Source organism: Pelodiscus sinensis, chromosome 17, assembly GCF_052426305.1.
Source record: "Pelodiscus sinensis isolate ZL-2025 chromosome 17, ASM5242630v1, whole genome shotgun sequence".
Taxonomy (NCBI): Eukaryota; Metazoa; Chordata; order Testudines; family Trionychidae; genus Pelodiscus; species Pelodiscus sinensis.
This window is the reverse complement of record NC_143068.1, coordinates 1031419-1102403: the sequence shown is the minus strand read 5'-3', so window position 1 is coordinate 1102403 and position 70985 is coordinate 1031419. Positions and strand designations below refer to the sequence as shown.

Here is a 70985-nt window from a genome sequence, read left to right as displayed (position 1 = left end):
GGAGAAGCAGTAACAGGAAACTTGGAAATGGCGGAGATGCTCAATGACTTCTTTGTTTCGGTCTTCACCGAGAAGTCTGGAGGTGTGCCTAACATAGTGAATACAAGCAGAGAGAGGGTAAGTTTAGAAGATAGGATACACAAAGAACAAGTTAAAAATCACTTAGGAGAGTTAGATGTCAGCAAGTCACCAGGTCCTGATGAAATGCATCCCAGGATACTCAAGGAGCTGATAGAGGAGGTATCTGAGCCTTTAGCTATGATCTTTGAAAAATCGTGGCAGACAGGGGAGATTCCAGAAGACTGGAAAAGGGCAAATATTGTGCCCATCTATAAAAAGGGGAATAAGAACAACCCAGGAAACTATAGACCGGTCAGTTTAACGTCTGTCCCAGGGAAGATAATGGAGCAGGTAATTAAGGAAATCATATGCAAACACTTGGAAGGTAATAAAGTGATAGGGAATAGCCAGCATGGGTTTGTGAAGAACAAGTCATGCCAAACTAATCTGATAGCTTTCTTTGATAAGATAACGAGCCTTGTGGATAAGGGAGAAGCGGTGGATGTCATATACCTAGACTTTAGTAAGGCATTTGATACGGTCTCGCATGATATTCTTATTGATAAACTAGGCAAATATAACTTAGATAGGGCCACGATAAGGTGGGTGCATAATTGGCTGGATAACCGTAGTCAGAGAGTGGTTGTTAACGGTTCTAAATCCTGCTGGAAAGGGATAACAAGTGGAGTTCCTCAAGGGTCTGTTTTGGGACCCATACTGTTCAATATCTTCATCAATGATGTAGATATTGGGATAGAGAGTACGCTTATTAAGTTTGCAGATGATACCAAACTGGGTGGGGTTGCGACTTCTTTGGAGGATAGGGACATAATTCAGAATGACCTTAGCAAGTTAGAGAAATGGTCGGAGGTAAACAGGATGAGGTTTAATAGAGAGAAATGCAAAGTGCTCCACTTAGGAAGGAACAATCAGTTCCATACATACAAGATGGGAAGCGACTGTCTAGGAAGGAGCATGGCGGAAAGGGATCTAGGGGTCATAGTGGACCACAAGTTGAATATGAGTCAACAGTGTGATGCTGTTGCAAAAAAAGCAAATATGATTCTAGGTTGTATTAACAGGTGTGTTGTAAGCAAAACTCGTGAAGTCATTCTGCCGCTCTACTCTGCACTAGTTAGGCCTCAGCTGGAGTACTGTGTCCAGTTCTGGGCGCCACATTTCAAGAAAGATGTGGAGAAATTGGAAAGGGTACAGAGAAGAGCGACAAGAATGATTAAAGGTTTAGAGAACATGACCTATGAAGCCAGGCTTCATGAACTGGGCTTGTTTAGTTTGGAAAAAAGAAGATTAAGGGGGGACATGATAGCGGCTTTCAAATATCTAAAAGGGTGTCACAAGGAGGAAGGAGAAAATTTGTTCCTCTTGGTTTCTGAGGACAGGACAAGGAGTAATGGGCTTAAAGTGCAGCAGGGGAGGTTTAGATTGGACATTAGGAAAAAATTCCTAACTGTCAGGGTGGTCAAATATTGGAATAAATTGCCAAGGGAGGTGGTGGAATCTCCCTCTCTGGAGATATTTAAGAACAGGTTAGATAGACATCTGTCAGGGATGGTGTAGACGGAGCTTGATCCTGCCTTGAGGGCAGGGGGCTGGACTCGATGACCTCTCGAGGTCCCTTCCAGTCCTATGATTCTATGATTCTATGACGTAACATTCCTGCTCAGGCCCACCAACGTTCCTGCCAAGGTTATTCAGGAAAGTTTTAAAAAGTGTGAGACCAGATCTCCTTGTGACTCAGGGGAAAAAAAAAGGTAAAAATCAACCACTTTTACAATTTTCTTTTCAGTTTACTGTTAAGCGCACTCTTGTAAGGGTGGAAACCAGCAGCAATGTAATAAGGGCACGTCTACACTGCAGGGCAAAAGTTGGATTAAAATATGTAACTTCAGCTATGTCAGTTGTGTCGCTGAAGTTGAAATGGCTTAATTGGGCTTTTGGCGCTGTCTACATAGCAGGCAGTCAAAGGAAGAGCACTCTTTGTCTGACTTCCCTTACTCCCGGTGAAATGAAGGTTACTAGGAGTCGGAGAAAGATGTCCTCCAGCGCGACATTATTTCGAAGTAACGGCTTACTGGGTAGACGCACACTATAATGCTGCTGTGTAGACGTACCCTAATAGAGCACAGCAGCTCTGGAACAGGTTGAGACTATCATGCCCAGCCAAAATTGCAGGGAGAACTTTAGGTAGTTAGATCATAATTAGTGAAGCTGGAATTTGGCCAGATCCCAGGGCGCATGGAGCTTTTCATATTCGCAAGAGTTTGTGAGCAGACTTTGGCTTGTAGTTGATCCTGAAGTTGTCACTTCCAGCAACACAATGCCTCTGACTGACAAGATTAGGGGATTGGGCCGCTGACCTGCTCCTGTAAACTCACATCAACCCCTTCTTTCCCTTTGGGGCCTCCCGTCCAGCTTAAGGTGGCCCTGATGAGGTTTGGCATAGGCGCTCAGACAGGACCACAGCCTGGAACATGGAAGCTGCAGGTGAGAAAGAGAGAGTGAATAGAGCCCAGTTAAAGCTTAAGCCACCTTCTGCACCTAAGGGTCCCATGCACAGATCCGGTTCAGTTCAGTGTGGACATGGCTGGCCAGGAAGGTGCATGGATCCAGAGCCAGACAGTGGAGATGATGAGCAAAGTGGAAAGCGGTGACAGGTGAGACGCCAGCCAGAAGAGGGCTCCCTGTGGAGAGTCAGAGCTAACTCCGGGAGTGACCAGCAGGAGGCGCCATGGTGGTGAGGCAACTCAGCCACGTGGGGGATGCCAAGGGACACAGCTCCTGCATCCCCATTGTCACACACCCTTGCAAAGAGTGACGTCCTCTTCCCACCTTCAGGTCCCTTCCTTTGGGTCCTGCTTTTCTTCCTCTCCCCTTTCGGCCCAGCCGGTTCCTTCTCCCTGCCTCCTACTTGCAGCTAGCAAGTCGCCCAAGGGCTGGAGTCAGAGCACGTGTGGGGAGATGCAATACCTGGTGTGTGTGTGTGTGTGGGGGGGTCATTACATTTTGCTCTCTCCACCCCCCACATCCCTTTGGCCTTGATATTGCCATTTTCTTATGTGCAGTGTGGCTTGAGTGTGGTGCAGGCGCCCTACCGAACCTGGAACCTTGTGACACCCATTCAGTGTTGGTTTTCCTGAGGTAAAACCTCCCCACCCTCTCCTCCACTCCCACCACTTACTGTCTGCTCAGTTCCTCCAGCGTGGCACCGTGCTGTATTTCCACGGGAACCGACTCTCCTCTGGAGTCCGTCCTCCAGAGAGACAAATGGGATTGATGCCCGCTCAGAGAACGCTTGCCTCAGAGTTTACTTTGGTTTGCAGTACAAGGTGACGTGAGAGGAGCCGCCAGCAGATGCAAATGAAACATAAGGAACGCTTTCCCCTCCAGCTAGCTCGACAAACCTCAGGACAGAAAAATGACGTGGGCAGCTCCTGATGCTGAGAAGCGGTCCAGTCCACACCTGGGAAACTTTACCACTGAGGACAATATTAGTCCCGGAGGGTATGTCTACACTACCCTCCTAGTTCGAACTAGGAGGGTAATGTAGGCATACCGCACTTGCAAATGAAGCCTGGGAAATTCAAATCCTGGGCTTCATTTGCAAGTGCGGTATGCCTACATTACCCCGCTAGTTCCAACTAGGAGGGTAGTGTAGACATACCCTAACTTAGAGTAAGCAAAGAGAGAAACTACATTTGAACTGATACAAAAGACCCAAACTGGAAGGTAGCCAACTGATATCGGAATGACATTAGCTGAGCTTTAAACAAACAAACAAACCCACACTTTATTAGGCTTGATTTATATCTGTCGTGGAACTGGGGGAAAAAACCCTGGAAATACCATTATTTCTTGTAATCATTTTTCTGTAACAGAGTCAGAGTAAAAGCTCTCGAGAGAGAGATTCGTTGTGTTTTCCTTCCCTTGTCTTCTCTTTCTGCCCCTCTCAATTGTTCCCAGCTCTGTCAAGTTTGTGACAAACTTAATTACCAGCAAACAGTGGGAAACCCAGATGCCGCATCGCTCTTTTCTCTTTTTGACTTCATAAAAGCTTTCTAGTCCTTAATCTACCAAAAGCAAGGGCAGTGGCCAGATGGTGCAGGTGTCAAATCACTGTCAGCAGCACCTGACTCACTCTCCTGGAGCTCTTCTTTAATAACAATCCGAAGATGATCGCAGCGCTTTCAGGCGTCACGAGCTAGCGTTGCCATAGAGCTCATCAGCTGGGCCAGATTTTCCCCAGAGCCCAGTTCCCATTGAGACACACTGGGCGCTGACCTCTCTTGAAAAACTTGGCCCTATTCTTTTGGCCCTGAGAATCTGGGCCAGGTAGTCCTGTGTCTCCAACTAAGGTATTACAGTGGCCTTCACATTACATCAGCACCTTAGCCTAGTTAGCCTCACACAACCCATGAGACAGAACAAAGTTATCATCCCGGCTGTACAAATAGGAAGTAAGGTACAGAAAGGGTAAGTGACTTGCCTAAGGCCACAGAAGAAGTCTGTGGCAGAGCTAGGCTTTGACACCCCCCCCCCCCCCCCCCACTCTACAAGTCCTACCCATATGACCTAATCTCTGGGACACCCTGTCCTTTCCCCACAGCAGCGTGACGGACGGAGCAGAGCTTCTGTAGATCAGCTGCTGTCTCCAGAACTTCCCTCGGGGAAGATTTCAGAGCTTGGAGGGAGAAACCGCCCAAACGAATCCTGCCACAGTCAGCATTGCATCTGGAGAGAGGCTCTAGGCAGGGTCTGGTGATGCCTCAGAGGGCAGCCACTGCTCCAGCCATTTCCTTCCAGATCCTGGCTTGCCCTGCAGACCACACACCCATGTGGCGGCTCAAGGGAAAAGTGCCATAATGAGACTGAGGCTGCACTCCTCCTCCCTTGCCTTGCCCCACCCATGTTGGATCTCATACATTGCACCAAGGGCAGGGGGAGCTGGCTAGTTACTGCCCAGAGAGTCTGTCGGCAACAGACCATTCCCTGGAACAAACTTTATGGAATTCAGACCAACCGTACGGAAGTAGGGATTTCACCTCTGGGCTCCAGGTCATTACATGCAGCTGTGCGTGTGCTGTCGCATGTAACTCCTTGCGTCAGGGAGGGATGCTAACGTCCTTCCTCGGTATCAGCCCCGTGAAGCTACGATCTGGAGACAGTCACATCTCCTCATTGGGATTGGATTCTCTAGGGGCCGGCAGACAAAGAGGGGTTTGGGGTAGAGAGGCTGGTTTTAAGCAGGCTCGGGCCTTCTTCCTGTTCCAACTATCGGACAGACTCCTGCCCCGTGGAGGCCCCAGGCCTTAGGGTGGGTTGGAAGGACCGGGCCGACGGAGGCCCCGTGGGTTGCTAGCTCTGAGCTGAGGCGGCGATGGACTTAGCATCTCGTTCACCCCTCAGGGCTAAACACGCCAGCGAGTAGGGCAATAACTGCTCTGCATACACCTGTTTAGACTGAGGCTTCCGGCCTTCCAAGGCCTTGCAGCTGTCCTGGCTTCCAAAAGGCTCCCCAGTGGTGTCAGATCCAGGGACTGGTCAACCTAAGGTGGGCGACAGGTCTGTTCCACTCCACCAAGCCTGTGAGGAACCGGGCTGCATAGCACCTCACCACTGGCTTGTGAGTGGCCACGTGCTGGTAAATGCTGATAAGAGCCAAGTGGATGTTATGCTTTGAGAAGACAGCTGAAGTGAGGCAGCAGCCGGGCGAGAATAATCCAAGCCAGTGCTAATAGAAAAGGGGCGGAGTCTGCATTTGATGACAAGCGGGAGACACTCAGAGTGGCTGAGAGGTGACAAGGCAGAGTACTGTGAGGCTCAACAGAGAGCTGGAGAGGGAGGGAATTATGCCAGAGGGTTTGCAGAAGCTAGTCTAGAATCCAGCTGCTGTGCGGGGCGCAGGGATGAGAGCACTGCCCAGATAGTGAGCTCCATGCTTTTGGGACTGTTGGATCGTCCGCTGGCCGAGGCTTCCCATCTGAGAGAAGGGACAGAGGTTCGACACCCAAAAGTGGCTAAGCAGATTGCACAGAATGTGAGTTTATGAACTAAATCCCTATGTGCAGGAGCAGAGGCAAAAGCAAGATGAGCTAGAAATGACACTCACAGCGGCCTGATTTAGCACTTCCATAAGCTGGTGGCTGGCTTGTCGGGGAGATCGAAGGACAGTGGATGCGGCACTGGCAGGTACCGAGAATTCTCCAACGGGATCGTTTTCATGCTGGAACAGGAGTCCTGGTCTGCACTAGAAAATTAGATCAGCGTAATCTCAGTGCTCAGGGGTGTGAAGTCCCCATGGAGCCAGCGCCCATCAAGGGATGGGTTCTCCCCTTGGCCTACCCACCACCCCATCATTTGGGATATTTAATGTGCAGCCGGACAAGCACTGGAAAAGCTGCTCTAAGGAGCCATCCTGCTGTGGTGCAGGGTGGCGATAATCCCGTAAGGACTTTCCCAACTCAGATTTACCAGGGGCCAGAGCCTCCGGTGTGGCTGAGCTGGGCAGGATCCAGAGTTCAGGGAAACTGGCTGTCACGTCACTTTGAGACGTCTAAGTGCTGCTCAGTATTAGAGCAAGCTAGGACCTAATTCGCGGGCCAGGCTGACGAGTGCATGGTGTTCCACTCCCTCCCACCGGCAGGCTAGGCCAGGCCATATTTACGCCAGATGGGCATTACCCAAGGAATCCCTGGCTCCTCTTTAATGGCACCTCTTGGTCCTCTTTACGCTGCTGGAGCTGTACAAAGGGGCCAGGCTCCGGCTCTGTAATTCTGCCTCTGTCTGTCAGGGCCATAAATAAGCTTCAGATCATGACAACATAATGTAAATGGCTGTGCACTTGCGTTCCCTGTTTAGTTAAATAGAACATAACCCACCCCGGAGCTATCGCCAACCTGTGGCTTTGTGCCAAATGGTGCCTTAGCCACAAGTACCTAGTGTGCCCATTTGGGGCTAATGGACTGAGTTAAGAACATAAGAACGGCCACACTGGGTCAGACCAGCGGTTCATCCAGCCGTGTCCTGTCTGCCCACAGTAGCCAATACCAGATGCCCCAGAGGGAGGAAACACAATGGCTATGTCTACACTGGTGGGTTATTGCACAAGAACGGTGGTTCTTCCGGAAAGCATCCACACGGCCCACCTGCTCTTGTGCAAGAAGATTCACAGTACAGCGTGGTAAGAGAGGGCTTTTTGCACAAGAGCTAAGCTCTTTTTTAACAGGTGTAAGCCCTCTGGCGCAGGGCAGAGCTAAAATGGCCATCGGAGCTTTCTTGTACAAGAGAGCGTCCACACTGCCATGGGCGCTCTGGCACAAAAGCACAGCTTGCACATGGCAGTGTGGACGTGTTCTTGCACAAGACTTCTTGAACAAGAATCCTTGCGCAAGATGTTCTTGCGCAAGAAGCCGCCAGTGTAGACATAGCCAACAAGTAATCCTCCCGTGATTCCTCCCGTCACTGACTTCCAGAGAAACGGAGGCTAGGGACACCATTCCTACCTATCCTGGCCAATAGATTCATGGAGGTTAGGTCCATCAATGGCTATCTAGCTCTTTTTTGAACCCTGTTAAAGTCCTAACCTTCACCACAACCCCTGGCAAGGAGTTCCACAGGTTGACTGTGCGCTGTGTGAAGAAAAACTTCTTTTTGTTTGTTTTAAACTTGCTGCCTATTAATTTCATTTGGTGACCCCTAGTTCTTATATTGTGGGAATAAATAAATAGCTTCCCTACCTAATGACTGGAAGATAGTTGATTTAAAGGATAGGTTATAAACCACAGTTAATAGTTCTGCAATTTCACATCTGAGTTCTTTCAGAACTCTTAGGTGAATGCCATCTGGTTCCAGTTGCTGTTAAAACTTAAAAAACACCAAATAGTCTTGCAGCACCTTAAAGACTAACAAAACAGAAAGCTCATGATACAACCTACGTACTTTGTTAGTCTTTAAGGTGCTACTAGACTATTTGTTGTTTTTTAAGTTTTAACAGCAACTGGAACCAGATGGCATTCACCTAATAGTCTAGTAGCACCTTAAAGACTAACAAAGTACGTAGGTTGTATCATGAGCTTTCTGTTTTGTTAGTCTTTAAGGTGCTACAAGACTATTTGGTGTTTTTTAAGTTTTTCCTGTTATAGACTAACTCGTCTCCCCCTCTGAAGCTCTTGCTACTGTTCAGTTTATCAATTTGTCCCAAAACCTCCTCTAATGACACCTCAATGTGGGACAATTCCTCAGATTTGTCACCTAAAAAGAATGGCTCAGTTCTGGGAATCTCCCCAATATCCTCAGCTGTGAAGACCGAAGCAAAGAATTCATTTAGTTTCTCCACCATGACATTATCATCTCTGAGTGCTCAGTTAGCATCTCGCTCATACAGATGTCCCTAGGAGATGTAATAGTGTGCACTCTGCTGTTAGGCCAATTTCACTAGCCAACTCCACAGGGAGGCCTCAGAGCTCAACTTCATTTACAAAAACAAAAGGGCTGTGTCTAGACTGGCATGATTTTCCGGAAATGCTTTTAACGGAAAAGTTTTCTGTTAAAAGCATTTTCGGAACAGAGCGTCTAGATTGGCACCGACACTTTTGCACAAAAGCACTTTTTACGGAAAAGCGTCCGTGACAATCTAGATGTGCTTTTCTGCAAAAAAGCCCCAATCGCCATTTTCACGATCGGGGCTTTTTTGTGGAAAACAAATCTGAGCTGTCTACACTGGCCCTTTTGCGCCAAAGTTTTGCACAAAAGGACTTTTGCCTGAACGGGAGCAGCATAGTATTTCCGCAAGAAGCACTGATTACTTACAGTAGGAAGTCAGTGCTTTTGCGGAAATTCAAGCGGCCAGTGTAGACAGCTGGCAAGTTTTTCCAGAAAAGTGGCTGATTTTCCGGAAAAACTGGCCAGTCTAGACACAGCCAAGGAAAAACTATGCAGCACTTTAAAGACTAACAAGATGGTTTAATAAGTGATGAGCTTTCATGGGCCAGACCCACTTCCCCAGATCATATTTGGAAGAGAATTGGCATAACCATATATACCAAAGGAACACACTTTTCATTAGTGATAGAGATGCAGCCGTGTTAGTCTGGTCTAGTTGAAACAAAAGACAGGACTATGCAGCACTTTAAAGACTAACAAGATGGTTTATTAGGTGATGAGCTTTCTGAGGAAGTGGGTCTGGCCCACGAAAGCTCATCACCTATTAAACCATCTTGTTAGTCTGATCTTGCTAAAACAAAAGGAAAAACTATGTAGCACTTTAAAGACTAACACGGCTACCTCGCTATTACTATTCTTTATTTACAGGTTTGATTCCTTCAACAGAGGCATGAACAAAGACATTGGGGGGATGGCCTGCTACATTCCACATCCTAATGACATAAAAAACCAAACAATGGGCACTTAAGAACACTCAGTACCTTCTCTATCAGCTTCATGTGGCATGGACACTAACTATTCTTTCCCCTTTTTTCCCCTTTCTTTTCCTTCTCTCCCCACATCTGCTATTTATTTAGAAACGGGACCTTTAATAACTCCATTCATCTGAAGAAGGGGGCTGTGCCCATGAAAGCTCATGGCCCCAGCTACATGGTTTGCTTGTCTCTAAGGTGCTGCTAGACGAGTTGTTGCTTTTTAAGTTTCTTCTGTTCCTGACAGCCAGGAACTGAACAGGGCATTCGGGGCAGCGGATCTGTGAGGCCTTTCCATGACACCGTCCGGGCTACCCAGTGAAGGGCTCTCAACAGTGGAGCCAGCTCTGGAGTTTCTGCTGCCATCTTCTGCTCTCTGTCTGGGCCTGCTCACAAAGAGTCACTGGACGCAGAAGTGGCCCTAGACGAGCTGCCGGCAACTGGCGCCCCAGGCGAAACGTGCGATCGGCGCCCCGCCTCCAAAGCCCTCAACGGCCGTTTATCTTGGCGCCCTCGGCGACCGCCTAGTTTGCCTGTATTGACGGGCCGCCCCTGACTGGACGTGTTGCTGTTCTACGCTCCTGCCTGTTCTGCCTTGTATGGGGCAGCTGCCCTGAGAGGCAGGTATCACTGGAACTAAGCGAGGATCCCGCCTTGCAGCATGTTAGCAGTACTGCCAACCGCAGGCCTTCAAAAACCAGGCCCCATGCGCCTCCAAATCATGAGATTTAAGGAACATAATAATGTGTGGGGTTCATTCATTGTTGGGGTTTTGTGCCTTGGGGATGCACAAGTATCATGTTCTCAAGCTGTCCCCTGCACTCACCAGGGCTTGAAACGTACTTTTTAAAAAGCTGAGATTCTAATTCCCAGGATTCTGGGAGCAGGGACTTTAAGAAAAACCCCCCCAAATACTGCGAGATTCATGGGCTGCCAGCTCGGTGTTCAGCTTCTAACAGGCATGCTTAGCGAGCGAGAGAGAGACACCTGACACAATTGGGTTGGAGATTTTTCCCTCCCCCCATTAAACCGTTCAGCAGAAATGTCAGCCGCCTCTCTCACTTGGGCCCTGTCCCCGCCCGCTGGGATGGCAGCAGGCCCCCCCCAGCCTGGGCCTGACTGCCAGGGACAGGGACTGAGCAAGTGCAACTCCTGCTGGGCTTGGACCTTGTCTCTGTCTCCTGAGCCCGGGCAGGAAGCAAACTGCCAGCCCCTCTGACAGGAGTGGGTCTGTCCGGCTCCCTGCCTCTGCCAGGGAAAGCCAGGAATGTGCAGGGTGGGGAAGAGGATAGGAGCAGGGAGACAAGGACTCTGTCCCTCTCCCTCCATGCCAATCTACGGGGGAATACTAGACCCTCCATGGCCCCCCCCGACACGGCCACGAACCCTCCATCACTGGGCACTTCGCCTTGGGTGACCCCTTATCTCCCCTACCTTGCGCCTCTCATATCCTGGGACCAGCACAGTTGCAACAACCCTGCATGCCCCAAAGAAGATGGTCCCTGTTCCAGAAAGCTCCCAATCTGCACGTAAGACCAGATGCAACTTATGGAGGGTTCAGACAAATGGGATGGTTAGGAGATCATCAGGTCACATGCAGCTGACATAAGAACGGCCAGACTGGGTCAGACCAAAGGCCCATCTAGCCCAGTGTCCTGTCTGCCCAGTGGCCAATTCCAGGTGCCCCAGAGAGTGAGCAGAACAGGGAACCATCCAGTGATCCCTCCCTTGTCATCCATTCCCAGCCCCTGACAAACAGGCTAGGGACACCATTCCTACCCATCCTGGCCAATAGTCATTGATGGACCTAACCTCCATGAATCTATCTAGTTCTTTTTTGACCTGTTGAAATCCTGGTCTTCACCACATCCTCTGGCAAGGAGTTCCACAGGTTGGCTGTGCGCTGTGCGCTGTGTGAAGAAAAACTTCCTTTTGTTTGTTTTAAACCTGTTGCCTATGAATTTCATTTGGTCGCCCCTCATTCTTATATTGTGGGAACAAGTAAATAACTTTTCCTTATTCACTTAGCGAAAAAGTTGAAGTCACAGCCACCTGCTTGCCTGGCTGACATCAGAGAAGGGTGATTTTTAGAGTTAGGTTTTAAGAAAGAATTGAAGAGAGGGTACACAGGCAGCCTTACAAATTGTTCCCATGTTCGGGGTCAGCATGGGAGAGCTAGGACGGGAAAGGAAAATGGACGCATAAAAGAGACAAAGGCAGAGGCAAGGATCATAGGATGATCTTTGCTTGATGCCGACTCACCTTAATTAGAGGGGAAAAGACAAGTGTCCGCTGTGGCTCTTAGCTGGATTTATGGCTAATTGGCTTGTGTTTGTAATTGCTAAGTATGTTTCCATTAATGAGGCTTTGTGTTCAATTCATGGCACTATTGTTTCATCCGCTCTCTGCCAGGAGAATGCTCCTGGAAATGAAATGACACATCTGCAGGAAGGGCTGGCTCTCTGAATAAATATTCCAGATCCAGACCACCTACAAAATTACGGTTGCTTTGAAATAATGAGCATGTTGTGCTTGCCATGCTGGAAAATTATCTGTTCTGTTGCACATTTTCAGTGGGAGGGATCACTTCAGACAAATACCCTAAGCTGAAAGGGCTATTTATTACTGTGGTCACACTCGGGGCAGGTCTACACTGCAGTTAGACACCGGCAGCTGGCCTGTGCCAGTTAGGGCCCCAGTGCGCTAGGTGCTGTACAAACATATCATAGAGATGTAGGGCTGGAAGGGATCCTAGAAATCATCTAGGTGCCGTGGCAGTAACAAGTACACTCAGACCACCCCAGACAACCATTTGTCCCGCCTGTCCGAAAGACCACCAGGGATGGAGCTTCCACGACCCCCTTAGGAATCCTGTTGCAGAGAATAAGAATGGCCATGGTGGGTCAGACCAAAGGTCCATGTAGCCCAGTATCTTGCCTGTTGACAGTGGCCAGTGCCAGATGCCCCAGAGGGAGGGAACACAACAGGTAATCCTCACGTGATCCCTCCGCTGTCACCGACTTCTAGAGAAACAGAGGCCAGAGACACCATTCCTACCCATCCTGGCTAATAGCCATTGATGGACCTAACCTCCATGAATCTATCAAGCTCTTCTTTGAATCCTGTTAAAGTCCTGGCCTTCACAACATCCTCTGGCAAGGAGTTCCACAGGTTGACTGTGCGCTGAGTGACGAAAAACTTCCTTTTGATTGTTTTAAACCTGCTGCCTATTCATTTCATTGGATGACCCCTAGTTCTTAAGTTATGGGAACAAGTCAATAGCTTTTCCTTATTCACTTTTTCCACACCAGCCATGATTTTAGAGACCTCTGTCCTATCCCCGCTTTGTCTCCCTTTGTCTAAACTGAAAAGTCCCAGTCTTTTTAATCTCTCTTCATAGGGGACCCGTTCCAAACCCCTCAGCATTTCTGTTGCCCTTTTCTGAACCTTTTCCAATGCCAAGAGATCTTTTTAGAGATGAGGTGACCACATCGGTACGCCGTATTCAAGAGTGTCACTACCATTTTCCTGCTAGCCAGCCTGGATCTTTTTTGCTGCAGATGTAGCCCATCACTTCTTGCCCTGCTGTCCAGCGCTGTCCCTACCCATATGCAAAGTTCACAGCCCCGTAGGGCACCACCAAGTTGCCCCAAATGTTATGGTGCCCTAGGCAGCTGTGTCTTACGTATGGGGCAGCGCCAGCTCTGGAAGCCAGTCACATCCCCCCGCCTGCTTCCCCCCCTCGAGCTACACCAACAGGGCTGTCCCTCGGAGCGTGCAGGGCCTGGGACACCCCCTGCCCATTCTGCCCTCTGCCCTGAGCAACAAGGCCTGGCAGCAGTAGTTGCACTCGCCAGCGGTGGCTGGATGTGGAGCGACCCGGTGCCAGCCCACTCTGGCAGTTGGCAGTTGCATCCCTAGGCTTCCTGCCGCTGCAGGAGAGTCCAAGAGCCATTTCCATCCCTTCCCCCAAGCCCCCACTCCCTAGCAGCGTGCCCGGGAGCCAGGGGAGCAGGGCCGGCTGGGGCCAGGTTGCTCTGCTTACTGCCACCGATTGTGAGTGGAGGGGCCCTGCTGTCTCCCTGCCCTGCCCCCTTCAGCTCCTGCCCCCACAGCCCTGAATGCCTCCCCCCCGCGCCATGGAGGGTCGCAGCCCTGCTACTGTCAGTGAACACGGAGAACAATTGATCCCTGTCCTCTTTATAACAGCCCTTAACATACTGTCTCACTTTCAAGTAGGAATAAGGGATCTTCGGGAAAAGGGTTTATTTTCCGCAAGATCCCGTCTAGACTGGCGCTTTTCTCCGGCAAAACCCCGAGCCGGAAAAAAGCGGCAGCCATGTTCATGCAAATGCCGTGGGGGATATTTAAATCCCCCGTGGAATTTGCAATTCCGACTGGTCTCATTAGCATCCCTTTTCCGGAAAAGGGTGCCAATGTAGACACAGCCTAGGAGTGTTGTGAGAGAGACACGAGAAGTCATTCTTCCACTCCACTCTGCGCTGATTAGGCCTTGGTTGGAGCATTTTGTCCAGTTCTGGGCACCACATTTCAAGAAATTGGAAAGGGTCCAGAGAAGAGCAACAATCATGACTAAAGGTCTAGAAAATATAAGCTATGAGGGAACATTGAAAGAACTGGGTTTCTTCAGTTTGGAAAAAAGAAGACTGAGAGGGGACATCATAGCAGCTTTTAAGTACCAAAGAGGAGGGAAAAAAATATTTTCCTTAACCTCTAATGGTAGGACAAGAAGCAACGGGCTTAAACTGCAGCAAGGGACATTGAGGTTGGACATTAGGAAAAGCTGCTTAACTGTTGGGGTGGTTAAATGCTGGAATAAGTTGCCCAGGGAGGTTGTGGAATCTCCATCTCTGGAGATATTTAAGAGCAGGTTAGACAGACACCTGTCAGGGATGATCTAGATGGTGCTTGGTCCTGCCATGAGGGCAGGGGACTGACTTGATGACCTCTCAAGGTCCCTTCCAGTTCTAGTTCTACGATTGTACCCAGAACTAGACACAGTATCCAGCTGAAAACTCACTGGCTGTGTCTAGACTGGCAAGTTTTTCCGCAAAATCATCTGCTTTTGTGGAAAAACTTGCCAGCTGTCTACACTGGCCGCTTGAATTTCCGCAAAAGCACTGACGATCTCATGTAAGATTGTCAGGGCTTTTGCGGAAATACTATGCTGCTCCCGATCGGGCAAAAGTCTTTTTCTGAAAAACTTTTGCACAAAAGGGCCAGTGTAGACAGCAGAGATTTGTTTTCCGCAAAAAAGCCCCGATCGTGAAAATGGCGATCGGGACTTTTTTGCGGAAAAGCGCGTCTAGATTGGCCATGGACGCTTTTCCGCAAAAAGTGCTTTTGTGGAAAAGTGTCCTGCCAATCTAGACGCGCTTTTCCGAAAATGCTTTTAACGGAAAACTTTTCCATTAAAAGCATTTCCGGAAAATCATGCCAGTGTAGACGTAGCCACTGGTGCCAAGGGGAGCAGGATAACTACTTCCTTCTATGTGCTACACTCCTGCAAGGACACCCCAGAATCTCACTGTTGACTCGTATTCAGTTTCTGATCTATTACAACTCGAAACTGCCAATAATGTCTAAAAAATAAAACAAACTTGCCCTTTCTCCCACCCAGAACCTCCCCCTCAGCAAAGAAAGGCAGCCCCATGCTTTGCATGCGCTCGGTAGGGAAAGTGGTGGTGGCCTTCAAAAAGATGCGCTCAGGATCCCAGCCTCTGCTCTCTGGGCCTCCCCCTACAGAGGAAGCATCACACTGAAGTGCTCTCTTGGCGCCCTAGAAAGGAGCCTTCACATGCCAGGGCAGCTCCCCACCGCTGAGGGGACTCAGCTCTTCCCCTCCCTGGCTTGCAACCCACTCGGCATCTCGACTCTCTCTAGTGCTCCTGTTCTTAGTACGAACGGCTCCTTCTCGGCCAGCGCTTGCAGCCCCCCGTGTGTGTGAGAGACACACTCCTTGCCGAAGCCAGGGAAGGTGCATGCGCCTGTTGGAAGCAGCAGCATCCCTGAGCTTTTTAAGCTGGGTCGGGTTTGGTTTGATGTACACAGCAAGCCAGCCCTAGCCTCCTCCGACCACGGGAAATGAGGGAACAACAGCTACACAGGGCAGAGGGTGCGGGGGGCTTCCAACTGCTTCTTATCACACCTCCCTGGCCTAGGGTCAGACAACGTGGGGATTGTTTCGGGACAATTTACTCTCATTGGGATTTAAAACATGGGCAAAGTTATTCATTATAACGATTAGCATTAAGGTTGCACCTACAGGCTCCAGCCAAGACCTTCCTCTGTACAGAGAGCAGGAGATGGTTTCTGCCACTCGGACCTTACAGAGTAAATAGGCCAGACAAAGGGGTACCAGACTCTCCATTTAACTCAGGGGTGAAGCACATATAGCCCGGGGGCCAAATCTGGCCCCTGTCTTGTCTGGATCTGGCCCCCGAGGCTCCTGTACCCTCTCTCCCTCCTCTCCAGATGGCACATCCCAAGCCTGCTTCCTGGCAGTCCCCTCCCACACATGGAACCCCTCATTTTTGACCCCACCTCAGAGCCCAAGGAGGTTCACGAAATCTACACGTGTGGGCCCCCCAGGCTCTGGTGTGCGAGGGGAATGTGGTGAGTGTCTTTCTGCCTCTCAGGGGCCTCACTAGTGACTTCTTTTCCCTTCTCACTTGTGTGCAGCCCCCGCCCCACAAAAGTTCCCCGCCCCAATTTACTGGTGGGTAATTGGGCACAGAAAATGGAAATAACTTGCCCAGGATCACACAGAGAATTCATGGCAGACCCTGGAGTTAAACCTACAGAGCCCAAGGCTCACTGCACACAACCCTCTGGCTACGTCTAGACTGGCAGGATTTTCTGCAAATGTTTTTAACAGAAAAGTTTTTCCGTTACAAGCATTTGCAGAAAAGAGCGTCTAGATTGGCACTGATGCTTTTGCGCAAAAGCACTTTTTGCGGAAAAGCGTCCGTGCCAATCTAGACGCAGTTTTGCGCAAGAAAGCCCCGATCGCCATTTTTGCCATCGGGGCTTTTTTGCACAAAACAGTTTTCAGCTGTCTACACTGGCCCTTTTGCGCAAAAGCATTTCTGGAAAAGGGCTTTTGCCTGAACGGGAGCAGCATAGTAATTGCGGAAGAACACTGACAAACTTACATTAGATCGTCAGTGTTCTTGCACAAAATCAAGCAGCCAGTGTCGACAGCTGGCAGGTTTTTCCGCAAAAGCGATTGCTTCTGCGGAAAAACTTGCCAGTCTAGATGCAGCCTCTATGTCTCTGTCCTCTCTTCCATCATGTGGCATTAGGCCTCCCTCACGGACTGACCCGGTGACTTGGCCCCTCTCAGTGAACCCAACAAGGATACTAAAGACACAATAACCTGCTGCCCGGTTCTTCCTCCATTCATGGAATATTCTGCATTGCACTGGTGTACCGGACGGTCGGCTCTTGGCATTTCAATACATAATAGAAATAAACAAGGTGTAACATTGGAAAAACAACTGGGCAAAGTCTCATCTACAGGCTCCATCGCTCAGGGAGTCTCTCAGAAATGTTTAAACCAAATTTCTATTGAATTTCTCTAGTCAAAAAGACGAAATGCCGGCCTGGCTGCAGGGTTTAGTGCACATTACATTGGTCATTAGTTTGGGCTGTGGAGCACCCAGGGAAATCAATCCAAGCAGACGTTCGACACGGCAGAGGCCTGCGGGGGACCCTCAGTCCTCATAAAAAAGCATGTTGTTACTTATGATAATTCAAACGAGCCATAAGGAGGGAAAAGGAACAAAACAAACATAAAAAACATCTACTAGGCAAACAAGTTGCATCTCGTTATGATATTTAAAAATCCTTTTGTGGCTACAACTCTGGGCCCCTCTCCCCCATTGCCCACCGTGGCTGTCCTCCTCACTCCTGCTTCATGGCAGAACAGTCACCAACCTCCAGCAAACCAGAAGAGACTTGCTGTCCCCACTTCCTGTCTTCCCACCTGCTCCGTGTGTGAGGGGTTTGTCTTTCGCTCCTCTGTGCGCTGGGATGGGACTCTGAACATTAAGGGAGCCTGCCTCGGACTAATTCTGAGGCTTCCCTGTAGTGTGGACATGCTATTTTGGAGTAGTTATTTCAGGAGTTATTATTTCAAAATAAGTTATTTTGAAATCATTTCCTAGAGCCGGCCTGCCCAGAGACTGCCCGTTACAATTGAGAGGGATAAGGAAGAAATGCTCAGGTGACTCTAGCTTGATTGCATCCAACCCCTTCTGCCGTGGGTAGCATGTGTAAGAGCACAGCAGGTGAGGGGTCAAGTCAGGTGACAAACAGCGGTGTAACTTACACCGCGTGGTACGTTGTCAGCCAGTGTTGGCAGGAGAAATGGGGTGAGTGTAGCCAGGCTGAAGCAGGGAGGCAGAAAGGGGAGGGCTGAGCTATAGAGTCGGCACATTTTCTGGAGGCTGACATCCTGTGCATCAGAATCAACACTCTCATTGGCAATAAGAGTAATGAATCATTAATAAATGCTCAGGTGGCCCTGGATGACAGACTTGTCTACCCACAATAGTTGTCCTTCTTTCTCTCTCCGAAGCTAGTGTGCAGAGAGACCTAAATGAACCGTTAAAATGGGACCATCCGCTGATGCAGACAGCTCAGGCAGGCATGTGAAAGTTACTGTGCTTAGATAGCGAGCACACCTACTTCCTAGAGCACTGACCAATATTGCCTCATTGTCTTCTTGTGCTCCCAGTCTCTCTGCAGCCATCTGTGGTCTTGTCTATACTTAGATTGTAAGCATCTTATGGCAGCAACTGTCGTCTCGTATGTGTGCAGCACCTAGTTTAATAAAGAGAAATGCAAAGTGCTCCACTTAGGAAGGAACAATCAGTTCCATACATACAAGATGGGAAGCGACTGTCTAGGAAGGAGCATGGCGGAAAGGGATCTAGGGGTCATAGTGGACCACAAGTTGAATATGAGTCAACAGTGTGATGCTGTTGCAAAGAAAGCAAATATGATTCTAGGTTGTATCAACAGGTGTGTTGTAAGCAAAACTCGTGAAGTCATTCTGCCGCTCTACTCTGCACTAGTTAGGCCTCAGCTGGAGTACTGTGTCCAGTTCTGGGCGCCACATTTCAAGAAAGATGTGGAGAAATTGGAAAGGGTGCAGAGAAGAGCGACAAGAATGATTAAAGGTCTAGAGAACATGACCTATGAAGCCAGGCTTCATGAACTGGGCTTGTTTAGTTTGGAAAAAAGAAGATTAAGGGGGGATCATGATAGACATGATCACACTGTTGACTCATATTCAAATATCTAAAAGGGTGTCACAAGGAGGAAGGAGAAAATTTGTTCCTCTTGGTTTCTGAGGACAGGACAAGGAGTAATGGGCTTAAAGTGCAGCAGGCGAGGTTTAGATTGGACATTAGGAAAAAATTCCTAACTGTCAGGGTGGTCAAATATTGGAATAAATTGCCAAGGGAGGTGGTGGAATCTCCCTCTCTGGAGATATTTAAGAACAGGTTAGATAGACATCTGTCAGGGATGGTGTAGACGGAGCTTGGTCCTGCCTTGAGGGCGGGGGGCTGGACTCGATGACCTCTCGAGGTCCCTTCCAGTCCTATTATTCTATGATTCTATGATTCTAGTACAATGGGCTCGCATGAACTGTTGTAACACAGACAACAGCCACAACAGTGTCACCACCATTATTCCCAGCTTGCTGTTAACACTGAAACTTAATGGTCACTGTAAACAATAACAACAAGGAGTCCTGTGGCACCTTAAAGACTAACAGATTTATTTGGGCATCAGCTTTTGTGGGGTTTTGTCCCCCAACACTGAGGCCTAAATAAATCTGTTAATCTTTAAGGTGCCACAGGACTCCTAAGGGTATGTCTACACTACAAGGTTAATTCGAACTAATTTAGTTCGAATTAGTTAATTCGAACTAAGCTAATCCGAACTAACGGACCCAGACTAAAAAACTAGTTCGAATTAGCGTTTTGCTAATTCGAACTAGCATGTCCACATTGAGTGGACCCTGAACCGGGCTTAAGGATGGCCGGAAGCAGTGCCGGCAGGGTATCAGAGGAGGACTTAGAGTGTGGAGATGCTGTCTCAGGCTAGCCGAGGACTGTGCTTAAAGGGACCCGACCCCCACCCCGGACAGACAGTTCTCAGGGGTGCCCCGCTTGCAAAGCAGTCCTGGCTTGGAGTGCCCTGAGTACCCACACTGGGCACATCACAGCACTCGGCCATCAGACCGGCTGCACTTGCCGCAGGCTGCCATCTGGGGAGAGGGGACTATTGGGGGGCTGCAGGAGAGCTTCCACCCCCAGAAGCCCACAGAGCCAGCCCAGTCCTCCCCATCGGGGGCTCGTGCCCCATTCCTCCCTCACCTCTTTCCACTGACCCTTTCCTAGTCCCTTTTCTTGATGTACAAAATAAAGGAACGTGTCTTCCAAAATGGAATCTGTCTTTATTGAACAAAACTGGGGGAGACTGGGAAAAGGAGGTGGAAGAAGGGAAGAGAGAGGCTGGGAGAGGGGAGGGCAACTAAAATGATCAGGGTTTGGGAACAGGTCCCATATGAAGAGAGGCTAAAGAGACTGGGACTTTTCAGCTTAGAAAAGAGGAGACGGAGGGGGGATAGGATAGAGGTCTATAAAAGCATGAGTGGGGTGGAGAGGGTGCATACAGAAAAGTTCTTCATTAGTTCCCATAAAGAAGGACTAGAGGACACCAAAGGAAAGGAATAGGTAGCAGGCTTCAAACTAGTAACAGAAAGTTGTTCTTCACGAAGCAAAGAGTCAACCTGTGGAACTCCTTGCTGAAGGAGGCTGTGAAGGCTAGAACTAGAACAGAGTTTAAAGGGAAGTGAGATCAAGTCATGGAGGCTGGGTCCATGGAGTGGTATTAGCCAGGGGGTAGGAGTGGTATCCCTGCCCAAGGCTTGTGGAAGGCTGGAGAGGGATGGCACGAGACAAATGGCTTGGTCACTGTCTTCGGTCCATCCCCTCCAGGGTCCCTAGGGTTGGCCGCTGTCGGCAGACAGGCTACTGGGCTAGATGGACCTTTGGTCTGACCCAGTCCGGCCATTGTAAGCTCAGGGCTCAGGGTCGGAGGTCTCACTGGACCCCCTTGATTCTCTTACACACCTGCTTCTGGGTGGCCAGACTGGCAGCTCTCCTGCTCTAGACGGCCACTTTCCTGTGCCTAGTGCAGAGGTCGTGGACGAGGTCCACGATGTCCGCACTAGACCAGGTGGGTGCCCGCCTCTTGCGGTCCTGGGCAAGCTCCCGGGAACCGCCAGCTTGGTCCCGGGAAGAGGGGAAGGGCTGGAGGGCATCGGGTGGCTGGCTCGAGCCGTGCCAGGTGCAGGGTCTGCTGGCTGGGTGCTGGCAGGCTTGCACCTGGCACAGGCACCGTAGCCAGCCTGTGCCCCTTTAAGAGGTCCGGGGCCGGGAGGGGGGCAGAAGAGTTTCCCTGGTTTTGGCCAGAGTGGCCACCAGGGAAAGCTGGGGAGGGCTAGCCTCCCACTAGTTCGAATTAAGGGGCTACACACCCCTTAATTGGAACTAGCTAGTTCGAACTAGTCTTAATCCTCGTAAAATGAGGTTTTCCTAGTTCGAACTAAGCGCTCCGTTAGTTCGAATTAAATTGCATGCGGGGTAGACCCTGATGTGGCGGTCGGGGAAGAAGGTCCCGGCCTGCAGCCGCTGGCACACGGAGGAGTTGCGGTACACCCGGACGTCGTGTGCTTTGCCGGACCAGCCCACATTAATGTCTGTGAACTGTCCCTGGTGGTCACACATGGCCTGCAGGATCACGGAGAAGTACCCCTTGCGGTTGACGTACCGGGACGCCTGGTGTTCCGGGGCACGGATGGGGATGTGCGTCTTGTCGATGGCCCCCCCGCAGTTGGGGAAGCCGAGGGCGCCGAATCCCCGGATGACGGCGTCCGGGTAGGTGAGGCGGACCACCCTGCGGAGCAGCACCTGGTTGATGGCCTTGACCACCTGCGGAGAGAGACACAGCAAAGCGCCAATCAGTGGGGCGCCCGGGTGGCTGGGAGCCTTCGTGCCCTGGCAGTGCCCCGCGCCCCACTCCCGGAAGCAACCCCCCTGGCGGCGTGTAGTACGGCCGGGACAGACCGACCCCTCCAGTGCGGGGCGCTTTCGCCTCCTCCCGCCCCCCCTTTGTCCCTGGGGCGGCCCATCCCCTCCTTGCAGCCCCCCTCCCCCCTGGCTCGGTGGCTGACGAGCGCTGTACCTGCATGAGCACCGCTCCGACGGTGGATCTCCCCATGCCGAACTGGTTCCCGACGGATCAGTAGCTGTCCGGCGTGGAGAGCTTCCAGAGGGCGATGGCCACCCGCTTCTGGAGGGGGATGGCGGGCCTCATGCGAGTGTCCCTTCTGCGCAGGGCAGGGGCGAGCCACTCGCAGAGCTCCAGGAAGGTGTCCCTCCTCATCCTGAAGTTCTGGGTCCACTGTCGGTTCTCCCAGCGCTCCAGGACGATGCGGTCCCACCAGTCGGTGCTGGTGTCCAGACGCCAGACGCGGCGGGGCACGCCGGTGCCGGGGCGCCGCCGCGGCTCCTCCACGGCCCCCAGGGCGGCCAGGCGGAGAGGCAGGGGGCTGACGTGCACCAGGAGGTGCCAGGCAGCCTCGAGCCATTGGTGGCAGGCTTGCAGCAGCAAGTCCAGAAAATGCACCAGAAGGTGAAGGGCGAGCTCTGGCTCCATGTTGCCACCTGTGGCGGCCCCCCCGAAGGGAAGCACCGACACAGACGGGCACAGAGACCAACGCTTTGCTGTCCCTCGGCGAGGTTGGCAAGGAAGCAGGAAAAGCTGAGAACCGGCTGTCCGGGGGGGTCCCTTTAAGCTCGAGCCTCAGATAGCTTCAGACAGCAGCCACACAAAGCAACTACTGACCTGATGCCCTGCCAGAACCAGTTTCAGCTGCCCTTAAATGCCCCCCTGCGTCCAATCAGTGTGGACGCGCTAGTTCGAATTAGCTTAGTTAGTTCAAATTAGCGCTGTAGTGTAGACGTACCCTGAGATAGTAAACAAAGTTGACATTTAAATGATAGCACAAATACTCAAGTCAGGGAAGGGAGCACTGTATTACGAAGAGCTGTAGAACCGCCTACTAAGTAGCTTCCTGTTTGGTGTTCATATGGGAGAAACTGGCCATGTTGACAGAGGTTGAGAGACCATTGCTACTTACCCCTAAGTTTGTTCCTGGGGGGGTCATCAGCACATAGACAGTGACAATCTGAGAGGCCCCGGAGATGGTTCGCAGACAGCACCTCCCAGCAGATCTCCCAGCAGTTTATGCATTTCTGTAATTCCCCCCCTTTCTTTCTTTTTTAAAACAGCCGATTTATAAGCTCATAAAAACAGGCTCATAAATGAAACATCAAGAAATGAATCTCGGCTGCAGCAGATCAATAGTAAATGCTACGTGGTAACGAGTTCTCTGAAACAGAGAAAATGCCTCCTGCCTTTCCTGCTCTTCGGGGAACCGTTGCTCTGTGGCTAGCTTGGCTCTGCTGCACAGACAGAGGATGCGCTTAAAGGTCAGACGACTGCTGCATTGTGCTCTTGGGCTCTCTGGGATTTCACCCTTCAGCTAAGTTCGGGTTATTCATTTCGCACAAGGGAGCAGCCCCAGGGCCCACGAGGCTCTGGCAGCGTCAGCATCGCCTCTAGCTTTCCCTTTCAAGTGCAGCCCCAAAGGTGTAAGGAAGCGTCCACATCATCGTTAGCAGAAGTGACATCCTTCTGCGGTGAGTCTGCCCCGCATGCAAGCAACCAAGGGGGCCCAGACCTCCCTCCCTCTAGGGATCTGCTCTGCATTGTACTTGCAGGGCTTAAAGTCAGCCAGAGCTTACGGTGCAGTCGATATTTTCAGCCCCACCCCAGCCTGGAAGAGGCAGATTAAGGTTTCCTGTGTCCCTGGGCCAGAGGAAGTGGGGAGCTCCCCTCCACCCATGGCCCTTCCCACAGCCCCACCGCTTTCTGCCCTTCCAGAGGGTCCCAACCCTGTTCCACCAAAGGCCCCTCCACTCCACCCCACAACCCATTTGGTACTTTCTGGTCTCCCCCACTGCTGCCCACGGCTGGAGACGCTTTGCCTCCCCCAGAGCTCCAAGGCTGCAGTGGGGAGTGAGAGTTGCCCCAGCCATGGGGCTGGGACAGATAGTGAGAGCTCCTGCATGCCCAGGCCACAGCGGGGGACCTTCTCCCTCCCCACCCATCGCTGCTACCAGGTGGTGGGGTTGGGGTGCAGGGGCTTCCCCCATAGCGCCAGCCCAGCAGCCAGGGCTCTGGGATCTCCCAGCTGGCTGGGTGAGACCCCAGGGAGTGGGCCCCATAGGCCCTGTGGCTAATCTGCCACTCCCCCTGGTATAAACCTGGCAAGACTCTGCCCCTCCCAAGCTCTGCCCACGGTGCCCATTGTCAGCTGGAGGAGGCTGCACCACTCCAAACAGCCTGCCATGGCCCCGCCCACACTCTGCCCACAGACCCCTCCTGCCGTTCCCAGTGCTCTGCCTTCACGCCTCCCCGAGGCTGGCTGGCTGGCTGGCTTACCTCCCACAGGGACTCCGGGTGGCTGGGGCGGGGGCTGCACTGCGGGGGCTGCATCCAGGCCACACGCACTCCAGGGCTGGGGGCGATGCCGCAGTGCTAGCCAGATGCCCAGTGCACCGGGGTTGGGGCCGCTGCTCCTCCGTACTCTGGGGCTGGGGAGCACTCGTCTGGCTCTCTTCCTCCCCATCCATGAGCATACAGCCCTCCCGTGGCGACAGCAGCAGTGGCATTGACGGGAAGGCACCACCAGGCAAGTCTGGCACGTGGTCTCGGTTGCATTTATTGACGAGACACACCTGCTGAGAACAAGACGGAGTGAGTTCTAGCCTGCGCGCTGGTCTTGGGGAGCGACTGGCCTACATTCTACCTGGGTAAGAACTAGGAATGTGAGTTTCTGACCGTCTGAGAAAAGAGCCACTGAATTCAACCGACAGCCACCTATTTATCGAATAACGGACGTGCTTTATTTGGAATATACTGCTCTGCTTTCCAGCAGCGTTGTGCACTGACAACTCTCTCTTTGCTTCGTATTTCAGGACAATAATTTCTTACCAGAACTCCTGGGATTTTTTCCCAATCTCCACACTGATGCCAGGAACAAATTTTGAGAAACAACGTGCACACGTGATTTATTAACCCTTTCTGTGGTTCTCACTCTTTTGGGGAATAATAATAATCATAATCTTACTTGTATCATTTTGTTAGAAAAGCTTTCAAAAAACTACTACAAAATGTACGCTACTCCTCTCACATAATACCTATCATTCTAGCTATTCTGTGAGCTCTCTTGCTATGCACGCGACACATATTTATATCCCTCTCTCCCCACCAACCCAGTCTGCCATCTCTCAGAGCTACGCAGAGATAGTTATACAAGGTCTACAAGTTTTTCTACAAGAAGAATTGCACAGGCTTAACTCAAAGGGTGAATTTAAACTGATTTAATTTAACTGGAGCAAACTCCTCTGTAATGTTGTGGGGCCATGCAGGTGCCCATAGCAGTGCTGCTGACTTGAAGGGATAAATTGTCTCAAAGATAGTTAGGAGTGCTGGTACCATAGAGTCTGAAGAGGGAGCCCACCTATCTGGACAACTCTGCTGTAAGGGGGCCAATGCTTGAGATGATGGGACATCCAGGATTTCCAGGTATATGGCATTTGGGTAGCAGACTCTTGGTCAGGACTCTAGAAGTGTGTCTGGATAGATTTGGTCCTGTGCAATTGCAGGGAAGTTCTTGAGTAGATGGTGTAGTTTATTTTGGTATTCCTCCGTGGGATCAAAGGGCAGTGGCCCGTAGAAGGTGGTGTTGAAGAGTTGCCTGGAAGCCTCTTGTTCGTACTCTGACCTATTCATGACAACTCAGGAAAGACAGAAGTGGTGGTGGAGCAAAATGCTCTGAGGACCATACCAAGGCCTGGATGGACACGGCTTTTTTAAAGATGCCCAAAACTGGTTTGCTGGATTAGGACCCAGTATTCTCCCCTCAGGATCACTCACAGGATTCAGCTGCAAGTGATCAAAGGAAGCACTTGGGTCCGGCAGGACTCTCCACTTCTCCTGCACACATGCTCCGTGCCAGTGGAAAGACCAACCTTCTTCCAGCTGCATCTGTAGATTTTCTGTCCATCGTGATCTGCTACAATGCACAGTGCCTATAAGTGAAAGAACAGGGTCTGGATCTCCCCTGCCTTGTACACTTCCATCTGTGCAAAAGTGGTGTGAGCCGCTGTGGTTACACCCCTCCATACACACTTTGCACTGGGGTAAACTTTGAAGACAATTGGATCTGCTGACTGTGAAATGCTCCAGTGGATTAAGAATTCAGCAACCTGCCTACTGACAACATGGGTGACCCAACACCCATCATCCCGGGCTACTGACTTCATTGACTCCCTGTGGAATAAATACCCAATTCAAGAGTCCAGTCTTAACCTTTAAAGCTCTCCCTGAATTGGCCCTGGGCTACCCAGGGGACAGCTTCCCTTTCCACGACCATGCCATACCATGCCTGCCTCCGGAGGAATGACACCGTCAACTTCCAGGTGGCCAGCGAGGGTCGGTGACATCTTCTCGGCAGCAGGCTGTGGAGCTCATTTCCCCAGAAGGTCAGAGTGACCGTGCACCTCACCAGCTGCACATCATAATGAAAAAGTCACTGTCCTCTCACAAGCGCAAACATGGCCAGGATTGGGGGAGGGGGGAGCCAACGTGTGGCATTTACAGAGACGGTGTGCTTCATCTTTTCACAATGACCACCATAGTCCCCGGCGAAAGAGGAAGGGTGCTAATCTTCATCCACATTTTTCATGGAACAGCAGCAACCTGTAACTCAATACAACGTCCATGCAAAAAGCAATAAACGGCCCTAGGAAGGGCAGGGTAGACCGGCCAAACTCTCAGCCTTCTCTCAGAGATGGGAAGTCTTCTGCCTTGTCACGGCATTCGGTTATTACACCTCTGACTTGGATTCTCAAGATCTCAGGTAACCCCAGGGATGCATCTTTCCTTAGCTGGGGGCCTCCTAGCTGGGAGAGGATATGCAGAACTTTCTGTCAGTTACACATGAACTAGTCAGGGTTGGTCCTGCTTTGGGCAGGGGATTGGACTCGGTGGCTCCTGAGGTCTCTTCCAATTCTAGGATTCTACGTGAGCTGTCAGAGTTGTTCATAAGCTCCAGGTGGATGGGAGGTTCCTGGGGCAGCTTAGCAAAATGACAAAGGTGGTTCTACATGAACACGGATATCACACTTCTCCACTCTCTGTTGTGGTTGTTTGCTCAACCCAGAGCACCAAACAGGCTGGCTAGCTCTGTGCAGCTTTCCTGCTGGCCTGGCTGAGCTGGAGGATCGAGTCTCTGTTTTCCTTCCTCCCTCTTTCTCTCTTGCAGGGTTCTGCTGTGATCTTTCTATTCAATTCTGTTCTAGCAGCTTGTAGTGTGGGTCTCTATTCAATCCTGTTCTAACAGCTTGTAGGGTTTACAGACACCCAGGGCACCAGGGTGGAAGTGCATAACAAACTGATTTCATTTTCTGCCTGCACAGGCTTATGGCTTCCTGCTACGTGCCCACCAGGGGCTCTCTCGCTATCACTGCTCAGAATGGGTAAGGTGTTACTGATGCAGTCTAAGAACCTGGAGTAAATTAAGGCCTTGCCCATACAGGCTACAAGAGCATCAGCCCTGCATGTGCAGACATTTTCATGAGGCTTAAAATGAAATAGTTGGATGCAATCACCATTTCTCAAAGAAAAAGAAACATTCTCTTTGCTTTCTCCAGGCCTTTCCCCCACCATTACTTCTACTGAAAGGTCATCCTTTCTTAATATTGGTGGGGGGAGAGGAGGTCTCCCAAAGAAATTGGCTCTCCTTTTCTTTGCTGTGCTGAGGAATAGTGGAAAACTTTGCTTCCTAGACGACTCTCCATGCTTAATTCCAGCACATGTCTCCTGTGCATTCCATAAGCAATTAGCCCTGCTGCTGAAAAGGCATCACAGCTCAGCAAATGCATGACTTGCTAAAGCAAACAAGATATTGGGTGGAACTAATTCAGAAAAAAAAAGGCATTTGCATCTCTTTTGCTGAGCTGTCTGTACAGACGGTTTGGGTTCCCCTTGGTTGCCCAGAAGATCATGTGATACACAGACACTGGAAAGCCTTGCAGAGAAAAAAGCTATGAGATTATTTTACAGCTCACCCTCTCATCATTGTTGTTATTTATTCTGTATCCAGACAAGACACTTACAAGCTACCCAACAAGGAGGTAAGGAGACGGATTTCAGAACCTCTTAGTGCAGCCACTTCCTTGATGCTTTGCACTTATTTCATGTGTAACCCTTCTGCCAGGAAGTGCCGGCAGCAGCCAGGGCCGGGTTCAATATCTAGGGGTTTCTTTTCATTCACCCAACACAGAACTGGCTCGAGCTCCCACCCGGTAACCTGGGAAATTCACGCACACCCCTGGGCACTTCTGGGAAGTGGGGGTAAGAGGCGTCTCGCCCACTCCATTGGCCACTTGCCGCTGCTCCTGCCAGCCGCCCCCCTGGCTGGCCGGCAGCCACTTGCTCCTGCCTGCCGGCTGCCTGTCAGCTATTCCCACTAGCTGCCCTGCCAGCCATCTGCTGCCTGCTGGCAGCTCCCTGCTGCCAGCCGCCCACCTGCTGGTGATGGGTTTGGATCTGGGCCAAACCTAGTGATTTCAGCTCTTGACCCATAGTGCAGGCCAGCAAAAAATAAAGAGATTCCTTATGGATTCTGTTTTAGTTATATTACTAGGATGGGAGAGGGGGAGGGGAAGAGAAACAGGTTGAACTAGTCTTACAGCTCATGCCTGGAGGGCATGTAGCCTGCTGGTTCAGAGCTCTGCTCTCCCCCTCAATTCAAATCACTTGAGTCTGGAAGGGAAAGGCTTGTCCATCCGAGATTCTTTACACTGACAGCGTCTCTCTTGATAGGCCACAGAAATCAAACGGTTCTCTCATTCTTTGAGATGATTGCTCCAGAACAGGAAGTAAAGCTAGAGATGCGCTGAGGAGGCAGTGTTTGGATCTGGAGTAGGTTTTCAGCTTTGTGTTCAAAGCAGAGTGAAGCTTTCAGGGTGTTGTTCTTGCTGGATTCCAGCTGTGTCCCAAGTGGAAATAGGTCAGTTCTGCAATTGAATCCATATATGTCCAGGAAGCTGATGAGCCCCAATTACGAAGGTACCATGAGCCAGAAAGTCAAATCACAAGCATGAGCAGAATCTAGGCTGGAAATCAGAAAAGTCCTTGTTAAACCACAAACATCTTTGACTATCAGCCAATGTGGCAAGGAAATTATGAAACCCTCATGCAAACCAATCCATGTACCCATGAGCTTGATTATTTCAGTTCATCAAGTATTTCTAGAAAAGAGGCCAAAAATTCTGAAAAAGCTCCAGCTGGGACAGAAGTGCATCAGCCCATATGCTGAGCAGCATAGGTCATTTTGACCACATCATGCTGGTGTTCTTATGGCTCCCTGTGGCATACAGAGCCTCTTACCTAATATTCAAAGGTCTGGGCTGGCACTAGCTACCAGACAGATGCTTCTGCAGCAGCTTCTGTTCACTGGAATCATGAAACAGACAACCAGCAGGTGAGGCTTGTGAATGGAAGAGCCAGAATCTTCACAAGAGGTTGGCCCAGTCTATAAAACTAATCCCCGCCCCCCAAGATAACAGCCTCATTGAGTTCACCCAGAGAGATTGTTATTGTTCTGCTTTAAAATAGTTGGGACGGTTTGAATATTGGAGCAACGAAGACTTGATATTATGCTGATAGGCACGTATCACAGATAGAGGGATGGCTGAACAGACGTCAGTGTACATGTGTCCCAGCCTGGTATAAGCACCCTTCTCAGAACCTTTATTTGAGCTAGATGCCCCCAGGGCTGGAAGGAAGGAGAAAGCCCATCTCTTTTCTTATTTTGAGCATCAGCCAATTCTTCTTCTTTGGTCACTGGTAGCAAAATTATTCTACTGAACCCTTCGCCACCTCTGGGGCTTGGAGAATTCATCGGCACATGCTGCCTATTTAGGCACAGCGGCTGTGTCTAGACTGCATCCCTTTTCTGTAAAAGGGATGCAAATTAGACACATCGCAATTGCAAATGAAGCGGGGATTTAAATCCCCCCTTCATTAGCATAAAAATGGCTGCTGCTTTTTTCCGGCTTGGAGCTTTGCTGGAAAGGATAAGGGATCTTTTGGAAAAGGCTTTATTTTCTGAAATATCCGCGTCTAGACTGGCAAAGCTCCGTGCCGAAAAAAAGGGACAGCCATTTTTATGCTAATGAAGCAGGGGGGGGGATTTAAATCCCCGCTTCATTAGCAATTGTGATACATCTAATTTGCATCCCTTTTACGAAAAAGGGATGCAATCTAGACATAGCCAGAAGGTGGAAGAGTTAGCATGGTCCTGGAGATGGATTCTTAGTGCTGACCTCAAAGTTGATCACAGGAGTTAAGCAAGACAAATCAAAATAGCCAACTGTACCCTTTTATGGTTTCTCAGGGAAGATTTAGGGTGGTTGTGAGGTTTATGTTGCATGTTTTTGGGATGTATCATTAACATTTACATTTTTAGCAGCTCACTGAGGTGCAAGGCAAGTGATGGGGCTGGCTGGAACCATGAATGATACTGGTAGGCATGAGTCAAGATTCAGTCCTGATGGGGAAAAGTTTTTGCTCTTTTAGTCAAGTTCCTTGCTGCATCCCTGCCAGTGAAGGACATTTTCAAATTGCTGCATCCCCCTCTTGCTACTGCAGATCTAAAGTAGCCAGCTCTACCAACTTCTGGGGTTTATCAGTGTTTCTTGTGACCATTCCCACACTTTCTATGAATGTAGATTCTCAGGTCTCAGCTCATTGATATACTTCAGCATATGCACAGTCCCAGTCGGAACATAAGAACATAAGAGTGGCCACACTGAGTCAGAACTAAAGTCCGTCTAGCCCAGTATCCTGTTTTCCAACAGTGGCCAATGCCAGATGCCCCAGAGGGAGGGATCTCAATAGGTAATCCTCACGTGATCCTTCCGCTGTCACCTATTTCCAGACTCTGACAGAGGTTAGGAACAGCATTCCTACCCACCCTGGCTAATAGCCATTGATGGACCTAACCTCCATGAATTTATCTAGTTCTTCCTTGAACCCTGTTAAAGTCCTGGTCTTCACAACATCCTCTGGCAAGGAGTTCCACAGGCTGACCGTGCTCTGTGTGAAGAAAAACTTTTGTTTGCTTTAAACCTGTTACCGATTCATTTTATTTGGTGACCCCTAGTTCTTATGTTATGGGAACAAGTAAATCACTTTTCCTTATTCACTTTCTCCATACCAATCTTGATTGTATAGACCTCTATCATATCCCCCCTTAGTCTCCTCTTATCTAAGATGAAAAGTCCCAGTCTGTTTAATCTCTCTTCATATGGGACCTGTTCCAAACCCCTAATCATTTTGTTGCCCTTTTCTGAACCTTTTCCAGTGCCAATATATCTTCTTTGAGAGGAGGCAACCACATCTGTACCCAGTATTCATGATGTGGGCATACCATGCTTTTATATAAAGGCAATAAGATATTCCCGGTCTTATTCTCGATCCCTTTTAAAATGATTCCTAACATTCTGTTCGTCAACGGGTCTACTTAAAATCTGGCATGGGCTGAAGCAGATTGCTAAATCAGAGCCGAAATGAGCGCTCTTGTCCTGGAGAGAAGCAAGGTTGGGGATGAAAGTTCTGATTGCCTCTGAGTCTATTCATCATCTGCTCACAAGTTGCAGGATTACAGATTTGCATGAGCTGTGCTAAAGCCGCTCATAACAGTATCTTTCCAGTAGCAGCAGGGTAGTTTTCTATTAATAATTCCTAGCTTGCAAAGGCTGCATTTCACCAATAGATCTCAAAGTGCTTTCTAAAGGAGGTCAGAGTCATTAGCCCTATTCTATGGGTAGGAAAAACAGGCATAAGGAGACAACAGGACTTTCCCAAGGTCACCCAGCAGGAAAGTGACAAAATTGGGAATAGTGCACTGCACTGTAAATTGTGCATCCTGGGTTCTATCGGCTAGGTCATTGTCTTTACAAGCCATGAAAAACGTTAAACGAGAAATTTTTTTAACTCCTGCTCAATCAGCTGTGAAAATTTGGTCAGTGCACAAAGAGCTAAAGTTACACCTGGCTTGAGGTAACTTTGCTGGAGTCATGCTCCTTTAAAATAGTCATGAACCTAACTCCTTGGGGTCCTAAGGGCTTTAGAGGACAGTACAGCGAGTCATGGGGAGCAGCATTTCATCACGGCCCCCCCTTGCTATTTAGACTATAACATGGGGGTCCCTGTGGGCAATATGTCTAAGTAAACGGCTGGTGGCAGCCTTTCCTAGATTACGTGGGCCTGATACAATCTATCGAGTCCAACAGAAGCTGCAGCAGGGCTTTGAGATGAGGTTTTATATCGCTAGGGGCATGTCTACACTACGGAGTTGTCGGAAAAATGGCCATTTTTATGACAAAACCTGAGTTGTGTTCACACTGCAGTCATAGAACCATAGAGCTGGAAGAGGCCTCAGAAGTCATCAAGTCCAGCCCCCTGCCCTAGGCAGGACCAATCCCAACTAAATCAACCCGGCCAGGGCTTTGTCAAGCCGAGACTTAAACACCTCTAGGGATGGAGACTCCACTACTTCCCTAGGTAACCCATTCCAGAGCTTCAACACCCTCGAGGGCTGTGTCTAGACTGCATCCCTTTTCCGTAAAAGGGATGCAAATTAGACACATCACAATTGCAAATGAAGCAGGGATTTAAATCCCCCCCGCTTCATTTGCATAAACATGTCTGCCGCTTTTTTCCGGCTCAAAGCTTTGCCAGAAAAAAGCGCCAGTCTAGACGTGGATCTTTCGGAAAATAAAGCCTTTTCTGAAAGATCACTTATCCTTTATTTTAAGAGGGCGCTTTTTTCCGGCAAAGCTCCGAGCCAGAAAATAGCGGCAGCCATTTTTATGCTAATGAAGGGGGGGATTTAAATCCCCACTTCACTTGCAATTGCGATGTGTCTAATTTGCATCCCTTTTACAGAAAAGGGATGCAGTCTAGACACAGCCCTAGTGAAATAGTTTTTTCTAATATCCAACCTGGCCCTCCCCCACTGCAACTTGAGCCCATTGCTCCTTGTTCTGCCATCTGTCACCACTGAGAACAGAAATAGAAATGTAGCCGTGTTAGTCTGGTGTAGCTGAAACAAAATACAGGACTATGTAGCACTTTAAAGACTAACAAGATGGTTTATTAGATGATGAGCTTTCGTAGAGTGTCAAATTTTAGCATGAATGCCAGTTCAGAGGATTCCCTTTCAAGTGCAGATTTAAGTGAAAGGGAATCCTCTGAACTGGCATTCATGCTAAAATTCGACACTCTACGTGGGGGGCTCAACAAAGACTCTAGCTAGCTTACCCGTTACAAAGAGAGCTTCCCCAATTATCACCTCTAATACCATTAGCTCACAAACATTTACCTCCCCCACCCCCCCCCGCATCCCCCTTCTGTTCTGAAATGTGATTTGTCCTTTTCATATGTGTTCATTTTTTTAACTGTATCCTTTGGTACATATGGTTGTGACTATTTTCTTCCACTATTTGATCTGAGGAAGTGGGTCTGGCCCACGAAAGCTCATCATCTAATAAACCATCTTGTTAGTCTTTAAAGTGCTACATAGCCCTGTACTGAGAACAGCCTCTCTCCAGCCTCTTTGGAACCTCCCTTCAGGAAGTTGAAGGCTGCTCTCAAATCCCCCCTCACTCTTCACTCCTGCAGACTAAACAGACCCAACTCCCTCACCCTCTCCTCATAGGTCATATGCTCCAGCCCCCTAATCATTTTGGTTGCCCTCTGCTGGACCCTCTCCAATGCGTCCGCATCCTTTTTGTAGTGGGGGGGCCCAGAACTGGACACAATACTCCAGATGTGGCCTCACCAGAGCCGAATAAAGGGGAATAATGACATCTCTGGATCTGCTGGCAATGCTCCTCCTAATGCACCCTAATATGCCATTAGCCTTCTTCGCTACAAGGGCCCACTGTTGACTCATATCCAGTCACAGCCTTCCAAAGTAAATCAAAAGAACAGAGGGGTTTTTCCTGGCATTAGTAATCCTCTAAGAGGAAGAAGCCTTTTTCCAAAAGAGCTCTTTCAGAAAAAGGCGTGTGTGGACAGGGAAGAGGGAGTTCTTTTGAAAGAGGAAAAAGCACAGGTGACCTGGTGGCCACTCTACCCCTAATAATCACAGCTGAAATGTGAGAGCACGTCCATTCAGCATGGACGCAATCTTTTGAAAAAGCAAATCGCTTTTTCGATGCGCTTTTGTGTGTGGTGCTCTTTCAGAAGAAGTTTTTTTGGAAGATCTCTTCTGGAAAAAGCCTGCAGTCTAGACATAGCCTGGAAAGGTAAAACTGAATTAAGGACTCAGCTGTGACCTTTATCCTTCACACTGCCCTGATTTGAGTGCTTGTCTCTGTAGCAGATGTCTGCTTCCAGAGGTGACAGACACTCCCAGCAGATTGTATAAAAGAGGAATAAAGTGAAAATGTGTCCAGAAAAATCAACAGGAGAGTTTTAATCTGGGAAAATAGAAGGGCAGTTGTTTGTCTAGAACTCTGAGAACATAGCAACTGAGTTAATGAACCTGTCCTGACATTCCGTTCCTCCTGCCTCTCTGAACGGGAGGCAGGGGGCATGCAGAACACTTTAAATCATGCCAACACAGTGTCAGCAAGGAAGCTGCAGGCCTCCTCTCCTGGAGCTTGCTGCATCTCGCCGCTTACAGACAGATCAGTTCTGACATACCTTCCTTGCCAGCAGGCGAGCCCACCGGGCCTGCAGAGCCAGCACCAAACCCATTTTGACAGCACACCTGGGGCTTGGTACAGTTGGTGTTTACCTCATGCACAAGCATCACAGTTGGAACAGTTATTCTGGGCCTCCTATGAAGCACCTCACAGAAGCCTTTCATCGAGGGAATTGGTCACAAAGGCATTACTTGGAATGTTGAATTTAGACAAGTAAAGATACACAACTCCAGCTACATTAATTGCTTATCTGAAGTTGGCACACCTTCATTCACCCTGTGGTGCCATCTCTACAGTGGGAGGTTGATGGGAACAAACACTCCTGTCAACTTCTCATCCTCCTGGTGAATCAAGGAGTACTAGTGACGATGGGGACAGTCTCAGCATTTGATTTAGTGGGTCTTTACTAGACCTGCTAAATCAAACTCTGAAAGACCAACCCCTACAATGTTGATCTTCCAGGTAGTGAAGACATGGCCTTAAAAATCGAGCTGGTTAACTTTGCCTGAAGACATTTAGACTAAAACTGCCATGGTTGGGACCAGACCCTGATTTGCCGGTGTTAGGCACCAAGTTCTAATCTAGCACTTTGAACACAGGTCAAACACAGCTGGGCCCCACATCAGAAAACTAACATCCCTGTACCATTTAGGAATCTAGGTCACCCTGGGTTGGAAGAATTCTGCTGTGCAGCTTGTCCAGGCACTGTGCAACTCGGCTCCTCAACTAGGCTGTTCAAAATCACTGATAAGGGGCCAGCCTCCCGAGGAATGGAAGTATTTATTACTACACCTGAGAGTCAGTTCAAATTCTTTGCTCAGGCAATCTGAAATCAGGTCAGCCTCAGCTGTGTTAAGAGTTCAGCTCAAGTACTGTGGTGTTCAGCCTAGTGTTGGATCCTAAACAGAATAGGCTACCTCAAAGATTTGAACAGAAGGAGCCTATGAGATTTAAGGCCCATCAGCACAAAGTGTTGCGCATCTAATACGCTCTCTAAGCTTCTGCATAGACTCACTCAAACCATAGTTTTTGAAGTATTCAACTGTTACCAACAAATAATCGAGAGACCAGTACACAGCACAGGAGGCAGGTGGGGTGGGAAAGAAGAGGGCCCTGCAAGGGGTAATGTGCTGCCTATACATTGGAGGACACCCAGGATTCTTCTGGTATTTGAAAGCTAGCTGTAGCAGCTTAAGCCTGGACTATTTTGCTGTGTTGGAGTGCCTCCCCCCCCCCAAGTGATTACACGAGCCCCAATTGCAAGAGTCACCATAGACAAAAATGAACATGAGGCATCTGGCTCACCTGTCCTATGGAACAGTGTTTCTATGACCTGAAAAGAAGTTCTGTAGGGAAAGGTTAAAGACTAAATTAAGGTCACAAAAACAGCCATCATATGTTGTGTTCTCAGCTCAGTTGAGAAGCTTCTGAAGGCCAGGAGATGTAATGGGGAAGACGACCTTTATTTCCTGCCTCTTTCAGTTTCTAAAGTACCACAAGCATTGAGCCATGGATTATACAAGTCAGCTACTGAGATGGCTCTTTGTAGAGAAGCCATTGAAGCTGGCTCTTTCCCAAGGATGGGTAGGGTGGTGGTCTGTATCCCATGTAGTGCAAGTTTTAGTGCCAGAACAGGGTTCAAGCCAAGACTAACTTTATAGGATTCAGACAGAATAGTCACATCAGTTCCTGCAGGTACCTCAAATGGCTTTTCTATGACTAAGACTAGTCTCCTAGGACCTGCTGTTAGATAGAAGCATCCTCTTCAGTTCTAGAGGAGCGCTGGAGGTTTCTCCAGGCCAGAGAGACTTTTAAATCTAGCACTTAGGACAAAGCTCACTATTGCCTGAATCATAGTTCAGTGATTGTGTAGTGTGCAGCGAGGGAGAGAAGAACACAACACTGGGGACACTGCGTGACAGAACAATACTTTATTTCTGTTAAAGACTTTCCTCTAATCTTCCTAGAGACAATATATGGTGCAACCTACTTTTAACAAGCTTGACAGTCTATTACAATGCAACTGTTCTTGATTATCAGGGATGCCTGGAAGCGAAGCCAGAGTCTAACACATTTAAGGACTTTCTTGCTTTTTCAAGGCAGCCACCTGTAAGCAATCTGGGTTTGAGTTTTAATACTGGTGCTAGCTAGATAAAGTTCATCCCCACTCCTCCCCAGGAAAGCACCTAATGGATAAAGGCCTCGCTAGGTACCAATATAACATGGTTCCTAGTCTGTCTTCTTCTGAGTCACCTCTTCCTTTGGCGTTACATAGGCTCTGCCAGATGGGGTGAAGGGTCCTACCAGCCAGGAGAAAGGTGTGTTGTGCTCTACATACTCAAGCAGCTCGTCTATGATTTCTTGAGTTTTGCTTATCTTCTCCTGGCTCTGGGAGGCACTGGGTAGGTCCTGGAAGGACTTGGCAGTAAAGAAGGAACTGTGGAGCTCTTCTAAGTTCTGGAGAACTTGCTGCACCTTGTCCTCAATGCTGGAGGGGACACCCTGGATGCTGGCCTTCAGGCTCTGACAGATGTCCTGCAGCTGCTGAGTGATGCTCTGAGACATGGCCAGAGTCTGCGATTCCACCTGCTGTAAGGAAGGTTTAGAGGACACATGAGCTATGCCTGTGTGCTCTCTGCAGCTACATCCCACTCCAGAACTGCTCTCCAGTCAGCCCAGTACCTCTGGCTCTGGAGAAGGTGCATCATCACTGCCTTCCAACGGCCTGCTGCTCCACTCAAGCCACATGCGGTGCAGCTTCTGCTGGCTGTCCTGAAGCTTCTGATCAACATTCTGCCGGATGGAGTCAACCTGGAAGGGGACATTGTACAGATCACAGGATGAATCTCTGCTGGGAGAACACCTTGAATGTTTAGTTTAGGACCATCTGAGCCTTTATATAAATTGATGGCAACACCAGCATCAAGAGGCTCCAGCACACAGAAGCACTAGTAGTATTCCCCTCTACCCTGTCCAGATTGTGCCTCGTGAGGCCAGAGAGCACTTTGCACAAAGTAGCGGTTGGATACAATGCTTAACAAGAAGAGGGGGGAAACTGGGTTCCTACCAGGCTTAGGACTTCATGGAACTGCAGGAAGTTCTCCTGCATGTACTGCTTGGCCTGCCTCACTTTGCCCAAGGAATGGTGGTAGGCACGTTGGCGGAGCTGAGCTGACAAGGAGCCCAGCTGCACAAAGTAGCCCTGATGCTGGACAGCAGGCCCTTCAGCGCCCTCCACCGATACAGGAAGCGTAGCTGAAAGGAAGGAGAGGATTAGTCACCCTGTTGGATGAAGGGCATGAAATTGCTGAGTTGAAGATCCATAAGCTAACCCAGGGTTTAGATAGAGTCTGGGGGTGGGGATGGGGGGGTGGGGAGAATTAAAACACTGTGGTGGGCAACCTGCGGACTTCCCCCTCCCCCGCCATCTGGCTTGCTCACACGTCTTGCACAATGGGGCACCAGAGCCCCAGTTACCTCAGCTGGGGAAGAAGCAGGTAAGGGGGGGAGGAGGGGGAGAGGAGGGAAGGGATGGTAATTGTTTAACTTGTTGAAAGTCTGTCCCTCCCAGAAGTACAAGTTGACCTAGACAGTTATTCTAGTGATGCCCGGTTTGCTATTTGCACACGTAGCTAGAGGAAGGAAAATGGCAGTGACATCTTGAATGTGCCGTAGCTTTCAGGTTCATGTAGTGGGAGCAAAACCTTGCTTTACCAGGCAAGGTTGTCCCATGACCATTAGTAACCATGGTGCAGAACCAGCCCCTTACTTTTAAGCACTAACAGGAAACCTTTTAGGGTCAAGCAAGCCATGCTGTCCTCAACATTCCTTCTTGCTTCAGTCCAGAAGACTCTCCATTCTTCAGCATGGCTTCCTGCTACAGATTGAGACAATGCCCCCTCTCAGAGCTATTTCATCTGCTTTCTGGAGTGCCCTGGGATGCTCAGAGCCCCTCAGAAATGGCAGTTTAGCCTAGTTCACCTGCTGCTTCCAAAAGCCATGCCCTTTTCTTCAATGGCAGAGCCAGAACGGAGTCACTAGTGCCGACCCTTGGCTTTGCAGGCCTAGCTCAGGGAGGGGAATTAAAAGTTGTGCCCACCTCAGAGTTTGGCCTCATCTCTCCAGCAGTACCTGGAAACAGGGGCCCTATACGGTGCACTCTTCCCTGCCTCAGGGTTAGGGACTCAATAGGATGGAAGGTATCTGGATAGAAACAATTTTGCCTGAGCCCAGGTTACATCCCTCATTAACCTCACACGAGGCAGCTGTTGCCAGAAGCCCAACTTGATCCAGTCTGACTGCTGATGCAGGTAACAGAATGGCTGGGCCTTCAGCAAGGCTACTACAGTGATGCTGGAGCATCACATCTTCCTTGCTCCCTATTTCTACTCCTTGTAGGAAAGCCATTTAGTGAAGGGAAGAGACAAAATGAAATGGACTGTTTGTCACGCACGTGTTCTGACCTAGTTCCTCATCTGTGATGGGGAGACAGCGATCCATCAGACCCTCTGATTTTTCCAGCACAGCTTCCACTCCTCTTCTAGCCATTTGACACACTGTGGAATCCATGGCTGTGCTGGTCATAGCTGATTTCATAGTCTCCACGCTGCCCTGGAGAGTCTCCTTGGTTACATCTATCACATCAGTCATTCTGTTGTTCACGGCATCCTTGGCATCCACCTCCTCAGTGTCTAAGAGATCCTAGGGAGAAGAAAGGAGTTTAAGACCAACTTGATGTTTCCACCTATGCTGGTGGTGTACTACAGAGGCATAACTTGGAGGAGACTCTACCATCTGTGGAGATGCTGGATTTATAGCCAGCTAGGAGATAGTTTGGGCCCCAGAATGAGTGGGCTATGTTTCTAGAGATTGCGAATGGGGTTTGACAAGTCACTTTAAGGCTACGTCTAGACTGGCCACATAAGACGGAATAGGCATGCAAAGCAGGCAAGTCAGAATAGGGAAATCCGTGGGGGATTTAAATAAACATGTCTGCTGTTTTCCGGCTTGGGGAAAAGCCAGAAAAGAGCGTCTAGACTGGCACGATCCTCCGGAATAAAGCCCTTTTCCGGAGGATCTCTTATTCCTACCTGAAGGAATAAGAGATCCTCCAGAAAAGAGCTTTATTCCGGAGGATCGCGCTAGTCTAGACGCTCTTTTCCGGCTTTTCCCCAAGCCGGAAAAGCAGCGGCGGACATGTTTATTTAAATCCCCCGCGGATTTCCCTATTCTGACTTGCCTGCTTTGCAAGCCTATTCCGTCTTGTGGCCAGTCTAGATGTAGCCTTAAAGTGACTAACTCAGTGGGACTTTTACTTCTGCCTGCTCAAACAGGGAGCATCTTTTATGAGTTTTAGTGGATTTAAGTCTTTGACCCCGCCCCCTCCAGTCATATTCTTGGAGAATTTTAGCAGCAGGAAACAGCAGCTAGTGAATATTGGTTCAGAGCAAATTTCACATTAAGCTTCAGTATCTTCAGAGAGCTTGGAACTAGTCAGACACTCAATTGCTCAGGGATGATAAATACACCATCTGACCTATACACATAGCTAGGACAGCTTACATATTGAATCCATCATATAGGCTACATGTAAGAAGTGTTCAGAGGCTAATATGGGCTTGTGCCCTTTGACAGCTTTTGCCCAAGAGGATTGAGGAGTTTCAGATTTTTTTTTTTTTTAAATTGAGACCTGATGAGAAATTCAGTCTCATCTGGCTTGATAAGCGAGTCAATCTCTGCAAGGGGCAAGAACAGAAGTTGTGCAGTGGAGAGTTGTTTGTTTCTTTAAAAAGTCTGTTTAGTGTTTTGCATGAACAGCAAAACCCTTCAGGATTTATTTCCCCTTCCCCCTCAAATTTTACATCTCCCAGCTAAGAACAGAAATGTTGAGATACAAAAAGGTAAAAAAAAAAAATTTGAGAAGCTTCAAGCCTTCATCCATCATAAACCTGCAGGAGTCCTATCGCTTTGGCTTTAGATGGTCTTTGCTGGCCAACTTTAACTGCATATGTAACAATCTTTATGCAATTTCAAATAAATGGTCAAAGAACATTATTTATAGCAAATGCCAACAGTAAGAGCTCGTTTGCGCTAAGCTAATTGTGAATTCTATGTCTAGCTCTAACTAGCTCCTGAAAGGGCAGGGGTGAGAAGAGCCTGTTCTGCCTAGAAAAGAGTAATTCTCTGCAAATGATCAGCTTCTAACTAGCCTGAAGAAGATGGGGGGGGGGGGGGGGGGGAAAAGAGGGCAGCTCTGAGCTAACTCTAGAATATTGACAAAATGTTCCCACTCAAGAGAGGTCGTTACCTTGTCAGCTGGCTCTTGGATTGGCAGCGTCTCCAGGCTCTGGCAACTATCCTCATTTGCCACTGGTGCTACAAGATATTAAGCACAGACTCTCCAGGGTTACAGACCAGCATGCGCTAGAGAATTAGTCGTTTCAGACACTGAAAAAGCAGGGTTTTACCCAGCTGACAAGTCAGAGTATTTTGCAGGACATGTTTTGTCAAGTTAAGAAACAGGGAGAGGCACTGGGTGTATTTTAGATTTTAAAGTTTGCTGTTCTACTCAAACCACCACCACACTTCGGTTAGTCTCTAATAATTTCAATGTTTCTGAGAATTGTTTTGTGGGAAATGGACTTTTCCTGCAATGATGCATCTTTATTGGAAGGAAAAGGAAGCAGTTTCCCCACAGAACACAAGTTCTGAAGCCATCGGCTCAAACGGCGAGTCCAAGACAATGGACACAGACAGTTAGGTCAAGATCCTCTGCAAGCTGCAAAGCCAGGAGGGGTGTGAGGAGCAGTCTTCAGAGCAAGAGAGGGGGGCGTTCTCCTTCAGCAGCTCAGGTGTCAAGCACTCTTGGCAGCATGCCTGCATTTGCAAGGAGGGATGGCTCCGCTGGCAGGCTGAGGAATTGGCACTTGAACAGGGGGTGATGCTGGAAGCCAGAGGTGTCGATACCAGCGCAGCAAGGACCAGAGTGAGCCTTGCTGGAGACATGCAGCCAGGATAGGATGTTTAGAAGTGCTCAGTGCTCAGCAGCTCTGACTGTTCTCAGTGGGAGGGGCTGAGCAATTTTGAAAGGCCCAGATGTGGGTGTTCAGCAGTTTTAAAGTCTGGCCTTTAACCTCCCCTCCATCCCTTCCCCAATAGGCAGCCCACTCCATACTGCCTGCTCTTCTCCAAAACACCCCCCCCCAGGTATGCAGGACCCACACCCCAGGTATGCAGGACCCACACCCCAGGTATGCAGGACCTTAGTGCACCCCACACCACTCAGCTTTTGCAGCAGTGGACTGGGGAGAGAGAATTGGGAAGAGTTGAAGGTGGCTGCTAACAGGGGCTTCCTGGCCACACCAGATTTGGTGTCCTGGTCATGGCATTCAGTGCTCTAGACAACCTCTGTGCTGGACGCAGAGAAAAGAGCAATATTCTGCGTTGCTAGTTTGAGTTGTGCAAATGATCTCCTGGTGGGAGGGCAGTATTACTCTATAGGCTTGGTATGCTCTCAGCCTGGGCAGTAGCACTCCCTTGTTCTTATCTCTCGCTGTAAGTGGTCTAAGTGCCACTGCATGGGACAGTGAACCACACTAGGGTGTGTGCGCTACAGTGACAGAGTCTAGAGTATTATTTGTCCAGCAACCCTTCCAGAAGCAGCTGGTGTATGCACTTATTACTGAGTTATGGCTTATTTCTAGAGTAACACCCCCAAAGCAGCACTGAAGTCCAGAACTCTAGCTGAGAGGTGCTTCCTCCCCCCCCCCCCAAAAAAAAAACTACCTACCACCACATCCTTGGTCTCCCTCTGCCTTACAAGAGGCAAGGGCAATGCCAGCCCATGGCTTACTCACACAGAGGCTCCATCACAGTCACAGCCAGAGACGCTCCAGTGACAGCAGCGCCAGCAATGGCAGTCACTCCTTTCTCTGCCGCCTCACACACATATTTGATTGACGGGTGAGTTTCTTTGGCAGAGGCCAGGGCAGAGGAGACCATGTCATAAGTCGATTTGAACAAGGGCAGACCGGCCACTTGACTTGCTGTGTTCTAACAAGGCAGAGGAGCAGCCATGTAAATGAAGGGACAGTCCAAACCAGAGTCAGTCCTTTTTCAGGCCTCTCACTATAGGGAACACATTTCATCACCATAGATCCTCTCCCTTGAAAGACTTTTCCCAGTAACGGTTAGGCAGCCTTCCAGGTACCTAGCAGCCTTCCAGGTACCTAGCAGCCTTCCAGGTACCTAGCCGTCACCAAGCTTTAGGCACAAAAATGAGCTTGACAAACACCTTCCCCAGATATTGTAAGCCATACTGCTAGGAACTCCCCCAAAGCAGCACTGAAGTCCTGAACTGGAACGGTGGGGTGCTTCCCTCTCCCACAAACAGGATACCCCTCACCACACTCAGTCAGCTGCCCTTCAGCAGGTCAGTCCTGCATCTCCTCTTCTAGGGTAGCACAAACAACTAGTAACGGTGCTTCACACACCCCCAGCCATAAGCTTGCATGGCATGCTACTGCCAGACCAGGGGCAGGTTATAGTACAAGTTGCCTAGATGTTCACCTAGAGCATGCTGTGGGGTAACCTTGCATCAGGCAGCTCTAGGAGCCTTTCCCCAAGCAGAGAACGGCCACAAGACTCATGCCCAAGCAGTGGTGGCAAGACAAGTGGTAAGAACTAGCTCCGATAGCTTGGTGCTGGTTCAGGCCTAAGAAAGCATTCCCTGCATTGCTACACTAGGGTAAGGGCTGCATGCTGTGGCACTGGTGAAGGACTAAGCAGCCTCCCTCGATCGGTAGGAGCGCAGCTCAGGATCTCCCATGTGCTGTGGGGGCAGTTACCTGCTGCTCCTGGCTCTCTGGGGCAGCTGCGGGGGTTTGGCCCTCAGACATCGTCCGGCGAGATGGGACTGAAAGGCAAGGGCAATCCAGCAGTTAAGTTACAGCCTCCAAAACAGACTAAGCCCAGCCCAAGAACTGCAACGCGCCCGCTCCCCGTTCTGCAGGGCGGCTGTCGCCAAGAAGCCCGGCTGCAGGCAGCCCCCCGGGAGAGCGGTGGACGAGCGGTGCACTCAGAGGGACAGCAGCCAAGTAGTGCCGGAGCCGGCAGCCTGCTCTGGAGCATGGGGCCAAGGAGCTTTCCCCAGACTGTTTCCTGGCCTGGCCTTGCTCTCACGCGCTGGACGCCACGGCTGCCGCTTGCCCGCACAGCGGAGCTGCACGTCCGAGTCCCCCCGGAGAGTCCCAGAGGGGCCACGATCCAGCTTTGTCCCGTGCCTGCTGCCTGGGCAGCCTGAAGCCTTGTGGATTTCCCAGCCCGGCTCAGGGGACAGCCGCCCGCGGCCAGGCCTGCTCACGCCTTGCGGGCAGGATCCGCAGAGTCACTCGCTGCAGCAGCTCAAGGCCACACGGCGAGCACCAGGCTCCACCGGGACCATGCACCACGGTGTCCCCGCCCCAGGGTCTGCGGCCCTTGGGGGTCGGTCTCCTCCCCACGGCCATTTTAAACCTTCCCCTTCCTCTCCTGGCCCCGTCCGCCCTGGCACCAGCTACCTGGGCCGGGCGGCTGGGCTACTCAAGGCCCCTGGGCTGGAGTTGAGGCCTAGTGCGATGCAGCCAGCCCAGCACGCCACCCCCGACAGACACCCCCTGCTGAACCGGGCCACCCCGCCCAGCCAGTTACAGCGTGTTCCCCGAGGGTCACTGACCAGGGAACCCACTGAGCCCTCAGGCAAGTCAGGGGAGGTTCTGCTCCTCCATTTGTACCATGGCTAACCCATAGCCAGCCTGTGGCAAGCTTACTCCCACCGCCCATTTCTGCACGGGGCCCACAGATTGGGCTGCTTAAGAAACCTAAACGAAGTTTAATACAAGTCAGTCCCCTTGTGTCCTCCCTGAGCACAAGCTGACAAGGGCAGGTTCCTCCTACCGCCTCAAGTTTGATTTTAAATGAAGCATTGTATTCAAAGTCAAACACAACCCCTCCTTGCTCACATAGAATGGGGCAGAACTGACAAAGCCTGATGCTTTGGTAACTAGAGAAGGAGGAACAAGGGGCTGGGGATATGGAAAAAAAAAAGTCATTTCAGGGATATTCATAGTGGGCGTCTAGTTATCCGTGAATTTCAAAGATCTGTTTCCCAGTTGTAGAATAGTGATAGAGATGCAGCCGTGCTAGTCTGGTGTAGCTGAAACAAAAGACAGGACGATGCAGCACTTTAAAGACATCACCTAATAAACCATCTTGTTAGTCTTTAAAGTGCTGCATCGCCCTGTCTTTTGTTTCCCAGTTGGTGGGTGTAATAGGACGTGCTCTAAGGGTCATTGTTTCTGGCTGTCAAGAGGTCATCACTAGCTTGTATGGAGGTTTTCTTCACAGGTATGAGAACCAGATGTGGGGAAAATCCAATAACTCCAATTGTGTCTAAAGGGAGGGACTGTGCAGGAAATCAAAACTCTCTAAAAGAAAACTGCTGTAAGGGTTAAAAAGTTTTCCAGGCCTCTCTCCCTGTAACAGAGAGAAATCAAATTAACTCTAATCAAGACCCTTACAATGCCTCCTATCTCAAGTTCATGGCTACTCCTAGTCTGTCACAATTTGTCATGTAAACCCTTATCTTTGTCACAATTTGCCTTGTAGACTCCTCCACTCAAGTTCTCATGTGGCTTTGTGTACTGTAAAAACTTACTTCTAGCACTCCTGGGGTGAACAGAAGTCTCAGAGTACTTCTGCTGAGACTTTGATATGTTAAAGAAGAACAATCAACAACTGAACTGTCTAAGCATTCTGTATAAAGGATACCTGAATCTGTCTGTCAGGGCTGCTGCTTCACTCTTGGTGTGACAGCCTGCATGCATGCATCATAAAGTTTTCTCTTCTAGGTTTCTCTCCTGCCTCACTGATTTGACCTCCGGCCTCGGACCCTTCTGGGGGCTCTGTACCCCAGGGGAGTGAGATTTCCCCCCTCACAGACATGTCAATTTTAATAATAAAGTCTTGATTCTGGACCACAGAATGGGTGCATGGTAGCTCCCATGGTAACATCAGGCCCTGACTACACCACACCAGCCACAGCCATTTGGGGGTGAGCGTTGGTGGAGTTGTTGTTTTGGCAAACACCCACGCATATGTTCAGTCAGGTCCCTGGAATTAAGCTCACCTCTCTACTCATGAGTTTCATTTCTCTGTTGGAAAGTGTTAGAGACTTCACATCAGATTGAAAGGTCAAGCACTTTAAACTCTACTCAGTTTGAGATCGCCCATGAACAGCATACAGAGAACTTTCATCTTCCCCAATATAGCAAGAGGGGTGTACTGCATCACATCTAGGCAAGTTTTGAGCACAGCTTATCAGGGTGTTGTAATTTGTTTCCTCGATCCTCCCTATGCTTTATAATTTAAAAGAAAGTTTTATTAATGTATAATCATTTTTCCTCCACTGTGCAAGAAATAGCAGTCAAAACATTGACTGTGCCAGCCAAAACAAGTAGTAAGGGAAACAAGATTCCCTTTACTTAATTTGTAAGAATATCTTGAAACATGATACAGAGGCTTTGAGGATAGGATCTCTCAGACACAGATTATAGGTGTACCTATCAGGGACCTATGGGTTTTTCTAGAGTGCTTTGGCCTGCTTTCTACACCAGATCAGAGTAGTCTCAGGTACTTTAAGTTACTCCCTTCACGCAAATACATGTATCATACTCTTAGCACTTAACCCCTGTATTCCAGTGTTTCTTCCCACCCACCCTGAACTCCAGCAACATATGCAATTGGTTGAATCCAAGCATGTGTTAAGAACATCTCTAGCTGTGAAGGGAAAGCTGGAATGCCTGAACCCTGAGGACTCCAAAACCCCAGATATAAAATATTAAAGGTGCACCTGGAGTGGACCTTATTAGCATCTCAAATTAGGATACCTAGACATTTGCTTAATGAAAGAGATTCTTCATGTAGGTGAGAGTTGAATACAATGAAAACTATTAGCATTTTTGGCAGCTCCTTCTTAAAGAAAGGCTGTGATCCTAGTACAAACCCACCTCCTTTCTTACTCAGAGGCGGAGAGCAGAGAGTCAAAGACGAGCCCTCCCTACTTTTACTGCTCCCACCTCTAAGCCAGTCAGCCAGTCCTGCTGTTAGACAAACACCCCCCAGCATTCCACCTCCGACAGAGAGGAAAAGCACTTTTAACCCTAACCTGAAAGGTTTTCTAACAGCAAGAAACTTAGAGATAAGCCATGGGGAGGAAATCACCTCACTACTTAAAAATAATTACGCCACTTCCCACCCTCAGTACAGCAAGGAGAAACAATTTCACTGCATTGCATTAAATAACAACATGAGCAGCAGGGTTTAAACAGCTCTAACACTTAGAAACCACCCCCCTCACCTGTGTTCCTTTCTCAATCTCCACTCACTGAATCGAGCACCATACAATACGCCCCTCACTCTGCCCTTAATATCCAGCTACTGACACCAATCTAGGGCTAATGAGGGGCGCAGGCATAAGAGCTCACACAAGCCAGGTGCATTGCTTGTCCTGATCACTGGGAGATGGAACATAATTGCAGATCTAGGCAGGAGGAGCAGATCCGAGGAGAGTGTCTTGTTTACCACACGACACCAGTGAAGATCCCAGCTCTTTAATTGACAGGTAGAGGCAGCTGGTCTGTCTTGGAAGGCACACCCTACATCACACCAGTTGCTAGTTGGGAACAGCTTTTTCCATTAATGCATGACTTGGCAATACAAGTCCCAGCACCAAATATTGTAAGAAAGTTTAAGTGATGAAGTTGGACGTAGCTGAAGATATTTAATGAGAAAGAAAAACATGCCCTCTGTGATTGAAAATGGCAATGCCCCCTCAGGTTGGAATCAGGGAGCTCTCCAGGAAGAGGCATGGTGCTCATTCCAGGACTAGGGCCTGGCTGTGGGAAATTCCATCCTCCAAGGAATACCGTTGTGCAGAAAAGCTCCAAAGGAGAGACAAGAAAGTTTCAGAGTGAGGCTGCTCTGATTCTCCCACAATGGAGGTTGTGTGCCCTTCACTCTGATGCTTTCCCATAAGGCCATGCTCATTGCAACAGGCTCATTTTACCACCGCACTGACAAGTTTCACAACAGATAAGAACCCCGAGATAGTCAGCTAAGAAACCCCATTACTCTTTACTAGCCAATTAACCCGTCATAAGACATGGCCGCTTGCTCCCCCACGGCGGCCCGGACGAGTGGCGCAGAACTCAGCCGAGTGCCACGGCGGGAGGGGAAGGATGGTGGGGCGGTGACATGCACGGCCCCGCCCCCCAGTCGTGTACGTCACCGCCCCGCCCCCTTCCCCTCCCACTGTGGCACTCGGCTGCCAGGATGCTGCGAGGGAGCCCAAACGGCCGCTTGCGCCACTTGCTCCCCTGCAGTGGCCTGGCAGAGTGGCGCAGAACTCAGCCGAGTGCCACGGTGGGAGGGGAAGGAAGGGGTGGAGCTGTGATATACACGGCCCCGCCCACTGGCCATGTACGTCACTGGGGTAGGGTGTAAAAAAAACCTGACACCCTTGATCGGGGGCGGGAGGGGGTAGGGACTGGCTGGGAGAGCAGCAGGGCTGGCTGGGCAGGGAAGCAGAACTGGGAGGGGTTAGAGGCAGCATTGCTGGCCAGGGGAGAACGGGTGAGGGGTGGCCGGCGGGAAGCAAAGCTGGTCGGGGGTGGGGGTCGGAGGCCATGGGGCTGGCCGGCGGGAAGCAAAGCTGGTCGGGGGTGAGAGTCGGGGGCAGCGAGGCTGGCTGTGGGAAATCAGGAGGAGGAACTGGCTGGTGGTGGGGGGCGGGGAGAGGGAATCAGTCAGCGGGGAGCCAGACTCACCCGGGCGCGTGCAGATCCCAGGGTGCTGCCAGCCCCGCTCATGCATCCCCGACGGAGACAGAGGAGAGTGGAGAGAGAGAGAGAGGCAGAAGCAGGAGGAGAAGAGAAAGGGAGAGTGAGAGGCAGGAAAGCGAGAAGAGAAAGAAAGAATCATAGAATCATAGAACTGGAAGAGACCTCACAAGGCCATCAAGTCCAGCCCCCTGCTCTAGGCAGGACCAATCCCAACTAAATCAACCCGGCCAGGGCTTTGTCAAGCCGAGACTTAAACACCTCTAGGGATGGAGACTCCACTACTTCCCTAGGTAACCCATTCCAATGCTTCACCACCCTCCTAGTGAAATAGTTTTTCCTAATATCCAACCTGGACCTCTCCCACCACAACTTGAGACCATTGCTCCTTGTTCTGCCATCCATCACTACTGAGAACAGCCTCTCTCCAGCCTCTTTGGAACCTCCCTTCAGGAAGTTGAAGGCTGCTCTCAAATCCCCCCTCACTCTTCGCTTCTGCAGATTAAACAGACCCAAGTCCCTCAGCCTCTCCTCATAAGTCATATGCTCCAGCCCCCTAATCATTTTGGTTGCCCTCCGCTGGACCCTCTCCAATGCGTCCACATCCTTTTTGTAGTGGGGGGCCCAGAACTGGACACAATACTCCAGATGCGGCCTCACCAAAGCCGAATAAAGGGGAATGATGACATCTCTGGATCTGCTGGCAATGCTCCTCTTAATGCAACCTAATATGCCATTAGCCTTCTTGGCTACAAGGGCACATTGTTGACTCATATCTAGCTTCTCATCCATTGTAATCCCCAGGTCCTTTTCTGCAGAACTACTACTTAACAGGTTGGTCCCCAGCTTGTAACTATGCTTGGGATTCTTCCGTCCCAAGTGCAGGACTCTACACTTGTCCTTGTTGAACCTCATCAGATTTCTTGTGGCCCAATCCTCCAATTTGTCTAAGTCATTCTGTACCCTATCTCTGCCCTTAAGCGTATCTACCTCTCCCCCTATCTTAGTGTCATCCGCAAACTTGCTGAGGGTGCAATCCATCCCCTCATCCAGATAATTAATAAAGATATTGAACAAAACCGGTCCTAGAACCGAACCTTGGGGCACTCCACTAGAAACCGACCGCCATCCTGACATTGAGCTATTGATCACTACCCGCTGGGCCCGGCCTTCTAGCCATCTTTCTATCCATCTTACCGTCCATTTATCCAATCCACAATCCCTTAACTTGCTGGCAAGAATATTGTGGGAGACCGTATCAAAAGCCTTGCTAAAGTCAAGGTATATCACATCCACTGACTTCCCCATGTCCACCGAGCCAGTTACCTCATCATAGAAGCTAATCAGATTGGTCAGGCACGACTTGCCCTTTGTGAATCCATGCTGACTATTCCTAATCACTTTCCTCTCATCCAAGTGCCTCAATATGGATTCCTTAAGGATCCCTTCCATGATTTTTCCAGGAACCGAGGTAAGACTCACCGGACTATAGTTCCCTGGATCATCCTTCTTCCCTTTTTTGAAGATGGGCACTACATTTGCCTTTTTCCAGTCATCTGGGATTTCTCCCGATCTCCATGACTTTTCAAAGATAATAGCCAAAGGCTCCTCAATGACATTTGCCAACTCCCTCAGTACCCTCGGATGCACTAAGTCCTGACCCATGGATTTATGTACCTTTAGCTTTTCTAAATAGTTCCTAACCTGTTCTTTACCCACCACGGGCTGTCCATCTTCATCCCGTCTTGCGTCACTTGGCGCAGAAGTCCAGGAGCCGACCTTGTCCGTGAATACAGAGGCAAAGAAAGCATTGAGTACTTCAGCTTTCCCCACATCATCTGTCACTAGGTTACCTCCTTCATCCAGTAGGGGCCGCACACCCTCTCTGATCACCTTCTTCTTGTTAACATGCCTGTAGAAACCTTTCTTGTTATCCTTCACATCCTTAGCCAGTCGCAATTCCATTTGCGCTTTCGCCTTCCTGATAACCCCCCGGCATTCTCAAGCTAGACCTTTAAACTCCTCCCTGGTCATTTGTCCAAGTTTCCACTCTTTGTAAGCTTCCTTTTTGTGCTTAAGTTCACCAAGGATTTCCCCTGTAAGCCAGTCCAGTCTCCTACCATGTTTGCCTCTCTTGCTACGCATCGGGATGGTTTCTTTCTGTGCCTTCAATAAGGCTTCTTTAAAATACTGCCAGCTGTCCTGGACTCCTTTCCCCTTCATGTTAACATCCCAGGGGATTCTGCCCATCATGTCTCTGAGGGAGTCAAAATCTGCTTTTTTGAAGTCCAAGGTGTGTATTTTACTACTCTCTTTTCTTTCTTTGATCAGGATCCTGAAATCTACCATCTCATGATCACTGCTTCCCAGGTTGTCACCCACCTCCACTTCCCCTATTAGTTCCTCCCTGTTTGTGAGCAGAAGGTCAAGCTGCGCATGGCGCCTGGTCGGATCCTTCAGCACCTGTGTCAAGAAGTTATCCCCAACATTCTTCAAAAACTTCCTGGATTGCCTGTGTATTGCCGTATTGGTTTCCCAACAGATGTCGGGGTGATTAAAGTCCCCCACGAGAACCAGGGCCTGCAATCTGGAAGCTTCGCTCAGTTGTCCGAAGAAAGCCTCATCTACCTCATCCACCTGATTCGGTGGCCTGTACCAAACACCAACCACAACATCAATGCTGTTGTTTGCTCCTTTAAACTTAACCCATAGACTCTCAACAGGTTTTTCTCCCTCTTTATACTGGAGTTCAGAGCAATCTTACATATAGTGCAACTTCTCCTCCTTTTCTCCCCTGCCTGTTGTTCCTGAACAGTCTATACCCTTCCATGACAGCGCTCCAGTCATGCGAGTCATCCCACCAAGTCTCTGTTATCCCAATTAAATCATATTTCTTGGTCTGGGCCAGGGCCTCCAGCTCTTCCTGTTTGTTGCCCAGGCTTCTCGCATTAGTGTACAAACACTTCAGGTAACCAGTTGATCGTCCTATCTTCTCCATTCGAAACATGGGTCCTCCTTTCTTGCTCCTTCCTCTCTGCATTTCTTCCCGGTATCCGACTTTCCCACTCCCCTCAGGGTTTTGGTCACTGTCCCCTGACGAACCTAGTTTAAAGCCCTCCTCACTAGGTTTGCAAGCCTGCCCGTGAAGATGCTCCTTCCTCTCTTCGTTAGGTGGATCCCATCTCTTCCTAACAATTCTTGCGCCTGGAACAGAGTCCCATGGTCAAAGAAACCAAAGCCCTCTCTGCGACACCATCTGCGCAACCACGCATTTACGTCCTCAATTCGATGATCCCTGCCCAGTCCTTTCCCTTCAACAGGGAGGATGGAGGAGAATACCACTTGTGCTCCGAATTCTTGGATCCTTCTTCCCAGCGTTACATAATCCGCAGTAACATGCTCAAGATCATTCTTGGTATCATTAGTTCCCACATGGAGAAGCAGGAAGGGGTAGCGATCCAAAGGTTTGGTCAGCTTGGTAAGCCTCTCAGGGTATGTCTACACTACCCCGCTAGTTCGAACTAGCGGGGTAATGTAGGCATACCGCACTTGCAAATGAAGCCCGGGATTTGAATTTCCTGGGCTTCATTTGCATAAGCGGGGAGCCGCCATTTTTAAATCCCCGCTGGTTCGAACCCCGTGTAGCGCGGCTATACGGGGCTCGAACTAGGTAGTTCGGACTAGGGTTCCTATTCCGAACTACCGGTACACCTCGTGGGTCGAGCGTAGGGTCGACACTTGGGCCTCCAGTCCTCGAATTTTTTCTTCCAAAATGTCGACCAGCTTGCACGTGGTGCAGATGAAATCCGTTCTTTCTTCCGGGAGGAAGACAAACATGGCACACGCTGTGCAGGTAACAACAGCAGACCCATCACCAACCATCGCTGCTGTCCTGGAGAAGGGATTTAAAAAGAAAGGCAAGAGAACCTCCCGCCCTTCCCTCTCCCCTTCCAGACTCCCTCTCAAAACTCCCTGTTAGCAATCACCTGTTCGCTAGCTCCTTGGTCGCTTGCCCACTGCCTTATAAAGCCCCTCCCCCTACCAAGGCTCAGCCAATCAGCAGAGGCTTCTAGAATTCAAACTTTAATTAGAAGCCAACAGTTTCCACCTGCCAATCACAGCACAAACTCCATCAAGGGGAGGGGGAGGGCAGAGGGGAGGTGGGAAAAAAAAGCCTCACTCCCAAACACAGGGGAAAATAAATAAATAAACAAACAAAAAACAAAAAAGAACACACACCAACCCTCCCTCACAAACACAAGCTCAGCGCACAGCAAGAAAGCCCCAAACACAACACCCACTTCCCTCAAGACTGTATCTGCTTCGCCTCTGAGTGAGGCTTTAGAGAGGGAGTTCTCCAGGTAAACAGGGAAAGGAAAAAAAACCCCACACCACCACACACCAAACAAACACAAGCTCAGCACACAGTAAGAAAGAGATGGAGAGAGAGGCAGAAGGCAGAGGAGAGCTGAGAGAGAGGGGGAGGCAGTAGGAGGAGGAGGAGGAGGAGAGAGAGAGAGACAGAGCAAGAGACCGGAGGCTCAGGAGAGAAGACCGACGTGGAGGAGAGACCTGGTCTGGTGTGGAGATCCTGGATCTCTTTGAGGTCTGGGAAGGAGGCTACCTCCAGGATCTCTGCCCCAGACGCAGGAATGCAGATGTCTATGGCTGGATGGATGACAGCCTGGACCAGATGGGCCACATGCGCACACAGGAACAGGTGTGGATGAAAGTTAAAGAACTAAGGCTGGCCTACGTGAAGGCCAGGGAGCAGAGCCCCCGCTCCGGAGTGGCACCCCACTCGTACCCTTATTATGAACAACTCCATCACATTCTGGCAGGGACGTCAGTCCCTTCCCCCGGCTTGTTGTGGATGCTGGACTGGAGACACCCATCCTCAGCCTCCCAGAGCGCGGGCCCGTGGACAAGGAGGAGGATGATGGGGCCATCCAGGAGATGATGTCTGCCAGCCAGGAGGTCAGCCTGTCCCTGGACCTGGTACCGCCCTCCCTGAATGTCACTCGGGTCGTACGAGGTGAGGGAAGGCCCATCAGGTGAATTCCATTGCTTTCCATAGACACACACAGGGTGAGGCGGCCTTCTCGGCCTGGGGAGCACACAGCAGCCTGTGCATGTGGGTGCATATGGAGCACCAGTCCAGAGTACATGCTGCATGAGGCTGCCACAAAGGAACCTTACGCTCCTGCTCACAGGGATTCAGGGGTTCTGGGTTTGCCTCTGTACGGCCACATCTTGAAATACTGCGTACTTCATGTGGCCACCTCATCTCAAAAAAGATCTCTCGGCATTGGAAAAGGTTCAGAAAAGAATAAAAACGATGAGGGGTTTGGAACGGGTCCCATTTGAAGAGAAATTAAAAAGACTTGGACTTTTCAGCTTAGAAAAGAGGAGACTGAGGGGGGATATGATAGAGGTATATAAAATCACGACTGGTGTGGAAAAAGTGAATAAGGAAAAGTTATTTATTTATTCCCACAATATAAGAACTAGGGATCATAAAATGAAATTAATAGGCAGCAGGTTTAAAGCAAACAAAAGGAAGTTTTTATTCACTCAGCCCATAATCAACCTGCGGAACTCCTTGCCAAAGGATGTGGTGATGACTAGGACTTTAATAGGGTTCAAAAAAGAGCTACATAGATTCATGGAGGTTAGGTCCATCAATGGCTGTTAGCCAGGATGGGTAGGAATGGTGTCCCTAGCCTCTGTTTCTCTGGAAGTCGGTGAAAGGGGCGGAATCATGTGAGGATTGCCTGTTGTATTCCCTCCCTATGGGGCATCTGGTATTGGCCACTGTCGACAGACAGGATACTGGGCTAGATGGACTGTTAGTCTGACCCAGCATGGCCATTCTTATGAGAGGCCTGCCTTACTTCTGACCCCGTGGTGGGACACCTTCCCATCATAAGCCACCACTAAGGAGGCTGAGGTCAGGGACACACAGCAGTGTCACACATGGCATAGGCTCATGCCTACACTCCTGGAGCAGCAGCTGATCTCATGCAAGCGTGGCAAGGTGGAGGACACCGAGCTCAAGCCAGGAGAACCTGCCAGGAGGGAGAAAGTGGAGGGGATCCCAGTAGCATGCTCTTCAGGAAGCAGTGTCTGCTGCTCACGCACATCTCCCCCAACATCCTTCCTCCTCCCTTCAAGAGGGCAGGGATAGAAGTCCTCTCCCTGTGGGATGCCACCACTGCCAGACCCAGCGTATGCACGGCCCAGAGTGAAGCCAAGTCGCCCCATTCCCCATCCTGTCCTCAGGCTCCTGGCCTGGCTGGCACCTTCCCGTGCTGGTTGTCCCTGGGACGTGGGGGTAGGGAGGCTCCCCTGGGACATCTGTGCCCTTGCAGGAAAAGACCTGCTGTCTAGGCCTGGGACCTGGTTGCCATGGCTTCCATCTCCACCAAGAGGTACCCACCCGGCATCAGGTCTTTGTGTGAGGTGGCAGCTAAAGGAGTGAAGACCATGACGGCAGCTCCAGTCAACTGTGCACAGCCAATTCTGCCCAAACGTGAACCTCAGAGTGAGTTATCCATGGCATAAAGATGTACAGAGGATATGTGTGTGTGTGTGTGCGTGCGTGCGTGTGTGCGTGTGCGTGTGTGTGCGTGCATGTGCGTGCATGTGCGTGCATGTGTGTGCGTGTGTGTGTGAAGTGATCACACAAGCTTGTTTTGTGTAATATCCTCATGCGGTCTCCTCTCCTCGGGGAAAGGCATTCCCTTCTCTCATTCTAGAACTCTGTTCAGATGCTGAGTGACTCTGGGTAGGTCAAATGCAGCTCAAACAGACTTGCCATTACTGGGCTTGCTTGGTGCAGTGTCTGTGCCTGTTCATGTGATTCTCTTTGCATGCAGGGTTGAGAAGCAGGTGATTGGCAGGGGCCATGTGCACGACTAACCTCTTGCCACAGGCTGACCGGTCTCCACTGTACGTGCTTGATCCTTCTAAACAAGGACAACATTGGCCCCACCACGTTCCGAGAACTGAAATCTCACTGAACAACTGTGACCTCAACCCACACCACAGCTGAAAAGCAACTGCCAAACAGCTATGCAACAAGCGTCAGTGACAGGGATGGTGGGTCTGGTCTGATCCTTAAGAGGTTGGGTGTGAAAAGCATCCGCCTTTGTGGGACAGTGTTTCAGATACAAAAATCACAATACTGGGAGGAAAACAGCCGGACTGGTTAATAAACATGCATTGCAGGCACTGCCAGGATTGGGTTCAGAGGGCTAAAACCAGGTTCACCATCTTGGGTGGAGAAAATGTCCTTCAAATCTGGGAAGCCAACCTGGAGGTTAACTCTCTTTGGTTAAGTATCAGAGGGGGAGCCGTGTTAGTCTGAATCTGCAAAAGCAGCGAGGAGTCCTGTGCCACAGGACTAATTGTCTCTTTGGTTAACGTGGCAAGGTAGCGCTTGCTGGTGTGACCATTGACTTAAGTGCAACGCTGCTTGAAACATGCCTGAGCTTGGGTTTTGGTATAAACTGTCAAAGGAGCAGTGTTCCCTGTAAGTGGGGTGTTTGTGCGGCCACTCAGGAAAGATTCACGTGTCACCCAGCTGATTAGCACAGTGCCCACAGCTAGGTGTTTTGTTCCTCCTGGTGGTGCACATTTGCACATGCCTCATTGCACATACGTTTATTCTGCACATGTCTGGGAAAAATCCTCACGTGGATGGAAAAGATTAGAGGGAACCTTGCTAAGGAGACTTCTCCCTATAGACCACAAGCCATTTTTTAAAAAGCTAAGGAATTCAATCCTAGGCAAGTCTTCAGATAATCCATGTAGGGCGACAGAATGTCAATAGCAGATAGTGTCCCTAGGGCTGCAGGTGGGAGTGTGTGTGTGTGTGTGTGTGGGGGGGGGGGGGGGGGGTTTAAGCAGGGGCTATTTTCAAAATGCAAATTCCCTAGCTGTGGTTAACCTCACCTAGAGCTTCCCCAGGAAATCCACTTCACACTTTGTCTGGACATTGCATACTCTCAGTACAGCCTTTTGAACTCCCCGGGTTCTGCATCGTCCACCTGAGGGAGGCTGCATATGCTCCCGGCCCACAATAATAGATTCACTTGATCCAATAAGGTCTTTCAAAATATTATGGGAAATTTCCCTAGCTGTCAGCCTCCCTGGGTCTCTCCAACGGGATGTTTGTTGGCAGCTTCCATCTGAAGGTGGCCACCCCATGTGTTCACCTCATTAGGACGGTGAGTTGAGAAACTACCCTGGGAACCACAGCTTGGCCCAGGAGTGAAATCTGGGGTTACTGGGCAAGAAGCTTTGGTCCTCAGCGCTGGCAGCTCTCCAGCCTTTGCAGGTTGCACACTGACTCTGAGGAGCTGTGGCTGCCCTGGCAGAGCAGATATTGCATCTGGTCTGTTTCCCTGGCTTTTGGTGTCCACTGGCACTAAAGTGATGCTACAGCTGAGCCCTCTGCTCCCTGCAGATCCCCATATGCCAGAGCAAGGGGGGAGGTATCCATGCCTCTGGAACCCTCCTCACTTTTTATATTAAACCAACGGAGCAAACGGGATTAAGGTTGGGTGAATTCCCTTGGCAGGATCACAGCTTCCTTCTGCCTTTGACTGATAAGGAAATGTACAACCCACTAATCTCCCTTCTGGTACAATGCAAAACCTCAGTTACAACCTGCGTAACACTCGCTAATCGTCAGCGTTAACAAGTGCCATGTCTGGGAAGAATGAGCTGACAATGGAGGTCTTGTGTTATGCTCCCAGTGACTTGTCTGGAGATGATTCCACTGAGCCACGGTCTACACTAGGCCCGGCGGCTCGGCTTAACGTGCACAACTCCAGCTACACAGAATACATAGCTGGAGTCAGCTTACCTTAAGCCAAGCTTGGCGGCGGCGCCACAGCAGGAGGCTGATGGGAGCAAACGCTCCTGCTGTCAGCTTCCCTTACTCCTGGCAAGAGCATGAGTACCGGACACTGGTGGGGGCGCCCTCTGAGTTCGATTTAGCAAGTCTAGTAAAGACTCTCTAAATCGAATTCCAGAAGATTGATCACGGCAAAGGTGGTCTTCTGTCTAGTGAAGACAAGGCCTGAGTAATTACATGCGGTATTGGCACTGGGTTGTGGCAAAAGGTTCCCATAACAGGCAAGGAAATGTCGAGTTAAGGATTTTCCTGGGGTCGGTTGGCCGGATAAATGAAGCTTGTCCATGGAATATCATTGAGAAAGAGGCAGTGTTTCTCTAATCAGGGACCCTTCCCACCGTATGCTGGAAGCAAACACTCTAGAAAGAGCCTTTGTGCCTTGGCCCGTGGCAAGGATATTGCGGAACCAGAGATTTTCAGAGCAGCAAGGGCTGTCAGCTTTTACAGCTCTTTCTTTAAAGACTTGGGAAAAGAAATTCATGGTGTGAACTTTTACAGTTGCAGCAGCAAATGAAATTGCCTTCTTAGGACTGGAGAATCTGGAGGAGAAGCTGCCAGTCCTTTAACCCCCACCTGATACGGTAACTGGATCTTTGAGACCCTCGATGGAAGGGAGGGCGTTGGTCGGTTAAATATGTCTGTCTAGCTGAAGCCAAAGACTTGTGGAGGCAGCTGAATGCTGCCAAGCCCTTGAGTTTCAAGGCTCGGGAGAGTGGAGCTGACCACTTCCTCATGGCGGCAGCTAGCTAGCTATACCTTATGCCAAAGCTACCAAGTTTGGATGACTTCTGACCCTTGCTGTGGCCTTCTGCCCAGACTAGTGGTGACTGCTCCACTGACATGGTGTCTTCTCTGCAAGCATCCCTAGAGGAGCATGTTGGCTTCTATCTTGCAATTTTAGCTGCCTCCTGGAGACAATCATGGATGCAAAGTAGCATGAAGTGATTCACTTTGATTTTTTTCTAGGTTCTTTTGGACATCCAAGAGTTGGTGCCAGGGATGCCATGGACTACAGGGCAACTGAGGTGCTGGACAAGACCACACAGACAGCAAAACCAGCAGTGACCAGTGGCATGAACACAGGGATGAGATCCAGAGAAGGTCCTGTGGCTAGGACAGAAGCCAGGCAAGGGAGACCTGGTGGCTCCCTCCCTCCCAGTCGCAGGATGATGAACTAGGTTGGGAAAAATACCTGGGTGACACAATCGCTGACTTCTTAGGCCAACGTCTGGGACTCCCCATCGGCCAGACTTCTCTCCCGTACGAACAGTGGCAGTCTCGGGAGACGCTCTTAGGCAAGTGGAAAACATCACTCGGGAGGGTGGGGGGAGACCCACTTTCCAGGCAACTGATGGACAGGAACTGACACTGTACGGACAGAAAAGGCCTTTTAGCAGTTGACTCAGATACTAATGAGGGCTCTGAAATAGCCAAGGCCTTGCTGACTGAAGCCTTAGCACTGCCCAGGCTACCTAAGTTGTTCCCTTCTCTCCTTAGTCAAACAAGCTGCCTTCAGGGAGGGGCTTGACATGGCTTTGGTGGAAGAGCAGCAGAAGCCCTCTGTGCATCTGGGGGCTCTGTCCACTGAGCTCCGCCAGCGCAGCTACCTGCAGTCAGTGGGTAAACTGAGGCGGCTCCTTGAGAACATGCAGGAGAGCCTCTAGCACCATCAACCTGGTCGGGAGCCCTAGTGTGGAACAACCCACCCACAAAGGGCAGACTACATGATGCTTTCCTCTCCAGCATTCTGTTCTGTCTTCACCTGCGTGCCAGCAATCCTCCCTGGTACCCACCCGAGACTGGTCTGACAGGACTGTGCTCTACCCTGGCTTCAGAGGCTGGTCCTTCCCCAGTCCAGCTGGAAAACAACTTTGTCCCATTTCAGATTGGGAGTCTGAAGCAGAGCGTGGGTAAGAGAGCACACCACGGTCGGGAGAAGCGGCCCCAGCTGTGGCTGGAGTGGACGAAGCGGGAGCGTGCAGCGATTGATAAGGGCTGTCCACAGCCAGAGGTACCTGGCCGCTAACTCGTGTTGGCAGAGATGCCCCACCCTATGCGTGAATATCTTCTCTTTGAACACCCCTCAGGTGGATACCCTGGTGCCAGCCATGTCTTGGGGAGTCGCCCAGCAGCTGCGGACCACGTGCTTGAACCTACTGACTGGAGTCCAAGGCCTTCCCACCAGCGCTCAGGACACGATGCGGCAGGCTCAGCGCAAGCTAGAAGAGGTCCATGCTGTGCTCTCCAATGGCAGCTCCTTCCAGGACCTGTCCAGCCGTATCCTGACCTGCAGCCAGCAGAACCTGCTCCAGGCCCAGGAATATGTGGATGAATGTTTGAATATGTGGTTCACAGTGCTCCCCTTTCCTGGTTAGTGGGACCCTTTCCCGCCCTAGTCGAACCTCAGCGGAACTGCAGAGCCAGGAAGATCCTAAAGCAGAGACAGTTTAGAGGACAGGGCTAGAATCTTTGCCAGACACAAACATCTGTTCATGAGGCAGCTGATGGGGAAGGAACCTGGCAGCACATCAAATTGCAGTCCTCTTCAGAGAAGATGCTGAAAAGCCACCACCCTGCTGTGGAATCCTAATGCAGTGTAATCTTGCTGGACCCTCTCCAATGCGTCCACATCCTTTCTATAGTGGGGGCCCAGAACCGGATGTGTCCTCACCAGAGCCGAATAAAGGGGAATAATCACTTCTCTAGGTCTGCTGGCAATGCTCCTCCTAATGCACCCTAATATGCCATTCACCTTCTTGGCTACAAGGGCCCCCTGTTGACTCATATCCAGCTTCTCATCCACTGGAATCCCCAGGTCCTTTTCTGCAGAACTGCTCCTTATCCAGTCGGTCCCCAGCCTGTAACAATACTTGGGATTCTTCCCTTCCAAGGGCAGATCTCTACACTTGTCCTTGTTGAACCTCATCAGATTTCTTTGGCCCAATCCTCTAATCTGTCCAGGTCACTCTGAGCCCTATCCTTGCCCTCCAACATTTCTCCCTCTCTCCCAGCTTAGTGTCATCGACAAACTTGCTGAGGGTTCAATCCATCCCCTCATCCAGGTCATTAATAAAGATATTGAACAAAACCAGCCCCAGAACCGATCCTTGGGGCACTCCGCTAGAAACTGACCGCTAACCTGACATCCAGCCATTGATCACTACCCGCTAGGCCCGACAGTCTAGCCAGCTTTCTATCCACCTTACAGACCTTTATCCAACCTAGACTTTCTTAACTTGCTGTGAAAGTCCTGGTCTTCACCATATCCTCTGGCAAGGAGTTCCACAGGCCGACCATGCGCTGCATGAAGAAAAAAAAGGCTTTCTGCAAAGAAGTCTAAAGTGTGACCCTCTGCAGAGGTGGCACCTACCTGTAATACTTGTCACTGGAGCTCAGGGGAAGAGAGTGGCTTTTGTCCATCCTGAGTTAGGAGGAACTAATCTGTGCTCAAGGGTGAGCACTGGGACCACCGGGCTCTTATTCCCACCTCTACAATGTGTGCACGGAGTAGCAAAAGTGCAAGTTGTATCCTCCTATGCCAGGGGTGGGGAACCTCAGGCCTGGGAGACGGATATAGACCCTGGGTTGCCTGGATCTGGCCCCTGAGGCCTCTCCTCCTCCCCTGGCCCCTGAGGCCTCTCCTCCTCATGGCCATTTTTCCAACAACACTCTGTAGTGTAGACATACCCTAACTGTGGAGTGGAGAAAACTGGAAGCTATATTGTACAGCCTTAGAGAGAGGAACTAGTGGATGGAAAAAGTCTTTTCCACATCAAACTATACCTAGAAGAGCAAGAGAGAACGAGGGGCAAGGAGTAATGTGAAAGTCAAAGAAAAACCTTTACGAAGCTGATGAGACCTGCTACTTCAGAAGCTTGCTCAGGGAAAATAGTTGCAAGACAGGATGCAGCTATCAATATGAATAATGGCCCAACAAAGGAGCTGCTATAAATCATTAGCCTCTTCCCTGGGACAGCTGAGAGAACGGGGAAATTTCTGTGCAAAACAAATAGCCTTGATGGAATCGCTGATTTTCATAAGAAAAAAAACTACTGTTGTGACCACAAAAATTTGATGCTTATCTAGTTACCTCCCTGGATATGCCATTTCCCTATGCTCACTGCAGGGAGTAATTTCATTATTTTATATGCTATTTTGCATAATCCCTGCAATAACAGAAGAATGTTACCATTAAAGTCAAGCTCTCAAGTTAGAAAATGCTAGCTGAAGGACGTATAAAACACCCTATCCTGGAGAAAATTACTTAGGAATTGGGGTGGAGATGGGTGAATTGTTTCAGCAGAAGAAAAAAATAACATGAAGCAGTTTGTTTCCATGAATGTCAGAATGAACCATTTTGCCATTTCACTTTGCTCCAAATAATTTCTTTTGGTTTGAAATTATGTGAATTTTTGTTCAGATTGTTTTGGTTTAGCCACTGTGAGGAAGAGGGGATTGCATGCACTCTGTTTGCTTTGTTATGTTGCATGTGACTTCGACTGACCTGTAGTAAGCCCAGGTGCGTGCCTCAGTTTCCCTGGACACTGCATTACTATCTAGATGGGGATAGAGGAGGCAGGGCTGGAGGAATAGAACCCGGCGCTGGGTGTGTGAGTGAGTCTAGCTGGCTTGGTGCAGAAATGGGGGAGGGGCAGGGCTCAGGGCCCCTTCTCCCCAAGATGGATGGTACCGACTGCCCCTTGTTCCTGTGCTAACAAGTCTGTTCTACGCGGTACCCCTGTGACCTAATAAACCTTCTGTTCTCCCTGCTGGCTGAGAGTCACTTCCGGCTGTGGACTGGGGTACAGGGCCCGGCGGCCCCCCACCCCTCAGTGACAGCCACTAAACATCTCACTTATTAGCTCAGCTGTAACTGTGATGCCGTCTCCACTTACGTGATTATATTGCACTTATTTCAGCAGGCCTCCGGCCTTATTTGATGTCCAGGAGGGGCTGGACTTGGGGAAAGAGGCAGCTCCTCTCCCTACCCCCTGGCTTTTTGTATCCTTTTATAAAGCCATGTGAGGGGCTGCACTAGTCTGACTGCTTGAGGAAACACGGCAAATAAAACATGGTGTATTCTAGCCAATGGGGGCTGCAGTACTGGTGGGGGAAGAGGCAGGGATAGGGGAAATAAATGGTTCTTTGCTTGAAATTAGAACAGCCCAGTGATTAAAGCCCAGAAACGAGTCAGGAGGTCTGGATTCTATTTCTGCCTCTGCCACTGACTTACCATGTGGTCTTGGCCCAGTTCCTCAGGTTCTCTGGCCCAGATCTTCCTTGATTTCCATGGAAGTTGAAGCCTAGCTCTCTTTGAGGATCTGGCCCTCTGTGTTTTGCTCTCCCCCATCTCTAAAGTGGAGATACTATTCAAAGACGGGGCTGGAAGGCAGTGAAGCTACATCTACACTGGCCTCTGGACGTGGACACTGGGCTCTGGGACTGCTCACCCTTGTACTCTGTCTAGCGCTGAATGTCCGAACACACTGTGGTGGGCACGTCTCCGTACCCCAGGAATACCCATAGCCATACGGTGCTTTCTGGTACACCCAGTGAGCACTAGCATTTCCAGGGTGGTATCCCAGGGTCCTTTGTGTCTCAGGAGGCTGTGTAGGATCCTCCTTGCAGTGTGCTGCTGGTACTGCAGTTGCCTTCATGCATTCAGTGCTGATAGCTCCCTTTCACTGCTCTCTCCTGCCCATGTTGGTGGAAGACATGGAGTGAGTGACCGAGGATGTAGTTTTGCTTCTGCTCTTTCTTGCAGAACAGCCGCCTCCGAGTTGCAGTTCGTGACCTGCAAGAATCTCGGTTGAATGGCCTTGAACTTTCGTCACAACGCAAAGGAGGGAGCCTGGGACAGTGGCCGATCCACTGATGCTCTATGCCAGAGACATGCAGGAGGTTACTGGTGTTGTGACTCTATTTCCACGGCCGGGCCACCGCTTCTTGGCCAGGAGGATCAGCATGGTGTTGTGGGATCATGGTGTCTTGGAAACCTGGGATGACACGCTGTGACCGAAGAGCTTCAGAATGAGGAAGCAGATGGTCCTGGCGCTGTGTGAGAAGTTGGCTTCCACCCTACAGTGGCAAACACTTGGTTCTAAAGCCGCATATTGGTGCAGAAGTGGGTGGCCATTGCCCTGTTGACTCTGGCAACGCTGGGGGTCACTCACAAGCCACTGGTGGGGAGGGAAATCCAGGGTCAGGCCCTCTGAGGTGCAGGCTTACAAAGCTAACGGCACCCCCGTGGGTGGCCACCACCAAAGGTCTGGAAATGATAGAGGGTCCCAGAGAATGGGATTTCCAAATGGTGTGGGGCCATTAGTAGCACCCATATCCCCACACTTTGCCCCCCACTAGGAGTGAGTAAGCCAGTCAGAAAGTGTACCATTCACTCCTCCTTCAAATCCTAGTGGAGCACAAAGGCAGGTGTGTAATCGTTGCCTTCAGACACAAAGAAAGGGTTCATGACACTCAGGGCATGTCTACACTAGGAAATTCTTTCAAAATAAGTTATTTTGAAATAACAACTCCCGAAATAACTATTTCAAAATAGCACGTCCACATTACAGGGAAGCCTCAAAATTAGTGCAAGGCAGGCTCCCCCAATGTGGATGCGCTACCTCGATTTCGAGCCCCAGGAGCCTGGGGGAGGAGCTATTTTGAAAGAGCAGCAGTAGAGCCTCCATGCTACCGTTATTTTGAAATAGCTGTTTCGGAAGAGGCATTATTCCTCATGGAATGCAGTTTACAGATGTCGGAATAAGATATTTTATTTTTAAATAGCAGAACTGCTGTGTAGAAGCTCACGTTGTTAGTTCGAAATAACATCAGTTATATCGAAATAACTGTGCTGTGTAGACACACCCCAAAATGCTCCCCAAGAAATGATGTGGTTCTGCATGGTGTCTCCACGCCGACAGCTATGTGGGGTCCCCAAGAATACCTGCTCCTACCCTGGCTAATGAATCCCAGACCTGACATCACTGATCCAGAAAATGAGAGTGTCCCTACAAATGAAAGGTAGTGGTGTGTGCCTTTGGTAGCGGCGTGTGCCTTTGGGTGGCTGAAGGCTAGCTGGCAAAACCTATACACATGGCTGAGGCTGTCTGTTTTATTGTGGAGTGCTATGCGCTTCATAATATTGGTGAGACCAAAGGGGAGTATGGTGGGACACAGGAGAAAATTGGCTTCCAGAGCATTTATAGACAGCCGGATCCAGCAAATGTTCATCCCGATTGCTGGGTCACCACAGGGTAGGGAAATCCGGGATGCAGTTTGTGCCTACGCCCTGAGTAAAACGGGAACCTCAGGTCTGAAATGAAGCTCCACAACCCAGGCAAATGCCGTTAAAAACAATCCCAGGAACACCACCATGCAGGCAACATTCCCACCCGCCCTCCTGCTGATAGACATTGGCCAGTCATTTAGGTAAGGACGTGTTCTGGAGCAATGCACCTACGCGGGTGTGACACCGTCTGGCTTATGCTTGTCTGCTCCGTGAAATTGCACTTTCCTTCTGTGTTACTGTTCACAACTGTGAGGCACCCCACAGAGAAGGGGCCCTGCTCAATGCCTAGGGAGTCTTGAGACGAATTAGTGAAGGGGCGTGTGAGGTGCGTTTACAGTGGGCTTCTGGGAGCCGTGCTTGTGTGTGGGGAGGAACTAGTGCACCCAGCATCACTAGGAACATTCTAAAAAGGAACTGAGATTTAAAACAGAACCAGCCAGACGCCTGCAGAATACGTCGACTTCCCTGCCTGCTAGCCGTCTCCCTGGCCTTGCTCTCCTGTCCCCCAGCAGGAAGGGAGACTCCTTCCCTCAGACAAGCAAGCAGTGGCTGCGGAGAATGTTCCAGAGGGACAAATGCGGGGGAAGGGGGTGTCTTCTGCGTGGTCTTGGGGCTTGAGGCTAGACCCATGCTGGCCTTCAGGCTTAATCTTGGGCTCATCAATCTCCTGCATGGTCACAGGGCTACTCGAGAGGGATATTGGGTGCCAATGCAGGGTGTTTGCCTGGAGTCCTCTAGCCTCCCACACCACGGGGGCTGGTGTCTTCCATCTCAGCAATTTGGTGGGCTGAAGATGCAGAGGAGGTGGAGTGGGAGGAGGAGGTGCCAGCTCTCAGATATCCACAGTGGCTATTGTGGCAGGCAGAACCCAAACCTCTTCTACCACCATTTGGTGGAATTTTGAGGATCTATCACTGAGCAAGTCCATTTTTACCTCCATTTGCTGCTAGTTCCCTTAAGAAGACTTGAAGAAGGGAGGTAAACTGAGGTACCAAGAAACAGAGGCCAATGAGTATGAAAAACTAGCTGGAAACTAGAACTGTCTGGAAGCTAAAAGGTTGGCATCTCAGGGACCCACGCACCCCCTTCCTAGGTTTGCTGGACAAATCTCTTCACTCTTTGAATTTCATTCAAAGTAAAACTTAGCTGTCAGCACCAACTTACTGTTAAGAGCTGCTAGGATGAAAGCCCCGCCTGAGATTCAGCTTGTAATGCAAACTGCAGCCTTCTGAGTTTTGACCTGATAGGATTTTTTTTTCTCTCCAATAAAGTTCCCATATTTCCAGGAGAGCTTTCCTATGCTGTGGCAAGCATGAAAAGGATCTAATTAATCCCATTATCATTTCCGTTATTTGCAAGTATTGTTTAGTGGAAAAAGTAAAACTCTAGGTTAATAATTTTTTTAAAAGGTCACAAAAATCCAGATCTGAAATAAAAATATGGCAATGAAAGCCGCCAATGTGCAGCAGCAGTGACAAAAGCAAGCAGAATGGTAGGAATCATTAAGAAAGGGATGGAACGCCCACATCTTGAATACTGCGTACAGATGTACTCGCCTCATCTCAAAAAGATCTCTTGGCATTGGAAAAAGTTCAGAAAAGGGCAACAAAAATGTTTAGGGGTTGGGAACGGCTACTATATGAGGACAGATTAATAAGATTGGGACTTGCGGATCACTTGCTGGAGGATTCTCTGCATCTTGGGGTCTTTAAACCATCGTTTGAGGACTTCAATATCTGAGACATAGGTGAGAGGATTATTCCAGGAGTTGGTGGGTGAGATTCTGTGGCCTGCATTGTGCAGGGGGTCAGACTAGATGATCATAGTGGTCCCTTCTGACCTTACAGTCTATGAGTCTATGAGATTGGGACTTTTCATCTTAGAAAAGAGGAGACTAAGGGAGGATAGGATAGAGGTCTACAAAATCATGACTGGTGGGGAGAAAGTAAATAAGGAAAAGTTATTTGCATGTTCTCACAACACAAGTAATAGGGGTCACCAAATGAAATTAATAGGTAGCAGGTTTAAAACAAACACAAGGAAGTATTTCTTCACACAACACACAGTCAATCTGTGGAACTCCTTGCCAGAGGATGTTGTGAAGACCAGGACTTTAACAGGGTTAAAAAAAGAACTAGATAAATTCATGGAGATTAGGTCCATCTCTATTAGCCAGGATGGGCAGGAATGGTGTCCCTGGCCTCTATTTGTCAGTTGTGGGAATGGGCATCAGGGGAGGGATCGCTTGCTGATTCCCTGTTGTGTTCACTCCCTCTGGGGCATCTGGCATTGGCCACTGTCAGCAGACAGGACACTGGGTTAGATGGACCTTTGGTCTGACCAGTGTGGCCGTTCTTATGTTCTTTGTACTGTATTATTGACTTTATTCACTGAGAAATAACCATTTCCAGACCAAGACCTTGATAAGCTGTGGTGAGGGTTTAGTAGGTTTATCTAAACAGAACTGAATCCCTCATGTTTTAGTTAATTAATGTAACTCCATTACTTATTGTCCCTTTTCTTCATCTCCTTCCCCAGTAAGGGCCTCTCATAATCCACTTTGGTGGCTCCATCCAACACCCTCAGTGGAATAATTTCATCTCTAGGTTTTAAGTGCTTGAGTCTGGAAGCATGAGGGTTGCCATTCATATCATGAAACTAGAAAATGTCCTAAACCACGGCCCCAGCGGAGCGTCCAAGCCAGTGTAACGAAACCTCTCGTCGGGTAATTGCCTCATCAACTCTAAGTAACACGTCTCCCCCTTGGGTTCTATTGTAGAGGCAGAGCATGCTGGAGATCTGAGCCTTCAGCGGAGAAAGTCCTGCAGCTCACCCTGCCCAGAGTATAGCAGGAGAAGGTCTCGTTGATTGCCGGTCAGGGTGTCAAACTCATTCAGTGGAGAGGACGAGATTCCATAAGTAAGAAACTTTAATTCCATCGATGGAATTAAAGTTTCTTACTTATGGAATCTCGTGGAATGCTCCAAAGAAGCCAGCCTCACATCTGTCCCCATCTCAAGCATAAAAGCTAAGGTGTGACTTTTCCAACATACGATCTGGTGATTACAGGAGCCACAGGTCAGACTGTAGAGGGCCCAAGTTTAAACAAACTCGATTGATGAATTAACCTAGGATACAGGCTCTTATCTACAATGGTAGCCATCACGCCATGACTCCTACCCTTTGAAAGGTCACCTTTTTTAGCATTTAAGAATATTTGTTTTAAATGAGACCAGTCAATTGAAAGAGGAACTCAGGCTGAGATTGGGAGGCGAAGCCCATGGTATTGGGCACAAAACACACTTTTGTGCCTCCCCTAATCCAGGTTGCTCTGGGGTCCAGCATGGTCCCTGGACTAAATTTAGAGCAGTGGTTCTCACACAACACACAGTCAACCTATGGAACTCCTTGCCAGAGGATCCCTCCACCAGTGTATCTACTGGAAGCTCTTGAAGCTGCTCCTGGATGAAGGTGGCTGGAGATGAGGTGACAATTCAAGCTGGGTAAAAAACCACAGCAAATAATAAATTACCTGAAAAATACATTTTTCAGGGCACCAAAACTCTTTATAAAAGTGACTTGAATTTGCAGAACAGTTTCAGCAAGGGGGGAAGGAGGGAGAGAGAGGGAAAGGGGGAGGATGGTCAAAACTTGGAAATGTTTTGTTTTGAAACGACATTTGCTAAATGAACTTCAGTGTCAAATTGCTCGAATGTGTCATTCAATCCAAACAAAAAATTGAATTTTTTATTTCGGGGGAAAACAACAACAAAAAAAGTAGTTTTGGTTTAAAACAAACCATGTTTTTGACTCTGCCATGGAACTGAAACATTAATTATTTGCTCAGCTCTAGTGCCAAAAAAGCTGGTGGGTATGGAAGTTTCCATAGCATCATTTTAAAGTCATGTTGAACTTCAAAAGGTTCAGAGAAGCCCTTGGCTCTTCAAACTCATTAGTACCAGCTGTAGCATGAGGTATCTCCTGCTTCCCACTCCTGATTAGCTTGAAGGTAGAACACTCACTGTTCTCTCTGTGGCATTTTGGCATTCCCCTTTCTGATCTTGTCTATGACATTGCAAGGAAAATGACAGGAAGGAGAGTAAATTAATCTGAACCCCTCTGAATCCATTTGAAGCTTTAAAGTGGGCTCGGTATGAAGGAGGAACAAAGTTGGGGTTCGTTCTGATTTTTTCCAAACCCATTTGCTCCTCTGTAATTATGTTATTTAGCCATGATAACAGCCACGTTCATTCTTCACAGCCAAATCACTAACGAACACCACCAGAGCCCCCTGAAAAGAGGATAATATGTTTTCAGATCTCTTCTCCGGCTCTCAGCAACCCTTGGAAATGATGGAGTGCCTCCTTGTTTCTGATAATTATAATGTAAGTAATTACACCTTATTGCCCCCTACAGCCGCTCCTCTCCACTTGTGCAACGGACGCATGGGCTAGCACGGGCTGAAGCTGATTTGAATTTTAAATGCAATCACGGGGGTACTTGTCCCTCACTTCCCGCTAGACACTACCTCATCCTCTCTCTTTCGTTCTTTGCCAAGTGTTCTATGGCTTTAATTATTTAATTCGCCACATGTGCCCACTTCATTTTCCCTCCATTTGTGCCTTTACGGCTTCCCACGGTTCCTGAGCGACATGCCTGGCTTTTAGAGCAGGGGATTTGACTTCAGTTGCGTCAAAGGCACCTCTGGGTACGTGTCATGGGCTCCCTGCGGTACGACCTGGAACTGGGATACCACTGTGCCCCTTATCTCTCCAGCTTGGGCCGTCTCCTACGATGCTTTGCTAATGACAAGCGACAAACCCCTTCAGGCAGTGTTATGACTCAGTACAACAGCCTCTGGAGCCCAACCCCCGGTTAAGGTACATGAATGCTCCCTGAGCCGCTCACGAATCGCAGAGGAAGGCCCCAGCCAATCTCCCAAGCCATACGATCCCAGAATGTAACATCTGGCCGTGGTCAGACACCCGACCAGTGTTAGTTTGTTACTCAGTCCCCTCCCAGTCTCCATGTGGAAAGGACAGATAGCTGCCGTGGTCACCCACGCTGCGATGTCCCCAAGCACTTCAACCCAAACATGCTGCTCTAGGTAAAAGATAAAACGTATTTATTAACTGCTGGAAAGACGGATTTGAAGGGATTGTAAGAAGTAGGCACAAAAGCTCAGAGATTGTTACCAAAGCAATAAACCAGCAAGCCTGCCATCTAAACCCTGCACCGTGTAGGACAAAGCAATATTGGCACCAAGTGGTTTTTCTCACCTGACGGGACAGTGCAGGTAGATCACAGTCTTTAATGCACAGGCTTCCCCTCTCAGCCTGGGACCAGTCTTCTCAGCTCAAGTCTTTGTCTTCCCTGTGTTTTTGTTCGGGGGCTCACAGCCAGCTGAGCCCCTGGCAAAGGTGAAGGGGATGGATTCTGGAGTAGTGAGGTCAGGAAACAGCCATGCTGGAGGAAACTGAGGACCATGTTGGAAGAGCCTCAGGCTAATTTATGAGCCTGGGCTGATGCTGTTATATTTTCTGCCATTCTTTTGGTCACATTTTTAGGTTGAATTATTAAATTATTATATTCACTTAATTACATCATAGTGATGGGTGTCAGTGTGTGAGGAGTGATAGAGAATGTTTAAAATGATGGATGGATGGATAGATAGCAGGGTGGGCATGGAGATGGATGGGAATACAGATAATGGTGTGTGTTTGGGGCCGGATATATGGGAATAGCTGGGTTCTTAGATTAAAGATAGTGGGGCACCAATAGCTGTTGTATTCTTGAACCCATTTCTTACCCCTGGTGTCTGTGATGCTTCTCCCCCATATTTTTATGGAAATATGTTTTTGAATATGACTATTTATAGCTTGAATATGCTTTATGCAAAACAGGGCAAGTTACCTGTCATTCAAGAGCCTGTAATCCCCTGAAAGTGCATGTTCTCTTTGTACGCATGTATCATTCTTGTATGCAAAGTGAGAAATATGAAGTGTGAGCCTGTTTCATTAACTCTAGGTCTTGTAAGTCATTAGTGGTACTTGTGAAATGCAATGGCCCGGTGCTCAAGACAATGATCTGAACGTGGGCTAGTTTTTCCTATAAACCTACACAGCCACGTGACCATGCCACGCGGAATCCACCCTGAATTTGGTATTTTTTCCATGGGGATGGAAGGAACTGAACAAAGGATTCCTGCCCTGGGGAAATTCTATTTAAGGGAGGGGGAGCGAACAAGGATTGGCATTAGTTGGCTTTTGAAACTGCCTCCCCACCCTAGGAGGATACACATGAAGAGACCTGACAAGAACGAACCTGAACTGGGGAGAAGCTGTTAGCCTAGCGGCAAGAGGGCCATTCTGGAGCAGGGTGGGCCAAAGCCCACGGCAGACCCTGGTAGCCCACAGCAGTGGGATGGGGCTGGGTTCGGTGGCAGCACCC

The 70985-nt window shown here is 49.6% G+C and overlaps 1 protein-coding gene and 1 pseudogene across 2 annotated transcripts; one reads left to right on the top strand and one right to left on the bottom strand.

Moving 5' to 3' along the window:
• Nucleotides 1-36120: 36120 nt before the first annotated feature.
• Nucleotides 36121-52468, bottom strand: LOC102451310 (perilipin-3-like). Of its 2 annotated transcripts, none has more exons than XM_075901517.2 (8): nt 52308-52468; nt 43294-43361; nt 42304-42499; nt 40755-40822; nt 38911-39148; nt 37515-37702; nt 37130-37258; nt 36121-37036 (listed from the first exon to the last, which is right to left on the bottom strand). In XM_075901517.2, exons 2-8 carry the CDS (start codon nt 43342-43344, stop codon nt 36677-36679), a joined length of 1230 nt encoding a protein of 409 aa, XP_075757632.2. In that variant the 5' UTR covers nt 43345-43361; nt 52308-52468; the 3' UTR covers nt 36121-36676. The 2 variants fall into 2 exon arrangements, with proteins under 2 accessions (XP_075757632.2, XP_075757633.2); XM_075901518.2 differs by lacking the exon at nt 52308-52468 and adding an exon at nt 46842-46884.
• LOC142818886 (perilipin-3-like) lies at nt 45714-59695 on the top strand (annotated as a pseudogene).
• Nucleotides 59696-70985: the final 11290 nt, after the last annotated feature.

Bases quoted from the DNA above. Each gene is read 5' to 3' on its own strand.
- LOC102451310 (XM_075901517.2), bottom strand. From the start codon at position 43,344: ATGTCTGAGGGCCAAACCCCCGCAGCTGCCCCAGAGAGCCAGGAGCAG. The intron at 42,500-43,293 runs GTAACTGCCCCC...CTGCCTTGTTAG, and splicing joins CAGAGAGCCAGGAGCAGCAG to AACACAGCAAGTCAAGTGGC. The intron at 39,149-40,754 runs GTAACGACCTCT...TCTTCTCCCTAG, and splicing joins TCCAAGAGCCAGCTGACAAG to GATCTCTTAGACACTGAGGA.